At 42.6% G+C, this 72089-nt stretch overlaps 1 pseudogene; it reads right to left on the reverse strand.

Moving 5' to 3' along the window:
• Positions 1-27261: 27261 nt before the first annotated feature.
• LOC126064385 (V-type proton ATPase subunit e 1-like) lies at positions 27262-27506 on the reverse strand (annotated as a pseudogene).
• Between the last annotated feature and the right edge of the window lie 44583 nt (positions 27507-72089).

Here is a 72089-nt window from a genome sequence, read left to right on the forward strand (position 1 = left end):
ATCTACTTCTGAAAATCAGCCAAGGAGACCCTGTGGATTCCAACAAAGTATTGTCCAATATAGTGCTGGAGGTTGAGCTCCCTACCTTGGAAGGCACTCAAAATATACAGTGGCTACAACAATGGGCTCGAGCAAACCCATGATCACGAAGATGGCATAGGACCAGGCAACATTTCATTCTACAGTACATGGGGTCTCCATGAGTTAGAGCCAACTAACAACTAACAACACAACATATTAAAGGTCCAGGTAAGTTTTGAATAAGAGAAAGCTGTTGAACTTTGTTTTAAATTTCTCAAATGTATTTGTCCCTGAACAGATTACCTTCTTCACAGGATACCTCTTCACATCTCTTATGATGTTATTTTGGAACGCTATTTTGGAAATGTTGCCAATTTTGACATATTTGAAATGGTTTGTCGTGCTCTTCTGAGCCTTCTCTTTTCCTGACTAAAAAAAAAAAGATATCATCTATTCCTTTAGCTATGCTCCATGGTTTCGAGCCTCTATTTTTTTTTCTAACAACCTTTTATTTATTTATTTTTTATTGTGCTTTAAGTGAAAGCTTACAGCTCAAGTTAGTTCCTCATACAAAAATTTATATACACATTGTTATGCGATCCTAGTTGCTATCCCTGTAATATGTCAGCACACTCCTCCTTTCCACCTCAGATTTCCCATGTCCATTCAACCATCTCCTGTCCCATTTGCCTTCTCATTTTGCCTCCGGACAGGAACTGCCCATTTAGTCTCATGTATTTATTTGAACTAAGAAGCACACACTCCACGAGTATCATTTTATGTCTTACAGTCCACACTCCACGAGTATCATTTTATGTCTTACAGTCCAGTCTAATTTTTGTCTGAAGAGTTGGCTTTGAGAATGGTTTTAGTTCTGGGTTAAAAGAGTTCAGAAGCCATGTCTTCTGGGGTGCCTCCAGTCTCAGTCAGACAATTAATTCTGGTCTTTTTACTAGAATTTGAGTTCTGCACCCCACTTTTCTCCTGCTCCATCAGGGACTCTCTGTTGTGTTCCCTGTCAGGGCAGTCGTTGGTGGTAGCCAGGCACCACCCAGTTCTTCTGGTCTCAGGCTGATGGAGTCTTTGGTGTATGTGGCCCTTTCTGTCTCTTGGGCTAATATTTTCCTTGTGTCTTTGGTGTTCTTCATTCTGGTTTCTAGTCTCTTATCATCTGAATCATTCTTTTGTGCATGACCTATGCATCTATACTTGCCTTTGTTTGACTTGCACTTGAGCACATGATGTTTAGGTGTGGCTTGACAATTAGGCTAGACAAGGATGGACACACTCTAAGATGCTAGACTTTGTGGGAAGTACCAATTGCTGTGAAGTTGACCCTGATTCATGGTGACCCCAAGTGAGTCAGAGTAGAACTGTGCTCCACAGAGTTTTCAATGGCTGATTTTTTAAAATTGTGACTTAGGTGAAAGTTTATAGCTCACGTTCATTTCTCATTCAAAAATTTATACTCATATTGTTTTGTGACATTAGTTGCAATCCTCACAATGTGACAGCATACTCCCCCTTTCCACCCTGGGTTCCCTCTGTCCATTTGACCAGTTTCTGTCCCTTCCTGCCTTCTCATCCTGCTTTTGGACAGTAGCTGCCCACTAAAGGTCTCCTATATCTGATTGACCTAAGAAGCACATTCCTCACGTGCATTATTTTTTTGTTTTGTAGTCCTGCTAATCTTTGTCTGAAGAGTGGATTTTGAGAATGGTTTCAGTTCTGGGTTAATAGTGTGTCCAGGGGCCATAGTTTTGGGGGTTCCACCAGTCTCTGTCAGATTCCATGGCTGATTTTTGAAGTAGATCGCCAGGCCTTTCTTCTGAGGTGACTCTGGATGAGTTTGAATTTCCACCCTTTTGGTTAGCAGCCTAGCACATTAGCCATTTTCACCACTCAGAGAATCCTTTTGTGGGAAGAGGAGCTTTCAAAAAAGGAGACAGTCACATAGGCCATTGCCAGTCACACTTTCCCTGTTTTGAAGCTACAAATGCCCCCCTAATCACAAAGGCCATGCTACCATGATCCTGGAGTCACTGCATCTTTGGACTTGAGTGTTTAATCAGGCAGAGAACAGTGCAATCTCCCTGTCTGGAATCAAACGGCCCCTAGAGGGCAATGCGGTCACAGGAAAGACATCGAAAGCCAGGTTTCCCTGGACTTCTGGGCTCTAAACTGATCCAGACGCTACTCTGAGGAAGCACTCTATTCTGTCAAGTTTTTTTTTTTTAAAATCAAATGCCGTAGGAAATAGTCAAAATGTCAAGTGGAGCATAAAGGCGAACACTGAGGAGAGGTGGGCGTCCTAGAGAAAAGACCCGCCCAATGTCTCAGAGGGGAGAGGGCTCTTTTCTCCTCTGTCAGACCCCTGGCTGGTTCATGTGGCTCTTGTGCTCTTCTGGTTGTGGTGTGCACCCTGTTATTGTGCTTCTGGTTTAGGGCGTCAGGCCTGAGGCAAGAAACACATTCTAAAGAAATTCATTATCAAGAAATTCATCGTGAAGACACCCGTAGAGAATGACAAATGCCCTGATGTTCCTGGACTCTGGGCTTTAGAATTTGACCAAGATTTTTAATGAAAAGGGAAGCTGACCTTTTATTTCAATAAGTACTGAACTGTTGTATATCACCATATAATCGGTATACACCATCATCCTAGTAGTTAAGAGCAAGGGTTTAGAGAGGGCTGAGTCACAATCTTACATGTGCTACTTACCAGGAAAGTAAACATGGGCAAGTTACTTCTCTCTGAGCCTCAGTGTCATTGAATGTACGTAAGGAGACAACATTTACCTTGGATCCTGGGTGGTGCAAGCAGTTTGCAATCAGCTACTAACTGAAAAGTTGGCAGTTCAAACCCACGCAGGGGTTCTGTGGAAGAATGGCCTGGTGATCTGCTTCCATAAAGGTTACAGCCAAGAAAATCCTATGGGGCAGTTCTACTCTGTAACACTCGGGGTCGCCATGAGTCATGAGCCGACTAGATGGCAGCTAACAGCAACAACGACATCTACCTCAGGGTATTGTTGTGAGGGATAACTGTAACGGCAAATGTAAAACATCTTGTATAACAATGGTTGTCAAAGTTTGGTCCCTGAACTGGCAGCAACAGCATCACCTGGTAACCTGTTATAAATGCATATTCTCAGGCCTATTGAATCAGAAACTCTGGGGGTGGAGCCCAGTGACCTGCATCTTGAAGGGCCCTCCAGGTGACTCTGAAGCATGTTCAAATTTGAATACTTATATAATAATTGGAAACCCTGGTGGCGTAGAGGTTAAGTGCTACAACTGCTAACCAAGAGGTCGGCAGTTCAAATCCTCCAGGTGCTCCTTGGAAACTCTATGGAGCAGTTCTACTCTGTCCTATAGGGTCGCTATGAGCTGGAATTGACTCGACGGCAGTGGGTTTTGGGTGGGTTATATAATAATTGAATTATAGAGGCTTAAAATCATATATTATTATAGTTGTTGTTATGAACTGTTGCTGGGAGTAAAAATATGCAGTCCCTACTTATAAGAAACTGACAGTCTTGTTGGAGGACCAAGGTATTGAACGTGGAATACTCCCATAGTCAGTATGACTGTTGACAGTAAAAGGAACAGAAGAGGCAGAGGGAAGTGTGCAGAGCATTCTGACTGAGGGAAACCATAGAGACAGCTATGACTTAGAGGTAAGAATAATCAAGAGGTCTTGAGATAGCAATTGCCTAATTCAACATTTATTTAAACTTCTGAGCATCTGCTATAGGCCAAGCACCATGCTAGCACTGGGGATATGGAGACAAGAAAGACCCAGAGCAATAAAGTATTAAAAAAAAAAAGTGGTTGAGTTGATTCCAACTCATGGTGATCCCATGTGTTTCAGAGTAGAACTGCACGGAGAGCTTTCAATGCTGTGACCTTTTGGAAGTAGATTGCCAAGAATATAATTGTCCAGAATTTTATTCTTTTGAGGTGCTTCAGGGTGGATTCAAACTGCCAACCTTTGGTTAGTAGCCAAGTACTTATCCCTTTGCACCATCCAGGGACTCCAATAAAGCCTTAAAGGCACTATAACGGTGGAAATGAATGTGATGATCATCATCATCGTCATCATCAATACCGTTTATTGAGAACTTGCAATACATCAGACAACATTCTGAATGCTTTGCATGAATCTGCTCACTTAATTCTAACAAAAACCTGATGACATATGTGGTCTTCTTCCCATTTTTACTGAAGAAAGTGCAGCTTAGAGTGGTTAAATAAGTTTCCCAAAGTCATAATAATAACGTAGAGGAACTGGGAGTTGATGCCAGCTCTGTTTGATTCTAAGACAGTGTTGATTAGTCCATACTTCTTTAGGGCTAGAGCCTTGTTGTGGCAGAGACGGTAATGCCCTGTTAATATTGCCCATCTCCTCTACCTTTCCCAGCCCTCCATGCAGTTAGACGAGACCACGTGACTAATTCAGGCCAAAGAAATGTGAGCAGAAGGTACATGCACTACTTCTGCACTCAAAAAAACTCACTGCTGATTCCGACTCATAGTGACCCTATAGGACAGAGTAGAATTGCCCCGTAGAGTTTCCAAGGAGCACCTGGCGGATTTGAACTGCCAACCTCTTGGTTAACAGCCGTAGCACTTAACCACTACACCACCAGGGTTTCCCTTCTGGACTCAGGGACCAAAAATCTATACACGGTTTTCAAGTTTCTCTTCCCCTGCGGTGGTGACCTTGACTGCAGAGCTTGTTCCAGATGTGCTGTGACAAGATCATGAGGTCTCCATCAGCCCAAGCCCCTGAGTAAATCTGTGGGGCAGAGCTCCCTGGAGATCTCTGATCAATATGTCGCTTAAGTGAGAAAGAAACTTTTGCCAAGTTAATAGGCTGGAATTTGGGGGTCACTTGTTATGCTGCATAAGGCAAGCATGTGCTGACTCATACAGTTTATAAAGGAGATAAATTTAAATATGTAGGTGCAGAGCCATGGATCACTTTTGTGTGCCCTTTCTAGCCGTGGTCTTGTAACTCCCACCCGGGTGATTGGGCAGGACTGTGCAGACGGGGATTGGAAGGGGATTGGTCAGTTTTGCCATCCTGCTGAGCTTGAAATGAGCCATCACAGAGGTAGGAAAGAGAAGAATCCCACCACCACCAAGTAAGAACAGCTGGGAACACAGAGTACATTCTTTGGACCTGGGGTCCCTGTGCTGAGATGCTCCTGGGCCCAGGAGACAGAGAGTGAGCTGTAACCCTGATGACGGCAAGAAGCGGCGGCAGAGACCCAGCAGCAGGTGTCAGCTGGGTGTCTCCTGGCTCATGGAGAGAGAAAACTGAGTACCTTTGGGCACAGCAAGAGGTGTGCCTGCGAACACAGCTGGGAAGAGGCTGTCCTGATGGAAGAACTGTATCCTGAGCCTGAATTGTAACTCTTACATCCCTAATAAAGCCCATAATTGAGTATGGCCGGTGAGTTCTGTGTGGCCATTGCAAAGAATTATCGAACCCAGCAGAGAAATATACAGTGTTGTGGGAGGAGGGGTTGGTATCCAAAATGGTAAAGATGGTGGAGATGACCTCTGCCTCATGGGAATTGCCTTGGGCTGTTGATCTTGATTCTCTTCCCCTTGTGGAATTAGAGATGTCAGCACTGCCCCCATGCTGTTTTTCCAGTAGGGTAGAGAGATTCCTGAGTTTTGGCCAGAAGATTTTCCACAGTAGTTTGTAGGCAAGTTGAACTATTGAAACTTGCTTTTGTCTCTTTTAGGAACTGGGTTAAACATAGACATGAATAAACTTTGGTTCCTATACATTTGCCAGTTCTTGATATGTTGTATAAAAGGGATCATACAATATTTGTCCTTTTGTGACTGACTTTCTTCACTCAGCATAATGTTTTTGGGGTTTAGGAAGCACTGAATATCTGTTAGTGGTGATGGAAAATTTGGCAATGGATATGGGTGATGGCTGCACAACATCATAAATGTCTTTGTCACTGAATCATACATGTAAAAAATGTTGAATTGCAGAATGTTGTGTTACATATATTCTTATATATTCTTACCACACATAAAAAAAGTAGCTGCAAGTAGGTGTATATGCAATATAACATTTTTTTTTTTTTTTTTGAGATAACCCTGTTGTAAAATGTTCTTTACAGTTATCCTCCTGAAATTGAATCACCCCAGGACCTGGGAAAGTGCAACATTTTGAGACTAATTCAAATTTTACACACACACACACACACACACACACACACACACAAAACAACAAGAAAAGTAATTCTTTTATACACTTGGTTTGTCCTAATTTTCAGTTTGGGAAAATATGATCACCTTAGATATGTTCTCCTGGTTACCCCGAGGGCTGTCTTCAGAGGTCAGTTCCATGAGCAGTACTTGATCTTGAAGTCCACATCTGGCCCCTTCTCCCCACCACTAGCAGATGCAATATGACAGCACCACTCCCTGTGTTAGCCTGGCTGTTGGAACAGGTATGGTACCTCTCCTAGCTTGCACCCTCCCTAAAGAATATGCTGTAAGCTCTTTCAGACCTTTTGGATTCTTGATGCAAACTTGGAGCACAACTGAGGTGGGTCCCTAAGCCTTCCGAGTGGTTCTTTGTTATTTATTTTTAATCTTAAATTATGAAAAAGAACCCCTAGGGTCCCCAAAGGAAATGTCTTTGAACAGAACATAGCACTGTGGTGGAACTTTTAGCCAGGTCAAAGTTCAAGGGCCAAATAGCCCAAGGCAAGTGAAAGAGAGTGACAGAAGGAGGTTTTTTAAAAAACAATATTTTATTGAGTTTTTGGTGAAAGTTTACAGAGCATATTAGGTTTCCATTTAACAATTCTATAAGTATTGTTCAGTGACATTGGCTATATTTTTCACAATGTGTCAATAGTCTCATTGTTTCCATTCTGGTTGTTCTGCTTCCATTAATCTGGTTTCCCTGCCTCCCTTACCTTCTCATCTTTGCTTTAGGGTACCTCAAAGAAGGAGGTATTTAAACATTTATATATAGATACAAACATACACTCATTTATATGAGTATCTATAACCAGGAAAAGTCACATTTTAACAATGAGTATATTCATAAAGAAAGTCATTGTGTAATTAATAGTAGGTTGTTTACTCATTTAGGAGTCCCTGGGTGTCGAAAACCGTTAAGTGCTCAGTTACCAACCTAAAGGTGGTGGTTCGAACCCACCCAGTGGCTCCATGGGAGAAAGGCCTGGCTATCTGCTCCTATAGAGATCACAGCTAACTAGGGAAGTCAGTACAACTTGACCAAGGAAAGGTCATGGAAGCTTCACAAACACATTCAAACTCCCTGAGGGACCACATGACTGGGCTGAGGGCTGGGGACCATAGTCTTGGGGACATCCAGCTCAACTGGCATAACATAGTTTATAAAGAAAATGTTCTACATTCTATTTTGGTGAGTAGTGTCTGGGGTCTTAAAAGCTTGCAAGTAGTCATGTAAGATACTCCACTGGTCCCACCCTGTCTGGAGCAAGGGAGAATAAAGAAAGCCAAGTGAAAGATTAGTCCAAAGGACTAATGGACCACAACTACCACAGTCTCCACCAGACTGAGTCCAGCACAACTAGATGGTGCCTGACTTCAACCACGAACTGCTCTGACAGAGATCTCAATAGAGGGTCCCAGACAGAGCTGGAGCAAAATGTAGAACAAAATTCTAACTCAAAAAAAAGACCAGACTTACTGGTCTGACAGAGACTGCAGAAATCCCGAGAGTATGGCCCCTGGACACCCTTCTGTCTCAGTACTGAAGTCACTCCTGAGGTTTACCCTTCAGCCAAAGGTCCATAAAACAAACAGGCTCTTAAAACAAAACAAGGCGAATGGGTACACCAGCCCAGGGACAAGGATGAGAAGGCAGGAGGGGACAGGAAAGCTGGTAATGGGGAACCCAAGGTCGAGAAGGGAAGAGTGTTGACACGTTGTGGGGTTGGCAACCAATGTCACAAAACAATAAGTGCGCTAATTGTTTAATGAGAAACTAATTTGCTCTGTAAACCTTCATCTAAAGTAAAAAAAAAAAAGAAAATTACAGCCAAGAAAACCCTATGTGGCAGTTCTGCTCTACCACATGGGGTTAGTATGGGTCGGAATTGACTCCACAGCACCTAACAACATGTTGTCTCTCCAAGTCACACTCTCTCAACTCTCCTGCGCTCTAAGGTTAACCCGCCCTCATATGAAGAGATTTTAAGATCCTTTTCCATCACTGTCACCTTCCTGGGGACGCACTTCAGTCTCTCAATGTCATTTCTTAGAACCAAACGCTTGAGATTGGACCATGGTAGAGAAGGACTCTCGCCTCTCTTGTTTAGGATCCTTAGTTTAGTACTGATGTGACTTCAAGATCAAAGTCCTTTTTTGAATGCCGCCTCACATTGCTGACTCACAGTAAGCTTGCAGTCAACTAAAACCTTTTAACCTACTTCTTGTAAACTGCTATTAAACCAGGTGTTTTTCATCCAATATGTATGTAGGCATTTATTTTTAATTCATACCTTGTCTATTTCTGAACAAGACTATGAGCCTAGAAACAGAACACAAGAGTACATCTACACAGTTAAAATAAAGCTCCAAAGAGAGCAGAAGCATTGCATTTTCACAGTAGATTTTCTGAGTTGAAGTGCAGATATCTACATATATCGCTGTTCGAGTTCATTTAATTAGATTTAGGACTTGTGGTGTTATGTTTTTCTAATCTCTTTGTCTTCTTTGACCTGTAAGCTGCTGTCAGCAATGTGTCATCTGCCAATTTGACCATCACCATTCTTGCATAGTTCCTGATTTTTTAGGTTGAGGTCTCAGTTCCATCACTTATAGCTGTGTGACCTTGGGCAGGTTAATTAACCTCTCTGTATCTCAGTTTCTCATTTGGATAATAGTATCTACCTCAGAGGGTGTGGTGAGGATTAAATAAAGTAGTAAAGTACTTAGAACAGTGCCTGGTACATGGTAAACTCTCTATACCAAACCAAACTTACGACCATTGAGTTGACTCTGACCCATGGTGACCCCATGTGTTACAGAGTAGAACTGCTCCATAGGGTTTTCAAAGCTGTGAACTTCAGAAGCAGATTGCCAGGCTTTTCTTTGGAGGTACCTCTGGGTGGGCTGAAACAGACAACCTTCAGTTAGTAGTTGAGCTCTTAACTGCACCAACCAGGTAAACTTTCTATAAGTTTTAATTATTTATTATTATTATAAATATTTATTGAGAATTTACTATGCTGTAGGTGATGTGATAAGGCACTTTGGTGGTGCAGTAGTTAAGCACTGGGCTGCTAACTGAAAGGTGCGAGGTTTGAACCCACCAGCAGCTCCGTGGAAGAAAGACCTGGCAGTCTGTTCCTGTAAAGATTTATGACCTAGGGAACCTTATTGGGCAGTGCTTAACCATTTGTAACACCCAGGGACTCCATATGTGTTCCTATACAGGGGGAAATCAGACTTTGTTAGAATGGAATTCTTTATTTTAAATTTAATGTTATTTTCACATTGAATCGCACATAGAAATTAGGGCTGGGAGTGGCATAATCTTTTTTAGAGCTTAAGAACTCCTAAAGGTTCTCATAAAGCAGAGAGAAAGGGAGAGAGTCCTCTTTTAATAAGACACAGCCCAAATTATTCTACTGTAATAGAAATCGCTTGGAATAACTGTTCTGTAGGGTTGCTCTGAGCTGGAATCCACTCGATGGCACACAACAACAATAGGTGATGAGATAGATATATAATACAATATTGTATTTAATCCACACGTTAACCCAGCTGAGTAGTTACTATAGACACTTCCATTAGACACTAAATGACTCATCCAGGTTCCCACAGCCATTAGCTTGCAGTTTGCAAGGAGAGAAACAGAGGGCACTGAACGTGGCGAGAAGGCATGAGGAAAGGCTGGGCTTATTTGCTGCACAGTGAGTCACTCTAGTACAGATTTGTGGGGTTAGACGAGGGGAGTGGGGAACGTGAACTTCACCTTGGATTCCTTCTGTTTAAAATATGGCCAATTTCCCATCATTCCTAGCTGTACCCTGGCCCCTCCCCTCTCCTGACAGGCTGTGATCTCTCTATCCTGCAGCGGGGCTGGCTGTTCTGCATATTTGTTCCTCACAAGTGGTGGCGTCCCTAGGGAGGTGTGGGCTGCACCAGTGACACTCTCAGAGGGGGTGACACAGAAATGACCCCAAGGTCAGCGGCGGCGGCGGCAGGTGGGTGGGTGCCGTTTGGGGAGGGATTGCCAAGGAGACATGTCACCCACCAGCCTGGGCGCAGGCGGCTGGGCCAGGGTGCACGCCATTGGGCAGAGGAGTGTCTCTACCTTGGCCCATGGGAGAGGGGAGGAGTTTTAGGGGGTCTGGCGGGGGGGAGCCAGGAGGGATGGGGTCACGTGGCAAGTCGCCCCGTGCGGGGGCAGGGTGGGGTAGGGCCACCCTACCTACAGGTAGGGTTCTCCAGCTGGCTCCACCGATCCTGGGGTTTGGGGTGGGGGTGGGTGACACTGTGAGTTACTGCAGGGGATGACACCAGCCCTAGTGATGCCACTGCTCACAAGTGACGGAAACTATCGTGCTGCTCTTCGAAAGTAACCAGTATATACCTGTCCATTTCTTTGGAAAGAATGTGACTGAGTCCCTCCCTTGCAGCACCTTAGCATCAAGAAGAAGCCATCGTGCTAACAAGACCATAGCTATCTGTGGGATTTATTCCACTGCGCTTGGGCTAGGGAGCCTCACGCATTGCTTTTGAAATGTCTCCGGAAGAGAACCAGGGTATCATCTCTTTTTAACTACAGCTACCTTTCAGTCCCAGCTTAGCATGATAGTATATAAATGGGCACATTTGCATAATGTATCGATTTTCCAGTTAAGCCTTAATGAAAATTTGTCGAATTGGAGCGTCCCATAGGAAATGAAGACATGAGTATTGTTCTCTTTGATTCTAACATTATAAAATGTAAAGCAATTTTGGGGGGAAAAGATTTTCTCCTTTACCCTGTTCCCTCATCTATTCTCCTTTCTTAATTTTTCCTATTAACTAACGTGTACCAAGATTTCCCAGGGAATAAGCACTCACTCATATGGGTGTTTTTCATATGTCTAGAGTCTTAAAGATACAAGCAGGCCCTATGAAGACATCCTTAGTGTAATCTTGCATTCTTGTGTCTATCTGCCTGTGAAAGAAGGTATCAAGCTTCCATTTTAATGTACTGCTAAAATAGAAATTTGCTTATTAAGATTTCCAGAAGTTCATTAAGAAACTAGTTATTCCAAGTGATTTTTATTACAGTAAAATAATTTGGACTGTCTCTTATTAAAAGAGGACTCTCTCCCTTTCTCTCTGCTTTATGAGAACCCTTAGGAATTCTAAGCTCTAAAAAAGATTATGCCGCTCCCAGCCCTAATCTCTATGTGTGATTCAATGTGAAAATAACATTAAAATTTAAAATAAAGAATTCTATTCCAATGAAGTCTGATTTCCCCCCTTTATAGAAACACATATGGAGTCCCTGGGTGTTACCAACGGTTAATCACTGAACTACTAGCCAAAAGATTGGGGGTTCAAACCCAACCAGAGGCACCTTGGAAGACGGGCTCGGCAATCTGCCTCCTAAAGGTCACAGCCTTGAAAACTCTATGGAGCAGTTCTACTCTGCACACGTGGAGTCTCCATGCATTGGAACTGACTTTATGACAGACAACTAACAACAACAAAAGTACAAAGAACACATATAGAGACCCTGAGTGGCACTCATGGTTAAGTGCTTGGCTATTAACTGAAAGGTTGGTGTTTCCAACCTACTGAGAGGTGCCTCGAAAGAAAGGGCTGGTGATCTGCTTCTGAAAGGTCACAGCCATGACAACACTATGGAGTGCAGTTCCACTTGGCAACATATGGGGTCACCATGAGTTGGAAGTGACTTGATAGCAGCCGGCTTTAGGGATACATATGCACAACCTAGTAAGCTGCATATGATTTTTAGGTGGCCCAAAGGGATGTAAGGGGGGCACGAACAGTATCAGCTGCACTCTGTCATAATGCTCCATGGTAGTGTTTATTCCTGCGGTAATTCAGTCCTTATTTGTGTAATTATTTTCTTGCCCCTTTCCTTCATTAGACTGTAACCTCCATGAAGGCAGGGACAATATCTGTCTGCTCACTGCTGCATCCTCAGTACTTGGCACAGAACCAGAGCCTGGTACATACTTCGTAGTCAATCACTATTCATTGAAAAAAATAATGTTGCTGTTGGGTGCTGTTGAGTTGATTCTGACTCATAGTGACCCCATGTGACAGGGCAGAACTGCCCCATAGGATTTTCTTGGCTATAATCTTTATGGGAGCAGATCTCCAGGTCTTTTTTCCACTGGAGCTGCTGGGTGGCTTCAAACCGTCAAATTTTCTGCTAGCAAGTGCTTAAGCTACACCAGAGGCACATTTCTAAGTGTTTTACGTGTAATATAGCATATACTCTTAACAACAACCCTTTTGAAATATGCATTTTATTGATATAGAAATTAAAGCACAGAGAGGTTAAGATACATAACCAAGGTCACACAGTAAGTAAGCAAGCTTCCTTCGGTTTTAACATCTTAGAAATTTAATAGCTTTTAAAATATCTCAAGCCGGTTGGGATACTCGGTTCCAGAGAAGCAGTCTGGAAGGGAAGTGACCTGAAGCTTTAGCGAGTGACTGGAAAGTACTTGTTCTTCAGTGACAGTTGAAAATACTCAAGATCCCTGCTGCTCAGAGAAAATTGGCCTTCATTTATCTTTCTATCCTTCAGCATTTAAAAATTCTCCTCATAAAGGAAAATTGTAGAGGTCTATGGCTGTAGAGTTGCAGGATAAGCCCAGAAATGGATGTGGGAGGAGCAAAAATTGCTTCTAGTCATAGAGAAACAATTTCAAATTGTGGTCTGGATTACACCTTCGGTTGTTGATGATTCTTTTCAGAGTCACCCATTCTGATCTGATACCGTCTTCACTAAGGTGAATGGCTTATAAATTCCCAAGTCCTTGACAGGCTGAGGCTGCCATGATTTCGACCATTCCTCCACCCAATAGCTGTCAGTCAAGGCTTTCTGTTACAAGTAACAGAAAACTCTACTCGAACCTGCTTGAGCAAAGAAGATAATTTATTGGCTAAAATAATGGAAAAAGTTCATTGGTAGAAGTAACTTTACCCAGGATCTCAAATGATGTCATTGTGAATCTGGTGTTTTCCCAGATCTGCTCTAGTTCAGGCAGGGTTTTTTTTTCCATATAAAAAAACCCCAGTGCCGTCGAGTCAATTCCGACTCCTAGCGACCCTATAGGACAGAGTAGAACTGCACCATAGAGTTTCCAAGGAGCACCTGGCAGATTCGAACTGCCGACCTCTTGGTTAGCAGCCGTAGCACTTAACCACTACGTCACCAGGGTTTCCTTTTTTCCATATAATTGCCTTTAATACCTCCAGGCTTACAGCTTATCCTCTCAACAATCAGGACTGTCAAAGCTTCCTCTTTTGTATTAGTTAGGGTAACACTAGCTGCTATAACAAGCAAACCCTCAAAATTAGGTGTCTTAGTACAAGAATGGTATATTTTTCTCTCTTGTGATAGTCTGGTATAGGTGTTCCTGGCTAGCAAGTGGCTTTTCTTTGTTGAGTTGAAGTAGATGCTTCTTTCCCTGGTATCACTGTGTTCTCCTAGAGAATAGGGGCTGTGTCCCAGGGCAGAGCATAGAGGTAAATGCTCAGGGGCAAATACTGTTTGTTGTCTATGTCGTAACCTTTGCTTTATCTTTTCTTCCTTACAACAAACCCCTTAATTTGTTTAGGATGTAAGGTGCTCAAGATATGTGAGCCCAGACTTATGGGATGAATTATCATTTGTCTAAAGCATTCATCATGTTATCAGGAGGGACCAGTACCTGGAGACGGACATCATGCTTGGTATATTAGAGGGTCAGTGAGAAGGAGGAAGACTCTCAACAAGAGGGACTGACACAGTGGCTGCAACAATGGGCTCAAGTATAACAAGGATCATGAGGATGGCCAGGACCAGGCAGTGTTTCATTCTGTTGTACATAGGGTCGCTATGAGAGAGCTGACTCATGGCGCCTAACAACAACAAAGTATTTATGGCAATCATATTCCTCCTTCTTAGCTTACTGGTTTAGGAATAGCCACGTGATCTTGTTTTAGCCAATGAGATGTAAGAGAAAGGGTGTTGGGAGGAATCGTGGGAATGATTTTCCATTCTGAAAGAAAAGAAAGAGACGTGAGTGGAGAAATCCCAGTTTCCTTCCTATTTTGGATTTTGTGTGTGGGTGTTATGCTTAAAACTGAGGCAGCTATCTTCAAATCATGACTTTATCTCCTTACCCATTGCTGTGAGTCGATTCTGACTCGTAGTGACTCTACAGGACAGAGTAGAACTCCCCATAGGGTTTCCAAGGAGCAGATGGTAGATTCGAACTGTTAACCTTTTGATTAGCACCCGAGTTCTTAACCACTGTGCTACCGGGCTCTGTATCTCCATGGGTATCTCAAAAATGCCAACCTCTAGTTCTGGCATTGTTTAACTGTTAAATTAACTGACTTCCGGGCCTGCCTCTCTCCAACTTCTTGTTTTGTGAGGTAATTCATCTCTATTATTTAAAGCCAATTTTGATTGGCTCTCTCAGGTGTTATTTGCAGCTAAAAGCACCCTCACTGGGTGTGCGTGTGTAATGGAGGTCAATTAACGTTCATAGACTTGAACTGAGTCCTACTAACTGATTTGGCTAACTTAGCGGTGTGGTCTATGCCATCCATGCATAAGAGTAAGTACAAAGGATTGTAAAATTTCATTTCTGTACACACTGATGCTGTGAGTTTCTTCTGTGAACCACAGGGATTTCAGTGTCGAATTGCCTGGAAATGTTTCCAAACCAGAGCCTTTTGGCCCACGTATATTTAAGGAGTAACTTTCCGTGGAAAATTTCTTTTTTGGTTCAAGCATTTAAAACAAAAAGCATCTTGGCATTCTCAAGTTTTGCAGCTGAGACACAATGACTAACTTCAGGCAATTAGAGTGAGGTTGTTACTAGGGCTCTGGGTAAACGGAGAATAAGCTGGGTAGAGGCCGGTCTTTCTGGCATCAACCAGGGGAAGCTTTGCCAAAACACCTGTACATTTCCCGGGGCTGCTCCACAAAATCCTCTCAGTTTTAGGAAAAATCCTCCTCTTGCCCCTGCCACCATGTTTGGGGCATGATACTTAAACTATTTGACTTTTTGACTCTTTATAGGCAGGTTTTTTTTTGTTTGTTTGTTCGTTTGTTTTATAGCACAGTTTACCCTCTCCGTCCTAAAAAAAAAATGGAGATTCTAAATAAGGCTACAAGGCCTTAGCCAGAGTTGTTTATAATGGATGAAGGATGGTGAAGAAGCAAAGCATTGTGGGTAGGTAAAACATGGAGTCAGGTGGGTTGGGCTTTCACAGTAAGAGTTTTTGTCAGCCGCACACCCAGCCCTTCCCCTCTTTGTCTGGTAACAGAAGTCCTTTGTCCTGTGAGTTAGATGAGGTTTCCCCAACCCTTTCCGTCATCAGCCACAGGAGAGGCATGTGACCCTGGTCTGACCAATCAGAGTGCCCCATTATCTTCAGCCAGAATGACGGGTTCTGGGAAAGCACATGCCCCATCGGTGCAATCTGAGCCCCTGTGAGAAATTGAGGAGTCCCTGGGTAGTGCAAATGGTTAAGCGCTCGACTACGAGCAAAAGGTTGGCACTTCAAACCCACTTATAGGTGCCTCAGAAGAAAGGCCTGGAGATCTGCTTCCAAAAGGTTGTAGCCATGAAAACCCTATGGAGCAGTTCTACTCTGACACATGGGGCCAGTCTTAGTCAGAATCAGCTCCATGGTAAGTTTGTGTGTGTGTGTGAGAGAGAGAGATTTGGTGTATGGATACTGGACGGGCGGGGTCTCTATTCCTGTGGCAGCGTGGGTGATAAGGGAGATGAGAGCCTGACGCTGTCGGTGAGGCATTTCCATTCCATGAAGAGAGTGTCTGAAACTGAAAGCCAGCAATGTAGCGATCAGAATGGGAGATGGGAAATTTGGCTGCATCGTGTGAACACCTTGAACCTGCCCTGACTTTTGGGTATGACAACCAATAGTCCCCACCTCACCATTCATTTCATTTTATTCATTTCTTAAGCTTGTTTGAGTTGAATAGCTCATAGTTTGAGGGTCTAAAGATGATTAAAAAGCAGTCCCAGTGGCTTAAATTTTCTCCTGTTCTAACTAGCTTAAATCATCATGTTATTTTGACGACTGAATCATTACTATTCAGTATGGGGAGTGTGACACAGGACAAATTTTTATACAGGAGACAAAGAAGAAAACTTTCTTTAACCTTTTTTTTCCAGCTGAAGCAGGAATTTGGGGGTGCCCAGAAGCCAGTTTGAGGGTACTGGGTACTCTAGTGAGTGAGAATGGAGGAAGGAGGAACAGAGAGACTAAACCAACAGCAAACCCACTGCTGTTGAGTCGATTCTAACTCACAGCGACCCTACAGGACAGAGTAGAACTGCCCCATAGGGTTTCCAAAGCTGTACATCTTTATGGGAGCAGACTGCCACATCTTTCTTCTCTGGAGCAGCTGGTAGGTTCAAACTGCCAACCTTTTGGTTAGCAGCCAAAGGCTTTAACCGCTGTGCCACTGGGGCTCCAATGAAGAGACTACAGGCTAATATTTCCTATGTCAGGTTTTTGGGGAGTGGTTATAGTGGTATTTCTATTGAAGACAAAAAAGGGCAAAAATGGTTCCCGATTGCATCAGGAGCCATTATGAAGTAGAGTGAGGAAGAAGTTCCTATGCATTTTGGAAGTTCCCCTCTTGGGAGACATGCAGGAAAGATGAAGAGAGTCATTTTTTGGATTGATTTGTATGCAGCCCTGATGCAGAAGTAGGGAGAAAGACTCAAGGGTAGGGTGATGAATTGTCCTAATTTGCTTAGGACTGAAGGGGTTTCTAGGATACAGTATTTTCGGTTTTAAAAGTGGGATAGTCCTGGACAAAACGTGACAAGTTCGTCACTCTACCTGAGGGCTTCTGAAGCCTCTGGCTCATCAGTATGTTTATCAAGCGCCTACAATGTGCCATACACTGTCATAGTTTCTAGGGACCCCAAAATGAAAAGGACGCAGTCCTTGCCCTTGATCTTTAGAGTCATGACGGAAAAATGTGAATTTCAATCGCTCATAGGACATTCTGTTATGTGGCTGGTGTGAAATCTTGACCCAGAAATTTGGGTCATAAAGTTTCTCATACATCAAAACTTGCTGACAAATTTCTGTGAGTAGGCAAAATTGATGTTCTTTTGATTAGAAGTTTAGTTTGGTAACTTAAGTAGACATTGTTGGTGCCCTGCCCAAATCCCTTTTACTCAGCTAGGACACAGATCCCCCACCTGTTGGCCGTGTTGAGTGACAATGGCTTATAGCTGTATTCTCCTTGCCAAGCCCTTGTTACTGAGTAATTCCAACTCATAGCAACCCTGTAGGACAGAGTAGAACTGCCCCATAGGCTTTCCAAGGCTGTAAATTTTTATGGGAGCAGGCGGCCACATCTTTCTCCCGTGGAGTGGCTGGTGGGTTTGAACTGCCAACCTTTCGGTTAGCAGCCAAGCACTTTAACCACCGTCCCATCAGTGCTCCCCTCGCTGTATCCTTCTCTAGAGAATTGCTCTTGGCCAACAGAACCTATCTCAACAGGAAATGCCTGGGAGGTTATGGTGCTACCAAAGATGGTCTAGTTAGAACAGTAGAAATTCAAGGCACTGGTAGCCAAAGATATAAAATCCTATCCTCTTGTCTCAGGGTGGAGCAATGCTGTGATACCGTTCATACTCCAAATTGTCCTGGGAGATTAACTGGGAATGGATTTTAGCTGAAACCACATCTTTGCCCTGCCTCTTCCCCGGCCTTCTCCTGCTACCCTCACTTCCTTACAGGTTTCTGAGAGCTCTCCCTTTACAAATCCCACACTCAAGTGAACCTTCTGGCTCTGCTTCCAGGCAACCTCATCCAAGACACTGGCTTAGAATAACCTGGAGAATTGAGAGGAAAAAATTCAGCCATCAAGGATTTCCACTAACTTCTCCCTCAAAGCTTTGTGAAATCTAAAATTGGAGAAAGGTCAGAAATAAAGGTTCTTTTCCATTTTATCAGTCACATGTCATATCACATGTTGGTGTTTTCTCTGTAAGATATATATGTATATATATTTACTTGCTTAACCTTTTATTAAAATATAGGAATTTAAGAATCTAAGAAAAAAATGTACTTATATAGGTACGTAACTGCCCTTACGGTATTTCATATTTGAAGGTAGACAGTGGACCCACTGGCAAGTCATTTCTCTGGTTTGTTTTTCCAGCTGTCTTAGTTTCCTAGGAGCCCTGGTGGCACAGTGGTTAAGAGCTCAGCTGCTAACCAAAGGTCGGCAGTTTGAATCCACTAGCTGCTCCTTGGAAACCCTATGGGGCAGTTCTACTCTGTCTTACAGGGTCGCTATGAGTTGGAATCCACTCCATGGCAATGGTTTCTGTTTTTGTTTTGGTTAGTTTCCTAGGGCTATTGTAACAAAGTACCAAACAGAGTGTAGCGTAAGACAACAGAAATGTTTTCTCTCATAGTTCTGGAGGCTAGAAGTTTGAAACCAAGGTGTTGGCTGAGCCATGCTACCTCTGAAGTCTCTAATGGCGGATCCTTCCTTGCCTCTTCTAGCTTCTAGCAGCCCCAGGCATTTCTAGGCTGGTGCCGCCATAACTCTAGTCTCTGCCTCTGTCTTCACATGGCCATCTTCCTTCTGTGTGTCTATCTCTCTTTTCTTCTTCTGAATGGACTGCAGTCATAATGGATCGGTGCCCACCCTAATGACTTTATCTTAACTTGATTACATCTACAAAGACCCTATTTCCAAAGAAGGTCACATTCACAGGTACTGGTGGTTAGGACTTTAACATATCTTTTTGGGGGCCCCAACCCAACCCATGACATCAGCATAGGATCGGAAGAATTCTGAGGCTTAAAAACAACAACAGGACAAAAAGAATAAAAATGATAATATTAGTAGTGGTCTCAGAGGAACAGGAATATAAGAGTATGGGTTTTAGAGTGAGAAGGATCTAGCTTTCTAATACGTCTCTAAATATCAGTTTTCCCATCTGCAAAAAAAAAAAAATATTAAAAATAACTACCTTATAATGCATGCTAAGTGTTAGCAGGGACCCTGACCCATCAGTGGAGAATAAGCGACAGTTATTATAAAACTACAAGGCGGGAAGAATCCTTGTAAACAAAGAGAGGTCCAGGCAGTAGTGTGCTGGAGTTGCTCTCAAGAGCAGATTATTAAATTTTCAGAAATTTGAGAGCTTGTTGTTAAACTCAGTCATCCTTTAAATTGACTGTGGAGGGAATATTTATACCATGGAGATTGGCAGAGGCTGTAAATCCATTCTCTCTCTTCCAAGACCTAGCTGTTAAACACCAGCACACCAAAAGGCCCAGGGTTGATCAAAGGCGTGACTTCTAGAGCTTAATTTATAACATTCTTCTGCAGGTGAGTGTGTTTTAGCCCGTCTTTGCTTCTTTCCTGCCTGTTTCATACTTTGCTGCTTTCTCTGCTGGCATGCTCCACACCTTCCCTCTCACATCCTCCCTTCATTCAAGGCCCAGACCAAGCCTCACCTCCTCCAGGAAGTCTTCCCTGACTCTTCCTGCCCTCTCCAAGTGTCCTCTTCTCTGAATTTATTGCCCATATCACTCAAATCTTGTGTTTAGTCTTATGTGTCAATCCAGTCTCTTGACGAGTTAAGCTCAGTGAAGGCAGAGGCATTTCTCTTATTCAACCTCTCCTCCTCCAGTGTATAGGTCAGTGATAGGGTCCAAAGAGTCCTCTCTTCCTTGGGAGTCAGATGGCTTTGCTGTGTGTCATTACGCAAGCCACTTAATCTCAGTGAATGACCCAGACTAAAAAAAAAAAAAAAAAAATTTGTTTCTAAATTCCCTTCCAACACTGCCCTTCTAATAAAGCCCGCCTGGACTGAGCTGACTTTTTTTTAAGACTTAGAGCTTAGATATATATAGTTATCCAACCCAAATGCCTAATAGGATCAGTCTGCGTGTTAAGTTTTCAACAAAGGCTTACTGACCTCAGCAGGAACAATACTTCTAGGTACATATTGCCCAAAGGACTAATTATGAGAGGTGAGTATCTGAATCAATGATTAAATCCAATTTATATCAGTAAGCCTCATGCCTAACCTGCTTCTGTTTGTCTAAACCTGCTGGAAGATTTCAACCACTTTAAAACAACCTCCTTATAGCTTCGTGAATGAGTTAGGATTCTCACAGGCCTGATGCACGAAATCACGATCGGAGCCGGGCAGTGAGTCACATCCTTGGTGGGTGACCAACAGCTTCTGGTCAGGGAAATGTACAGCCCCCAACCTCCACACTGTTGATCATCTCATCTACCTGGTTGGACCTAAGGACCACAGTGACATCAGGCCTGCAGGCTACCGCTGAGATGAGAAGGGCGTTGAGCCAGATGCTGTCTCTAGGGAATAGCCTCTCTATTCTCTTCTTGGGTAAGAAGGTTCAGCCACCCTGTCTGTCCTGGCAGATGTACCTTTGTTTCCCCTTGACTCTTTGAGAAGATTCGTTATGATGAGGTTTCTACCATGGAAATGTTAACATTTGCCTCCAGTTGTTCCTGATCTTGTTTTTTTTTCTTCTTGTGGTAGATATATAGGCAACAAAATATTTGCCATTTCTATAGTCTTCACCTGTGGAGTTCAGTAACATTAATTACCTCCGTCCTGTTGTTCAGCCGTCACCATTAACTGTTTCTGAATTTTTCCATCACCCTTGACAGAAGCTCTGTATCTGCAAGTTTTCCTGAATTTTGAAAATAAAGTTTTTGGAAAGAACAAGACACTTTAGCATACTCCTTCACCTTGATGTTCACAAGGCTGCGTCGTTTTCCTTATATACCAGTGGACACCATGACATTTCCTGGTCGAGAACCATGGAGGCTCATATGAACTGTAGTATTAAGTTTAAACTTTCAAGGTCTTTAACAGCCTTACTCCCTACTTCCTCAATGCTTTTTTTCTGCAGGACTTTTCCATGCATAGTCTCTGCAGAAATAATGGTGCATTCTTATCCCCTCTTCTTCCTGTGTTCTTTCTTGCCTCCTTCTTTTCCTCTCTCCCCCTCTTCTTATCATACCTACTGGTTCCTGGTCCTGCAGATACCATTTAGACACCGCTGTAACCCTCGTGGCTCATGGTTAAGAGCTACAGCTGCTGACCAAAAGATTGGCAGTTTGAATCCACCAGGCACTCCTTGGAAACCCTATGGGACAGTTCTACTGTATCTTGTACGGTCACTATGAGTCGGAACCAACTCGATGGCAAAGGGTTTGGATTTTTTTTTGGTTTTCAGACCTCCAGGAACTTAGATTTTCTGCTGTTACCCTGTGCTGAAATTTCCTCCTTTCTTTACTTATCCAAAGCCTTTGGAGAGTCGCTCAAGATCGAACCCAAATAAGAAGGTGGTCATTCATTTCTTTGTTCACTCATTCAATTAACATTTGTGGAATACCGCTCTGTGTTAGCCTGTGTTTGCAATCCAGGGGGGACAAAGGCAGACAAAATTCCTGCTCTCATGGAGCTTACGCTGTAGTGGGGAGAGAGAGAGAGGAAAGAGCAAATAAAAATTAGATAAGAAAATATCAGAGAGCAATTGCAGGTTCAAAAATCTCTACATGGAGGGGGTGATGGGTAGAAGTTTGGTTGTAATATGGAGTAGGGGACACATCTGCACTGTTTTAAAGAAATTTAAATGTTTAATTTTAAAGTAAACAATTAATAAAAATGAAAAGTTTGCCAAACTTTACATAACCTAAAAAAAAAGAACACAAACAGTTGCTGTTGAGTGAACTCTGACTCATGGTGACCTCATGTGTGTCAGAGTAGAACTGTGCTCCACAGGGTTTTCAGTGGTTGATTTTTCAGAAGTAGATCACCAGGCCTTTTTCCTGAGGCACCTCTGGGTGGACTCGAGCCTCCAACCTTTCTGTTAGCAGCTGAGCACTTTAACTGTTTACACTATCCAGGGACTAAACTGCATAAGATTGAGAAAATATCAATAGTCTACAACCAAAAATATTATGGGAACTGACTCCTTAGTACCCCTTGTTGTAGAGTGACAAGTACGATGAGAAGAGAAAGCAGGCAGATAAGTTAACCAGGGGTTAACTGACCGGTGGTCACGGGAAGCCTCTCAGAGTTGAAGTTAAACTGAGGTATTGGTGCCATGAAGGCATCAGGTACAGGCTGATCTGGGAGCAGAACTTCCCACACAAAGGGAACAGCTAATGCAAAAGCCCCAAGGCAAGAAGGAAAGAGCTGGGAATACTGCAGAAACTGAAGGAAGGGGCCTGTATGGCTGAAGTCGGGAGGGTGCGCAGATTGGTGGGAGGTGGGAGTATTGTTGGAATGCAGCCACGCCCACATTTTTTTTTTTTTTTTATGGCTGCTTCGTGGGTTTGGTTTTTTGGTTTTTATGGCTGCTTTTTTTTGTACTACAAGGACAGAGCTGAGTAGTCAGGACAGAGACTATGCTCCGCAAAACCAAACATCTACTTTACGGCCCTTTACAGAAACATTGTGCAGACCTCTGCTTTAGAAGGTTAAAAGCTGGAAAGTGGGATGATCTGACTGGTAGTTTACAAAGATCTCCGTGGCTGTCAGGTGGAGTACCATATTTTTATGCAAATAATGCATGCCTTCAGAGTTTGTTTGCTTGCTGCACCCTCCTCACAGGAAGCACCCTCACAAGCGCCACCATGCCAATCCTTTTCCACAAAGTTCCTGTAAAAAAAATTAGCATTAGTGTGCTTACAAAAATATCTCTCGGGGAGACTGAGTCCAGCACAACTGGATGGTGCCTGGCTACCACCACCAACCGCTCTGACGGGGATCACAACAGAGGGTACCAAACAGAGGTGGAGAGAAATGTACAACAAAATTCTAACTCACAAAACAAGACCAAACTTACTGGTCTGACAGAGACTAGAGAAACCCCAAGAGTATGGCCCCCAGACACCCTTTTAGCTCAGTAATGAAGTCACTCCCGAGACTGACCCTTTCAGCCAAAGATTACATAAAAAAAAAATAGGCCTGACTAAATGGGCACACCAGCCCAGGGGTATGGATGAGAAGGCAGGAGGAGACAAGAAATCTGGTAATTGGCAACCCAAGGTCCAGAAGGGGAGAATGTTGATATGCGGTGGGGTTGGCAACCAATGTCACAAAACAGTATGTGCACTAATTGTTTAATGAGAAGCTAATTCTGTAAACCATCTAAAGTACAATTAAAAAAAAAAAAAACCTCTGGGTGGGGAGCACAGCAAGCGAACAAATGCAAAAGACCTGTGTTATTTGTGTATTTGTGGCTGAACCTCAAGCTGTCTCCTGTGTTGGTCTGAGTGCCTTGCTAGACCGAGGGCAGGTGGTGTGCTTTGTTCAAGTACGGTTCCCTGCAGAGGGCTGGGCTTGAGAAAGCTGAGACAGATGTTAAGGTCCTAGAGCTGTAAATTGTGGAGCAACGACTGGAATCCCTACCCGAGTGCCTTCACAGCCCAGGTGTTTTCTCTTACATCCAGCTGCCTGTGATTGGAGAAGCATGAAATGACTCTGCACTTTATTATTCTGGAACAAAAGAAAGTAAATCAGTGGAATGCTGGTGGCATAAAGAAAGCATGTGTAAAAGGGAGTTATTTTTAAACATTGTTTTTGGTTAAAAAATGACCAGAAGTAGAGGTGACCTCCAAAACTCACGATCCCATTCTCTAATCTCTGGGAAGATAATGAGTACACCAACAAGACAGATGACTGTGAGCAATGCTTGGTTGATATAGAACTGTATTAAAAATTCTTCATTTGCTTTCTTTAAGCCAGAAGTAGGTTGTGTTGAATAACTTAAATAACCAAAAGAACTGTTTTCAAATAGTCTCCCTGCCAAGTTTGACACTCGAAGTACTTGAAATGTTCCAAGAAAGGAAAACGGAAATTATCAAAATAAAGAATAAAAAAGGAAACTAGATATTTGAACCAAGAGGGAGAGTTTGCCAAGCCTAATCTAGCAGGAAAGGTTTGCACTTGGCTACTCACCAAAGGTTGGTGGTTTTAGCTCATACAACAGTACTGTGGAAGAAAGACCTGGTGATCTGCTTCCATTAAGATCACAGCCAAAAAAAAAAAAACCTATGAGGGCAGTTCTACTCTGTCACATGGGGATTCCATGAGTCAGGATTGACTTGATGGCAGTGGATTTTTTTTAATCCAGCAGGTAACACTTAGAATGGGATTTTTTCAAAGAAGGACGTTTTGGCTAGCTGTGGCAAAATCATGAATCACAAGATAATGACATTGTGAGCTGTAAACAGTTTTAATTTATACAGGTGACATTTAAAATGCTAATCAGACCTTAAGATAATTGCTGGTAGTTAGGGGGCCTCTGCTGGGAACTCTTCCAGTTTCTATGGAAATGATTCAAAGCACAACCAGATCAGGGAAGGTGTTTCTGGCTGGGCTGACTTGGGTTTTGACTTCTACAGAGCCAGGGAGCTTGAGTTACTGTCCATTGTGGTGATACTTTTGGTAATTTAAACCTATAGACTCCAGCCTGAGAGCAGGGAGTGAGAACTCATCCCAGCAAGAGAAGATTTCAGTACAGCCCTTGTGGTTTGGTCACTTGCAAATGGGGATGCAGCGATACTAAGAAAACTAGCTAGGTCTTTCACCAGCTCTGAGTTTGTGTGCTTTTTGGAGGCCATGAAAAACCAAACCAAACCCACTGCCTTTGGGTTGACTCTGACTTATGGCGATCCCATGTGTTACCAAGTAGAATTGTTCCATATGGTTTTCTTGGTTGTAATCTTTATGGGAGCAGATCGAAAGGCCTTTCTTCTGTGGTGTCACTGGGTGGGTTCAAACCACCAACCTTTAGCTTAGTGGATGAGCACAAAGCATATGTGCCATCCAGGGACCTTTCGTAAGAGGCCACTGAAAAAAAGTTACCTAGAAGGTTTTTTTTTTTTTTCTTTCCTTGTTGATTATATATTCCACAATTTTTCAGATATGTGCTTATTCAACTATCTACAAAATTTTGAGTGACTACCATGTGCTCCAGGCTTGGTGGTTCGGAATCTGGTGATGAACAAGACAGACAAGGTCCCTGTTCCCATAGAACTGATATGTGGAAGGAGAAAGTAACACACAAAACAGATAATATATATATAAGGTAATATTGTACCTCTGATGGGTAATCCCCCGACCACCACCAAGCAGGGTAATGGGATAGAGTGACACAGAGGTGGGTAGGTGGGGTAAGGGGTGAAAGTATATATAGATAAGGTGATTAGGAAAGCCCTTGCTGAGGAAGTTACACTTGAACTGAGGCCTGGATGATTAGAGGTCTAATCAGGGGTGAGTGTGTTCCAGGCAGAGGGAACAGCCAATGCAAAGGCTCTGACATGGCAACAAGATTGGCATGTTCGGGGGTTGGGGGTTGGCCTTCTGGAGAAGAGCAGTACGAGATGAAGTAGGAGGTTGCCAGGGATAAGAGTTTGGATTTTCATTGAGTGCTGTATACGGTCTCCCAAGACCGCCTGTGGTGTTTGCATTTTGAACATCCCTCTGGGACCTCTGTCAGGTGTACTGTGGAGGGGAGCCCTCTGTTTGCTTGCAGAGTGAGTGTGATGATGCCTACAGTCCCTTCCAGCTTTGCATGCATGGCAATGAGTGGTTTTTCAATATTTTATTGAAGGTGGTGATCCTAGCAAATCTCTCTGACACTTGAGCTTAGTTTCCTTACCTGTGAAAAGGGTTGAAACTATATGCCCTATTTAGTCAAACCCACCACCCGTCTGTCTGTGTGTCATATTGTGGTGACTTGTGTATTGCTGTGATGCTGGAAGCTATTCCACCGGTATTTCAAATATGGCAGGGCCACTCATGGTAGACAGATTTCAGTGAAGCTTCCAGTCTAAGATAGACTTGGAAGAAAGTCCTGGTGATTTACTTCCAAAATTCAGCCAGTGAAAGCCGATGGATCACAACAGAACCTTCTTTGACTCGCTTGCTTTAGACATGTCATCAGGAGGGATCAGTCACTGGAGGAAGACATCGTGTTTGGTGAAGTAGAGAGCCAGTGAGGGTGAGGGAGACCTTCAATGAGATAGATTTGTACAATAGCCTCAACAATAGGCTTAAACACACTGGCAATTGTGAAGATGATGCAGGACCGGGCAACATTTCGTTCTGTTGTACATAAGGTCACCACGAGTCCAAGTTGACTTGTAGGAAGTGACCTGTCATTTAGTTGAGCAGTGGTTATAAAAATAAAATAGAGGACTAGATTTGAAAATTTCTTTTTCTTAAGATAAAACTACTACAGAGAGGAAGGCTGGTGACCTTGGAACTGGTGGTTTGAGTATCTCCACATCTGTCCTGCCCATATTAACAGCTCTCTTTGTGGAACTTCTCTTAGGCTTCCTGTGTGTACCAGGACTGGCCACCTGCATGTCATGATTTATTTAAATTTTATTTAATTTTTCCAGATTTCCATAGGGGACAGAAAAACAGTTTATTCCAGAAGACAGCAGAAATAAGAAATCCATTCTGAAAATATAGTTTGGTGTAATTCTATCACGTTGGGACAGATCTTCCCTCTGAATGTGTTCTCCTACTGACTGCCACGTTAGAGTCTTTTCTGCCTTGAAGCCATTTCCGGGCAGGTCTTAAACACTTCCTGACTCCTGTGTCATGGACAGGCAGGGGCCATCTTCAAACCCACATGTTCCAAGGAGAAGGTAACACGTTTCTCTAAAGAATAGCACCCTCTGTCTCAGAAGAGCATGTAAACGTTTCATGTAGTTGGCACAGTTTAAGTAGGCACAAAATTCGTCCAAGCATAAAAAAGGCAACAGAGAAAAATACTGCATTTCAGAATAAGATCTTCAAATATGACATGACTGTTTAAGGCAGCTGATGCCCGAATAGGTGAGTCAAGGAAGGTGGTCTGGGTTTGGAGGTGATTTTTCATCTAGAGGAAATCTCAATGATCTCAATGACAGCACTGTAGAGCATGTCTTCTTCAGGCCCAGTGATAACTGAGAAACCAGATGGTTTCATTTTTCAACTGTGGTCCAAAGAGAGGGTTGATTTGGACCAGAATTGGAAGCAGCCAAAAGAGGTGGCAGCAAACTGAACAGGTCACCAACATGGTGATGACGACTCCTTGGTTAGGAAACTTAGGGATGAGCCAGGGCACTAAGAAGCCCACGAAGCCCCAGAACACTTTCATCACGATGAAGGCACTGTGAGCCCATTGTACGCCATGGTTGTCTCCTGATCTGCCAGCCCCTGCCCTGCCACCTCACTTTGGTCCCACCTGGAAGTGTACATGACACAGTTTAAGGGGCATGGAAGTATCTTTTCACTTCTCAAAATAGCTGCTATCACCTGCTTTTTTAGAAAGATTATTTTTTGCTGTTGGAAATACACACGGCAGAACATATACCAATACAATTTCTACATTACAATTCAGTGACATTGATTACATTCTTTAAGTTGTGCAACATTCTCATTCTCCTTTTCTGAATTGTTGCTCCCCCACTACATAATCTCATTGCCCCTGAAGTCTCCCATCTAACCTTTCAAGTTGCTGTTTTCACTTTGATCCCGTGTAGACAGTTCTTTAAAAGAGCACAGTGCTTAAGGCAGATACTCTTTACTAATTAAGCTTAACTGTTGTTTGGTTTAAAGAAGATTTCAGGGAATATTTTTGGTTTAAGGTTTAAAGATTATCTCAGGGCAATAGTTTTGGGGGTTCATCCAGCCTCAATGGCTCCAGAAAGTCTGAATTCTATGAGAATTTGAAATTCTGTGCTGTTTTTCTCCACCTTTTGTTGGGATTTTTCTCTTTGATCAAAGCATTCAGTAATTATCCTCTGCTTCTTTATGATCAAAAATTGACATTTCTTTAACTTAAGTCTTACTGATGCAAAGTCCTTCACCTCTGGCACGGTGTTTATTATATCACATCACAGGTACTAAATACATGCTTGTGGAATGAATTAATAAATTTTATCCACTGGTTCTAATATGCTGTGATGAAACTTCACATCTTAAAGACAGTGCTTAAATCTCCCATGATTGTTATTCCTTAAAGTATTTCTCATTTGTCTGGCCCCAATTTTCCACCATCCAGGTAGCCTTCCTTTTGATGCTTGCAAAGGTTACTTTTAAAACTCAATGACCAGAATAGGTCACACTTAGCTGAAAGCCTCTCCCAGCTCTGTGTACATTGTTCTGACCTCAGCAGAGTAGTCTCCACTTTGCCGCAGACCTCACGACTCCCTATTGTCACCCACTTCCTGCTGCTCTATTTTATTTACTTTGCCTGCCTGTTTCTTATGGGCTTGAAATTAGTGACTGTTGTTTAAAACCCTTTTAAATAGTAATTGAGACCCTGTCCAAGCTATAAACATTTATTAACCACATGTGGAAGTAAATAATTTAATGAAAAGATGTATGCGAAGGAGATCTTGATTCTGTTGCCCACTTTTGAGAGAAAAATAGTTACATATAACTTGGAGTGACATGCCCCAGTGAAGTGGCTCCTTATTTCAAAAACACCAGCCACAGCTTGTGAAGAGCATCATATAAAGCTTCTTAATGTTGTTTGTTTTTGAATGTTGATTGTCTGCCCGGAGGCACCTGTGGCAGTTAGCGGCTACACCTGAGTTCTAAAAGGCTGGCTCAATCTTTGGCCTAGGAGGGCGGAGCTAACAAAAGCTCCTTCAGAGAATGGTTATCTAGGGAACTAGCCACGATCCGCAGTTAACTCTGGCCCTACACACAGTAAATGGTATCAGGGTCACCTGTGAATGCCACAACCTGTGGCTTAACGTCATTTTACTTTGCCCTAAATTTTCGTTTTATTCTTTAAAATGGAATTGAAATCTAATTATTAATTCAAAGTGTGTATGTGCACCTGTGTGTGTACACACACACACACACACATATTGTGCTCGTACTAAGAGCCAGGTGCTCTGCTAGAGGTGCTCTGCTAGAGTGATGAATAGGACTCACAAGCTTCCAGCAAAGCCTGTTTCTTTTCAGATACATCCTGCCCTCCCTGAAGCACCCAAAAGGAAAATTGCAAAGTGGGCAAAGTGTCTTTGGCACACCCACCATATCCCTTCTGCCCTCCTTCTCTGCCATGAGCACCCCTAACTCTTTTTCATGAACCCTCCTCCAAATCTTAGGAAAGGCCCTCACATCACCAATTTAAACCTGCGATTGCCAATTAGATGCCCACAGGCCAATAGTTCCATAAGATGGGATCGGTTTGGTCAAGTATTGGCCTATACAGTGTTAAGTTTGTTTTCGTATTAGTTGCTAAGAAATTTAATATAAACATTCATTCAAATACTAACACACAGACTCAGGTTTTTTAAAAATATGAATTGGAGAATTTGGGGTCCCTCAGGGCCCATATTCCTGCATGACAACAATTAGCAAGAGCTGAGTAGTCGCTGTCCTTCAGAGAAAGCATGTACTGTCCAGTTTGCCACAGTCCTCATAGCTACCTATTGTCACCCACTTCCTGCTGCCTCACTTTGCTAACTTTACCTGTCTGTCTCTCGAAGCCTGGAATTGGTGACTGCTGATTGAAGCCCTTTGAGATAATTTTAATCCCTGTCATTCCTTTTCCCCAGAGAGTTTGCATCTTCAGTTTTAGGCTGTCTCTTATTGAGGAAATTTCATGTAGATCAGAGAGGTGTGTATGGTAAAGATTCATTTTTAAAGATCTAAGTGCTATGATGTAGCTTTTTTTAATGTTTGTGCATAAAGCAGACTGTAACCTCTTATTTGGCACAGGACCAGACGATGTTCTCTTCTGCTACATAAAAGGTCTCCATGAACCGGAGCCAACGTGATGGTAGCTAACAACAATAATCTCTTTATTGGGTACTTCCAATATTTACAGATTTTAATGATTTTATTGTTCTCTGTACTGTTTTATTTAAAATGCCTTTTTCCACATGGAGCCCTGGTGGCGCAGTGGTTGAGAATTATCAAAAATATTGGCTGCTAACAAAAAGGTCTGCAGTTCGAACTCACCAGCTGCTCCTTGGAAACCCTATGGAGCAGTTCTACTCTGTCCTATAGGGTCGCTATGAATTGGGATTGACTTCACAGCAATGGGTTTTTTTTTTTTTTTTTAACCTGCCTCGAGGCTAAGGTGAGTTTCCTATGAAGAACATTAAATCTTTTGGGGCCCGTTATGCAGGAAAATTTTCATTTAGCTGGGCTGATCTTTCTCTGTTCTTTCTCGAGGATTTATTTTCAGCTTATTTTCTTTGGTGAACCCCATTTGCCACCCATTTTCCTAGATTTATAAACAATCTTTTACCTTTTCTTTGACCCGAATGGTATGTGGCTGTGCGATACTATACCAATTAAACAATGATGTTCAGCTAGAGCGTGTTGGGAAGCTGTTCGGAGACAGTAATGTATACCTTTGTCTTGAACTCTTCCAAAAAAAAGAGTTGCTGTTTTTTTTTGTCAAAACCCTCATGTTCAGAGCATTTTTCTTTAGTATGGAGATTAATCTTTCCATTTCTGTCTCATCGTACTCTCAGTTCTTCCTCTTGTTTTTGCTGTTTTCATGGGCTTTGAAGTCAGAGTCCTAGGTTCGAGTCACACCTCTGAACTTAATAAGCTATGTGACCTTTTTCTGGAGCCGTGGAGGCTAGATGAACCCCTGAAACTATTGCCCTGAGATAATCTTTAAACCTTAAACTAAAAATATCCTCTGGAGTCTTCTTAAAACCAAGTAATAGTTTCACTTAACTAGTAAAAAATGTCTGCTTTGAGCATTATGCTCCTTTAAGAACTACCTATACGAAATCAAAGCGGCAACAGCAACTCGAAAGATTAGATAGGAACATTAGGGGGTAGTGAGCCTATGTTAATGGGGAGAAACAACTCAGAAAAGGAGAGTGAGAATGGTTGCACAATTTGAAGAATGGAATCAATGTCACTGTACATGTCGAAGTGGTTGAATTGTTGTATGTTTTGCTGTGTATTTTCACCACCAACAACAAAAATAAGCTATGTGACCAAAGGCAAGTTGCTTAGCCTCTCAGAAGTTTAGTTTCCTCATCTGCGAAATAGAGACAATAATAGTGTCTACCTCACAGAGTTGTTGTGAGCCTTACTTCCTACCATATACGTAAAGCACTTAGCTCAGGGCTTGGTACATAATAGTTGCTCAGTATGTGTTATCAGCAGACAGGTTTACTTAATATGTCACAGTTCTCAAAGCATTTTCACATAAATATAATCCCCATAATACCCAGTAAGAGAAGAAAACACGTACTACCTTTTTCATTTTATTGACGAAGAAACAGACTCAGAATGATGAAGGTACCTGTACAAGTTCACTCTATCATGTCAAAAAATGGTGGAAGAAACTCAGTACTGGAACCAGGGCCAATGAGAATGGGGGAGAGGCTGTACTAATTATTAGGGCCCTAGAGGTGGTACAAATTGTTAACACACTCAGCTGCTCACCAAAAAGTTGGAAGTTTGTGTCCACCCAGAGGTGCCTTGAAAGAAGGGCCTGGTGGTCTACTTCTGAAAAGCCAGCCATTGGAAACCTTATTGAGCACAGTTCTACTCTGATACACATGGGGTCACCATGAGTCGGGGTTGACGTGACAGCAACTGGTTTAGAGGCCTGGAGGGGCCCCAGAGTCTGACTATGCTGCAAATCCTGTGTAAAGACACTTAGCTCTTGATAGGGGGTCCAAGCACATTTTCCTTCCTGGGTTGAATCTGCTTTCAGCAACAATCCCACCCGTGGAAAAAAGTTCTCATTAGGGTCAGGGTTGGTCTGTGTAGGACCAACAGGGTGACCAACCCTCCCGGTTTGCCCAGGACTGAGGGTTTCCTGGGAGGCGGGCTTCTCAGTATTAAAACTGGGACAATCTGCTCAGATTTTCTAGAAGGACACTGAAAAGCTAGAGGCAAAAAAAAAAAAAAAAAATCAGGAATGTCTAGGTACTTTTTTCTTTTTGGTTGAGAGCTTCTTTGTAATGGCTGGGTTTGGCTCACGAGCTAGGAGTGCCCAACACTTGACAAGAAACATGTAGATTGATAGAATAAGTATTTCCAGACAAATGGTGTCAGTTGAATATAAAATGGCAGTGGATTATCCAGTATGGTGGCTGCTAGTCATATGTGGCCATGTGGTATTTGAAATGTGATGTCCTGTAGCTGCCAAGTACACCCTGGATTTCTAAGACTCAGTACAAAGAAGAAGAATGCAAAATACTTCATTAACAACTTTTATGTTGATTAAATTATAGTGTTGGCAAAGAATATTGAATACACCATGGATTGTCATAAGAATGAACAAATCTATCTTGGAAGAATACAGCCAGAATGCTCTTTAGAAGCGAGGATGGTGAGACATCGTCTCACATACTTTGGGCATGTTATCAGGAGGGACCAGTCCCTGGAGAAGGACATCATGCTTGGAAAAGTAGAGAGTCAGCAAAAGAGAGGAAGGCCCTCAATGAGATGGACTGATACAGTGACTGCAACAATGGGCTCAAACATAGCAACAATTGTAAGGATGGTACAGGACCAGGCAGTGTTTAATTCTGTTTTACATGGGGTTGCTATGAGTTGGAACTGACTCCACATCACCTATCAACAAATAACAATATGCTGAGATGATAATATTTTAGGTATGTTGGGTTAAATAAAAAATATTAATTTTCCACAAAGGCAGTGGCACAGCAAGAATTTTTCTCTCTGTCTGTACCCAAAAGGTACAGGTAGCCACATGATTGTGGAGAACCAAGAAACCAGGGAAGGGCAGTTCCTGGAAAACCTCTTTCTGCGTATTGTCTATGTAGCCATCTTGAGGCATTAAGTTCTGGATGCAGGCCTTTGTTACTCCAAGTGCAATCTGTGTACCAAAACACTGGCCTCACCTGGAAGCTTCTCACAGATGCAGACTCTAAGACCCCATCCCAGGCCTCCTGAATCCAGCTGTACTTTAGCAAAATTCTTAGGTGAGTCAGATGCACAGCAAAATTTGAGAGGCTCTGGCCTACGCTTAAATCAAGGGTTCTTAAATTTCGGTGGGTATCAGAATCTCCGAGGGAACTTGGTGAAAATACCCAGGCCATTTTCTGCTTCAACAAGCAGAGGCTTCTGTGTGCTTTATTAGCTTTCCAGGTGATTCTGAGACACTACACAGTTTTGAGGACCACTGGATTAACTAATTACTAGAATCCTGGTGGAGCCGTGGTGGCGCAGTATTTAAGAACTCAGCTGTTAACCAAAAGGTTGGCAGTTGGAATCTACCAGCCACTCACTGGAAACCCTATGGGCAGTTCTACTCTGTCCTCTAGGGTCGCTAGGAGTCAGAATGGACTTGGAGTTGATTTAAGACTTTTGGGATGATGTGATGGAGTGAATATGTTTTGCTTGTGGCAAGGACATGAATTTTGGGGACCAAAGGTGTAATGTTATGGATTGAATTGTGTCCTCCAAAAATAAGTGTTGTAAATCTCATGTTCTGAATCACCTAAATCAAATATAGGTGAGATTTTAGGCGTATTCCATCCTGGGACAAAATTCCTTTTCATCTATGAACCTGTGAAATCTAGAACACAGGTTATCTGTTTCTAGAGTACAATGGTGGAACAGGCACAAGATAGATATTTTTGTTACAAATGGGAGAAATTGAATGGAAAGAAGGGATGATAGGCACGAAGCAAGTTCAAAACCCAGCAGAACAAGTTACATTAGCTCTTAAGGCTTGAAAATAATCTTGTCTTCTCTGAGACAATCTGGGTACTGGTCCTGCTCTCCAGACTCTGGGTGTCGGCCCTGTCCTCTGGATTTTGGGCGGAGGCTCCTCAGCCCTGGGCTTTAGCTCTGTGTTCCAGTCCCTTGGCTTTGGACAGCCCCACTCTCCAAGTCCATCTGAGTGGTGACCTCACTCCCCTGGCTCCGGCAGGCCCTGTTCTTCTGTTCCTTGGGCATGGCAGCCCATCCCCTCACCCTTGAGTGGCGGTCTTATGCCCCTAGTACACCTTAACAGCAGCCCCACACTCCAGAACGAATTGGCAAAGATCTGATTCTTTGAAACCTAGGAGGCGATTGCCCCAAACTGTGAGATCCGTGAGACTGTGGCCCCACTCTTTGAAACCAAGAAGGCTGTGCTTCCCTTGCTCTTTCCAACAGTTCTGCTGATCGCTGAGCTGCTCCAGGGATGGTCCTTTTCTTTCCTTGGAGGACAACAGATGTGGGTCTTTTGGCCTGTTTCTTGCCTGCAGAATTCCAAGAGGCAGATAGCGTTCTTTCCTTTCATTCTTTCTCTGTCACCTTCAGTCTAAGCTGATGGGTTTTCTGCCGTGGTGGTTGGTTAGATCCATCAGTCACAGGCTTAATCTCTTTAATGGAAGATTGTGTAGCCACGTCCTTGGTGAACATTCTAGGACATGTGTCCTTAGTTTGTACAACAGAATTTTCCAAATCTTTAAGTTCTGTTTTTATTTCCATAGTTCATTTTTAAGTCCATCTCTTTTCTCTTGCCTTTTACTATAGGCGGCAAGGAGACACCACGTGGCCCCCTTAAGATCTTGCTTAGAAATCTCACCTGTCAGATATCTGAATTCAACACTTATAAGTTCTACCTTCCACTATTCATTTGAACATAATTCAGACAAGTTTTTTGCCACTGCATAAAAGGCACTGCCCTTCCTCCCCTATTATTCAGTCACATATTTGTCATTTTCTTTTAAAGCCTTACCAGAAGCGTATTTAGCGTCCACATTTCTAGCAACATTCTGTTGCTGGAATTGTGTGTACTCTCTAAGATGATAGAGAATTTCTCTATAACTCTCCTCACTTTCTTCTGAGCACTCACCAGAATTGCATTTGACGTCCGTAATTCTATCAACAATCTCTTCATGGCAATCTAGGCTTTTACTATTAGGCACCTTAAAACTCTTCCAGCCTCCACCCATTATCAATTCCAAAACTACTTTCAAATACGTATCTGTTAGAGCAGCACCCCACTGTTCTGGTACCAAACACTGTCTTAGTTACCCAGTGCTGCTGTAACAGAAACACCTCAAGTGGATGGCTTTAACAAACGGAAATTTGTTGTTTCACAGTTTAGGAGGCTAGAATCTGAATTCAGAGGCTTTCTCCTCTGTTGCCTCTGGAGGAAGGGCCTTATCTCTTCAGTTTCTGCTTCCTGGTTCCTTGGAGATCGCCGTGTGTCTTGGCTCCTATCTTAGCCCATCTCTGCTTCCTTAATCTGCTTTTTTAAATACTTCTATCGCATGTTTGGCGGGGGTGGGGCGGGGGGAACACAGTTCAATCCCTACAGAGTTGTAGCAAAAGCCTGCAGTGTCCCTGCGTTTAAACCCTTGGCCGGCCCCTGGTTTCAGCAGCAGCTACGATGGGCAGCTTTGTGTAGCTCCGACTCACCCGCCACTTGCGGTATTTCACCTCACATGTTGGCTCTATGCTTGGGGCTTTCTCCAACACAGGGAACCATCACAGCCTGGAGAATTGGAGGAGTTGACAAGGGACAGCTCTCAATCAATGGGGGAAGAGCTTGTAGAACAATGCTTTAGACTTTGCTTCTTCAGGAAACATTTATGGGAGGCACTCTGTGTTTTCTCAGTCCCTTGGGGGGCATCGAGCTCCCATTGATTATAGCAACCTCAGCAGTGCACGCTTACATTAGCTCTGTTTTTCTAGTCTTACTCTTCTCACTCCGTCCTGCTTGCTCTGCTCTTCTCCTATACAAACTAACAGCCTCTGAATACTTGTCTCAGCCTCTGCTTCCTAGGGGACCCAAATCAAGACAGAAGGCAACCAGGGTCCCTTTGCTTCTTTCTCCAATCTTTTCTAATGTTACTAAATATCCCTTGACCATTTCCCTTTGAACAAGCATCACGAATTTCCTGCTTCCCAACTTCCAAGCCCCAGTGTGATGTACTCTATTGTGTATCATTTTGTTCATAGTTTGATCTATGTTATAAAGACATGTGTAACCAAGCTGGAAAGAAGAGCTCAGTTGTCTGCCATATTGGTAGAAAATGCTGATTTGTGTAAATGGTGGCAATGAGAATGTGCCTGGCAGATCTCCAACAACAGGAAGTGTGATTGATCAAAAACTCTGGTGGCTATGCTCTGAAATTCACGACTGTTTTATTGTTAATAGTACACATCCAAAGGGCTGCACCCAGCCAATGACTTAGTATGGCCAAACCGTTCCTGAGATACAGGGCCATTCTCATATAGCTGACCTCCCAAGCTTGCTGAACCTCCCTTAGGCTGCAGAGTAGGCTAGGATGCTTCTATTCAAACTTCCTTCCCTCTCTCCTTCACTTGGGGTCAGGCTTGCATCACAGTCTGCTGGCTCTCCCAGTCTTCTCTGGCTCCCTCCCTATTATCTTTCACATAAGCACTTCCCACAATAAAATCCTTGCATATGTATATACATATGTACACATACATATACATATATACTTAATATATGCATATATACACACATATATGTACTTTTTTTGTAAAATGTATATAACATAAAATAGCCATTTTAACCATTTTTAAGTGTATGATTCAGTGGCATTAATTATATTTACAATGTTGTGCAGCCATCACCACTATTTTCCCCAAACTCTGTATTCATTGAGTAATAACTCCCATCCTCCCTCCTCCAGCCACCAGTAACCACTACCCTACTTTCTGTCTCTATGTGTCTGCCTATTCCACGTATTTCATATAAGTGAAATGACACAATCTTGCTTGGCAAAAATGAAGATGACTCAAAGAACTTACTGATGAAGGTCAAAAACTACAGCTTTCAGTATGGATTATACCTGATGAACATGAAAAAAAAAATCCTCACAACTGGACATCATGACAAATGAAGAAGATATTGAAGCTGTCAATAATTTCATTCTACTTGGATTAACATTTGACGTCTATGGAAGCAGTAGTCGAGAAATCAAATGATGTACTGAATTGGGCAAATCTGCTGCAAAAGACTTCTTTAAGACCAGCAATGGTCTTTTTAATTGACTCGTGTGCACGAAAAAGCTGGACAATGAAAAACAAAAGACAGAAGAAGAATTGATGCATTTAATTGCAGTGTTGGCGAAGAATATTGAGTATACTGTGGACTACCAGATGAATGAACAAGTCAGTCTTAGAAGAAATACAACCGGAATGTTCCTTTGAAGCGAGGATTGCAAGACTTCGGCTTGGTTACTTTGGAAAGGTCATCAGCAAAGACCAGTTGCTTGAAAAGGATATCATGGCTGGTAAAGCATAGGGTCAGTGAAAATGAGGGAAACCCTCAATAAGATGGATTAACACACTAGCCACAACAATGGACTCCAACATACCAATGACCATGGAGATGATGCAGGACCGGGCAATATTTTGTTCTGTTATTTGTAAGGTCCTCATGAGTTGGGGCCCACTCTGCAGCAATTAACAACAACAAGGATCATACAATATTTGTCCTTTTGTGTCTGGCTTATTTCAGTTAGCATAATGTTTTCAAGGTTCATTCACGTCATAGCACTAATCGGAACTTCATTTCTCCTTACGGCTGAATAGTATTACATTGTATGTATATGTCACAATTTATCCATTCAACTGTTGACAGACGTTTGTTTTCACCTTTTGGCTATTGTGAAAAATCCTACTATGAACATTGGTGAACAAGTATCTGTTTAAGTTCTTGCTTTCCAGTCTCTTGGGTACATACCTAGCAGTGGAATTGCTGGATCATATGATAATTCTATGGTCAACTTGTTGAAACCACCAAATGTTTTCCACCGCAGCTGAACCATTTTACAACCCAACCAGCAATGCAGGAGGGTACTAATTTTTCCCGTCCCTGACAACACTTGGTAGTTTTTGTTTCTTTTGTAATAGCTATCTTATTGGGGGAAACCCTGGTGTCATAGTGGCTAAGTGCTACGGCTGCTAACCAAGAGGTGAGCAGTTAGAATCCACCAGGCGCTTCTTGGAAACTCTGTGGGGCAGTTCTACTCTGTCCTGTAGGGTTGCTATGGGTTGGAATCGACTTGACGGCAGTGGGTTTGGTTTTTGATTTTATCTTATTGGGTGTGAGGTGGAATCTCATCATAGTTTTTATTTGCATTTCCTTGCATGTTTAATCCCACCGCTACCCAAGAGATTGGCAGTTCGAATCCGCCAGGCACTCCTTGAAAACTCTATGGGGCAGTTCTACTCTGTCCTGTAGGGTTGTTATGAGTTGAAATCGACTCGATGGCAGTGGGTTTGGTGTCTGCTTTCCAGAGAACCTGGACTAACACATAAAAAATTATGTTTGTTCTTATATTCCTTTTGCTTTCCTCTTCTCTCCTGTTTTCCTTGCCTGCTTTTCTTTATTTGCTTTTTAATGACATCCCTTCTTCAGTTGTCTTGGCTGCTTTTCTATTCCTTTTTGTTCTGCACTAATGTCTCTATCAACGTCTTCCATGACTTTTCTTTAACCAGCTGGGTCCCTGGTAGCTGTGGTCTGGTTTTGGTAACTACATGGTTGATATGAAGAGAAGGAATGGGTGTGCACTCATGGAGCGCTGCCTCTCAGGGCATTGTTGTAATTGTTGTTGTTAGTTGCCTTCGAGTCCATTCCAACTCATAGTTGCTCATGTGTACAGAGTAGAACTGCTCCACAGGGCTTTCAAGGCTGTTTTTTTTGGAAGCTGACCCCCAGGCTTGTCTTCCAAGGCACCTCTGGTTGGGTTTGAACTGCCAATCTTTTGATTAGTAGTTGGGACTTAACTATTTTCGGTACCCATGCTCCTCTCTCAGGCCATTAAGTGTGCCCATTTGCATTTAAATGCTACAGCGAAGCGTGACATTTTGAGCCTATTTAAAAAAAAAAATTATTTTTATTTCAATGCATAAAGAACTAATATTTTTGAAATACTTGCTAATGGTCAAGCACTGCCCTGGATGAGGTGTCTCACTCATTTTTTCCATTTAATCCTCAAAGCCACTTTGGGAACTAGGAAGTAATATTCCCATTTTAGAGACAAGAAGTTTGAGGGTACATTAACTTAAATGATTTGCCCAACCTCATGAATTTATACATTTTGTTTCAGCCGAGGAGCTGAAACATCTCTGCCTGCCTGCCTGCCTGCCTGTCTGCCTGCCTGCCTGTCTGCCTGCCTGCCTGTCTGCCTGCCTGCCTCCCTGCCTGCCTGCCTGCCTTCCTCCCTGCCTGCCTCCCTGCCTGCCTGCCTGCCTCCCTGCCTGCCTGCCTGCCTTCCTCCCTGCCTGCCTCCCTCCCTCCCTGCCTGCCTCCCTCCCTCCCTGCCTGCCTGCCTGCCTGCCTCCCTGCCTGCCTGCCTGCCTCCCTGCCTGCCTGCCCGCCCGCCTTCTTTTTGTATCCCAAAAGAGATTGACTTAAGATACCCACTACACTAATCCTGTCATTAACATAACAAAGAAAACCCATTCCCAAATGGGATTATAACCACTACAGGAATTAGACTTTACAACTCATATTTTTTGGGGACACAATTCAATTCATAACAGCATCCCGGGGCATAAACGTGGAAACTGAGGCACAAGGAAGCAATCATTCTGATGCATCCAAGATCAGAACTGGCTTGTGCTCATCTGCTGCACTGAAAGGAAATGGTGTCGGAGTATACATTGCAGTTTTAGTTACTTTCTTGCCTGGTGTTTGAATATATGAAAGCCCAGAGGTGAGTTGGAAGATGAAGGTTTCATCCAGCTAAAAAAAGGTGATGTGTGTGTCTGGCTGATTGGAGCCAGTTCTCTGTTCTTCTCTGTACACTGGGGTTTAAAAAATGCACGGGGAAGCAGGCTCGCCCAGTGCTGATGTTTTATTCGGTTTCATGTGGTCCTTCTGATGTCTGCTCTATCATTAGAGGCCCTTTCCAAAGGCACCATGTGAGGAATGATGTGGTACCCAGAAAAAGAGCCCTGTGTTGCTTTTTTAATCTACTGTAAGCAGCCTCATTTGTACAGATTTGGCTCCCAATGACCCTGTTCTGACTTTCATCTATTTCCTGAGTCTAGGTCAGACAGGCAGTGAGAAGGAAATCAGAAGGCAGATTCTGTACTTGTTTTGAGCTGCAGCCATTCCTAATATGGCCAGGGTTGGCAGGTGGAAGCCAGGGCAAGGTTCTTTCCTTCAGGGCACTCCTAGGTCACAGTCTCAGGGTTGTTTGAGGAATGGGCCCCCAAGAAAAGAACCGGAAGGGACTTCAAGTAAGGTGGGAGGCTATGCCATGGGAGTTGTTAGAAGTGTAGTGTGCTGGGAGGAGCGGTGTTTGACTAAAAAATGACAAACCATTTGTCTTAGTCTGAGTTCTCTAGAGGAGCAAAACCAATGAAGCGTATATACAGAGAAATTTACTTTAAGAAAATGGCTTATGCAATTGTGAGGTAATGGCTCGTGCCAATGTGGGCCCGATGAGTCCCAAATCTGTGGGTTAGATGACTTCCGCTTGCTCACGTGGTTGCAGGGGTTGGTGGATCCGAAATTTCCAGGGGACAGCTGGAGGCCTCTCTGGCTTACGTCTGAAGAACCTGAGGTGGGGGCAGGGTGGGCTTTGCCAGAATGACGGGTCCTACGCTGGATACAGGCCACACCCCCAGGGAAACTCCCCTTCCAACTGATTGGCTGCTCACATCCGATCTCAAAATGAGAAGTGATTACATAAACCCACTGCCCTCCAGTCCATTCTGACTCATAGCGACTCTATAGGACAGAGTAGAACTGCCCCGTAGAATTTCCAAGGAGCACCTGGCGGATTCAAACTGCTGACCTCTTGGTTAACAGCCCTAATGCTTAACCACTATGGCACCAGTGCTTACATAGTGTCTGCCAAATCACTGAGGATCAGAGCGTAGCCAAGTTGACACATAGCATTAACCAGAACACCATGGAATTCCAGTTCTGCCTTTGGCTGGGAGAGGTATAGGTGTATGTGTGTAAGAGATCTATTTTAATGAAGAGAACTTCTCAAGTTGTCTTAAGAAATTATCAGTAACCATCCATCTAGCCAATTATTTGTTCATTCATTTATTCACTCAGATATTTAATAAACACCTACGATGTGCGGGCCACCATGGTATATACTGGAGATACGGGAGTGAACAGGGCTAACACAGCCCTGCCTTCATAGGCCTTAGAACCCAGTGGATTTATAGGTTTATGAATAATGCTTTGTTTTGTGCAAGACATACAGATAAGGGTAAACAAACGCCATCTGGAGCTTGGCCCTTGTAGAGTAGCCTTGAAATTTAAGAAGAATATGACTCGGAATTGACACGACGGCAATGGATACCAAGTAATTTTACCCTTATTGGTAGTGAGTCCATGTTATTTTGATTTAGCAACTTTCTTCTCTTTCTTCCAATAACAGACCCCAGCTCTTTGTATGGTATCGCTGCTCGCTCCTCCTACCGTTTCAAGTCTAGGGGTGTTGACGGCTTCCGCTGTTTTTAGTCCCTGGGGCTTCACGATCATTTTTGGTTCCCTTACCCTGCCCACATATGTGGGAAGAGTCCCTTAGTTAAATCCTCCTCAGTGACCCCATGATCAGCAATCGTTCTCTCTGATGGGAGTCCTGTGTTCTAGTCAAGAATCTCCTGTAGGCTTACTCTCCTTCCCTCGGGCTCCTCATTCCTGTTTGGATCTTGCATATAAATGTATTTTTATATTGGTGTATAAAGGTCCTGTACATAGAATTTAGTTTCTGACTTACTTTGCTCTTGCCTATCTTTCTTTTCCTGTTCCAACCCCTTCCGCCTTTCCCTCACTCGGCTTAGCTGCTTCTGGACCTGGAATCTGCGAGTTGCAGACAGAGGTCATTAGTCCCCTTTAACAAAGGGCTGCTAAACAACACCCGGGGGCGCCCGAGGGAGCCATGAGGCAAGGAAAGAAGGGAAAAGTGTGTGCCAGGACTTGCACTGGGTGCCGGGAGTGCAGAACCGGAAGCCACGGGGCCCAAGGGGCTCAAACTCCAGCAGGGCCCGCTAACAGGTAAACCGACAATCCCCATGGCGCGCGGCAGTGCTTTCAGAAGGGTGCTCGGAGGGCTCTGTGAGGAGGGCACTGTGGGGATGCACCTGAGGGGCGCCTCGCACAGATTGGGGTGGGGCAGGTTAACCAGCAGCCCTGGAACCCACCGCAATGCGTGGTGACCCTGTGTGTATCACAGTAGAACTGTGCTCTGTAGGGTTTTTAAGGGCTGATTTTTCGGAAGTGGATCACAAGGCCTTTCTTCCGAGGCACCTCAGGGTGAACTCAAACAAGCGGGTTAGTTGTTTGCACCACCCAGGGACTCCCAGAGGGTTCAGGAAAGCCTTTTGGAGGAGAGCTGGGCCTTGAAGGATGAGTTGGAGTTTGTCATACTGTTGTTACAGTTTTCCTGGGAAAGGGTGTCCACAGGTATAAAGGCGAGGAGCTGTGGTGCATTGCTGTAACTCCAGGGAGTGCAGGACAGCAGTAGCACGAGGTGTGTGTGTAGGAAGAGAAGATGAGAGAGCAGGAAGGGGCGCAGGGGCCTGCTTGAGAGACACAGAATTGATCGTGACCACCTTAGACCTACTTCCTAAGCCTAATCTATGCCCCACTAGACGCCCAGGCCTGAAGACAGAGCAGCTAACACTGACTCCTATTTGGAGCTTCTGTGGTTCTCATTTCCCCTTTCCTAATTATTTATTAAGTAATATCTGAATGCTACGTTTCCAACATACAACACCAACAACATTCCCCCAAGTGAGTTCACTTCTCAACACACAGTTATTAAAAAAGCCAACACACAAACTACTTTCCCCAGGCCCCAAACCCAAGAGCACCTTGCTGCCATTGTCTGGCAGCCCAATGGCTTTCTCACTTCCTTTCTTTTTTTGCCTTTTTTTTCTCCCAAAGTTTGGGGAATGACTCACAGTTCTTGAAGTGTGCAGTATAGATTGCGTGACTAATTTATTCAACTTGCCCAGAGACACTTGAGATAATTACAGTGAGAAATTCCGTTTTCTAAAAAAACCTAGATGCAGGAGGATTATTTTGCTAGGTTCTCCACAGGACTCTGCCTGTTCCCTGTGGAAGTAAAAGAGCACTTGATGTACCCGCTGGGGTTGTTCTGAGGCTCCAAAGCCCCAACTTCCTCAGTGTTTCTGGTGGTTCAAGGCAGATGCTATAGCATGTTTTCCAAAATTCAATTTAGGAAACGTATAACGCTCTCAGGTGTATGAGGTAATTTCAGGCTTACTGTTTCTTTTCTGTATTGACAAGTTTCAAATGTATGAATGCCTACTATGTGTTGGAGGTGGGCTGCTGATTAGAATAAAGAGTGATAAAAATGTACATTTTAATATTTTTAACTTATACTTCCATATTTCTAAACTTTATTGAAGTATAACATATATACAGGACCTTTCCTATACAGATCATAAATGTACAGGTCAATGAATTTTTTACTGTTTGGTTCACATGTATAACCAACCAAGAAATGGAACGTTGCTGGCAGCACCCCAAAAACCCTTTGGGTCCCCACCTCCCGCAATTCCCTTTCCAGGGTAACCATGTCCTGACTTCTAGCACTATAGATTAGTTCTGCCTCACTCAATACTATGTTTGAGAGATTAGTCCCTATTGAGTGTAGTTATAGTTCATTTATTCTCATTGCTCTCTAGTAGTCAATTGGATGAGTATACAATAATCTATTTGTCCAAACTACTGTGAATGACCGTTTGGGTTGTTTCTGGTTTTTGACTATTATGGCTTGTGCTGCTATGAACATTCTTATTAATAGCAAATGTGATTTTTCACATTTAATCTCACTGTCACTTACTGGGAAACCCTGGTAGCGTAGTGGTTAAGAGCTATGGCTGCTAAACATAAAGGTCAACAGTTCAAATCCACCAGGTGCTCCTTGGAAACTCTGTAGGGCGGTTCCACTCTGTCCTATAGGGTCACTATGAGTCAGAATTGACTCAAAGGCAACCTTTGGAAACCCTGGCGGCGTAGTGGTTAAGTGCTACGGCTGGTAACCAAAGGGTTGGCAGTTCAAATCTGTCAGGCACTCCTTGGAAACCCTACGGGGCAGTTCTACTCTGTCCTTTAGGGTCGGTATGAGTCGGAATTGACTCGACGGCACTGGGTTTGTTTTTTGGTCACTTACTGAGTGTCTTAGGCTGGATTCTCTAGAGAAGCAAAACCAGCGAAGTGTATATATATATAAACATATATAAAAAAATAGATTTATTTCAAGAAAATGGCTCATGCAGTTGGGAGCTGGCAAGTCCCAAATCTGTGTGTCAGGTGGCAGGCTGGAGGGTTCTCCTCACTCAAGTGGTTCCAGGGGCTGACGAACCCAAAATCTATAGGTGAGGTAACAGTCTAAAGGCTGTCCCAAGAACTGGAGGTCAGAGGATGACGAGATGAATGTAGGATTGAGAGAAAGCAAGCTTTGCTAGAACATTTGTTTTTGTCATGAATGCAGGCCACACCCTCCAAGGAAACTCTTCTTCCAGTTGATCAGCTGTTCATATCAGATCAAAAAGTGGGAGGATACATAGTGTCTGCCAAACCACTGAGAAGTATAGCTTAGCCAAGTTGACGCATAACATTAACCATCACACCGAGTATCTGCATGTGATCTGGCCTGTGTTGACCCTGGGTTGGAAGATCAAACCAAAATCAAACCCGTTGCCATCAAGTTGATTCCAACTCATAGTGACCCTATAGGACAGAGTAGAACTGCCCCATAGGGTTTCCAAGGAGCGGCTGGTGGATTCAGACTGCTGACTTTTTGGTTAGCAGCTGTCATGGATTGAATTGTATCCCCCAACAATGTGTGTCAACTTGGTTAGGCCATGATTCCCAGAATTGGCTGGTTGTCCTCCATTTTGCTATTGATGTAATTTTCCTATGTGTTATAAATCCTAACCTCTACTGTGGTTAATGAAGCAAGATTAGGTTATGTTAAAGAGGCTTAGGGTGTATAGCACCCTGACTTAAGTCACATCCCCTATCCAGTGTAAAGGGAGTTTCCCTGTGGTGTGGCCTGCACCACCTTTTATCTTACAAAAGATAAAAGGAAAGGGAAGTGAGCAGGGAGTTGGGGACCTCATACCACCAGGAAAGCAACATCTGGAACAGAGCAAGTCCTTTGGACCCGGGCTCCCTGCACCTGAGAAGCTTCTCAACCAGGGGAAGATTGATGACAAGAACTTCCTCCAGAGCTGAGCAAACCTTCCTCTGAAGCTGATAAATTTGGACTTCCAGCCTACTAGACTGTGGGGGAATAAATTTCTCTTTGTTAAAGCTATCCACTTGTGGTGTTTCTGTTATAGCAGCACTAGATAACCAAGACAGCAGCCGAGCTCTCAACCACTGTACCACCAGGGCTCCAAGGGGGTTAGAAGATAGGGTTGGGTAAAAGGTAGTGATGGGTAAGATGGGGAAAAATACAATATAGAGGTAGGGTGGTGAGGTAGGAAGAAGCCTGGACTAGGACTAGAGGGCTTGATTAATTGATGATTCCTACCACAATTTGCTACAGTGGTGCCCATTTTACTGATGAAGAAGAAGCGAATTGGGTTACTGGTAGTGAGGAGTGGTACTGAGGTCTCTGGAAATCCCCTTTAACTTGACATTCTTAACCTTTACACTTTACTCCCTTCCAGGATTATTCATAATATATTATGCCTGCCTTTCTAACCTCACAGGGTTATGAGTTTATATAATGAACTTGCTTAGTAACCAGTGAAGAACTTGACAGATAGAAGATAAAAATTTTATGAGCTATCTTGTGTGAATGCTAGCATGATTCAGCCTTAAAATGTATAAATTAAACTTCTAAAATCTTACATCTGGGTGAGGTGTTTGGCGATCATTTGGTTCTTGTCCCTGTCCTCAAACAGGTGAAACTCTATACGACTTTTCAGTTGGAGAGAGCCCAGATTCTCCCCTGGTGGCATCGTATATTGTCACTGTGATGAGAAAAAGATCGGTGGATGTTTATTTCACAGTGACTTTGCTTAATAAGTGACTTCTTCAGTGTACTCAACAGCACCCTGGTGATCAAAGTATTATTAACGGAGTTTCTGGATGTACCCAATTTACCCAAAAAACGTGGCTTGAGATCTGGCTCAATATATGTTACACAGATTATTCAGCCAGTGGTGGTTAGTAATTTTCTCAGAAAGTTCTGAGTTCTTTGCCATAGGAAGTGGTGGGAGGAGCCCTAAGCTGGAGGTAGGGGTCACAAGTGCTAGTACTGCTCAGCTACAAATTAGTTGGGTAATCTTGGATGGTGACTTAACCATTTTGAGCATCACTTTTCCCATTTGTAAAACCAAAGTGTTGGGCTAGACGACGTTTCAAGTCCCTTTCAGCATGGACAGGTTACGTTGAATCACTCAAGATTGGGGTGGTTAATGTCATTTTAATAGAAGGGCAAAGTCCTTATAAGTAGCTGGGAATCTGGTAGCCTTTGATGTTCTGCAGTTATTAAAGGGAGCAAGATTTATATGAAGAGCTGAGCTTGTCTTTCACTCTCATGACAACTATCTGCTGACTCCACTTCCTTGGTGAGGCCTGGGTTACTATAAATTAAACAAACTGCTTTTTCCCTGGGAATAGTGCTCTGTAAATCAGCACTGGAGGAGAGTAGCTTTGTCAAGAATGCCTTTAATGGGATACTCTAACCGTTGGAAAGACAACGTATTATCCGGCAAGTGCTTCTGAATATTAGTTTATATCTTGGCAATTGTTTTCTTAATCATCAACAGCTGTCAAGGAAGCAATGTGGCAGGTATACTTGCCCTGCCTTCTCTGCCTGCTAGAAGCTTATTCATCATGTTTTTTCTTTTTTCTCACTACTGAATGCTCTTTTTGGTATATGGCACAATTAAATTAGCTGACTTATTCCCAGATAATTAGATCATTAAGCAACACCCTCTCCTTTTTTTTTTTCCTAACAAGAAGGCAATTTTGTCTAAAATCAAGTGTACATTAGTGTCTGTTTTAATAATACCATCCATATGGCTCTCCAGTATGGGCTGGCCTAGCTTCGATGGATTGATAGTTATTTTCAGCATTGGTGTTTAATCAGGCATGCCCCCACACTTGGATATAATTTTTTTTTTTGTTTTAATTGTCTAGCTAAAAATATAGAAGCCATCTCTGTGTCACCTTGAATATTCACACTGTAAAAAAAAGAAAAAAATGACACTCCCGTACTATCCAGAACTGGTGTGCTTAGCTTGAGGAGTTATTGGAGTTCAATGGTCTCATTAAAACTGAAGTTGGTGTAAGTATTTCCATATCACTCTCCTCCCACCATCACCCAAATCCAATATATCGGTGCTATGTTTAAAAGGGAAACCCTGGTGGCATAGTGGTTAAGTGCTACGGCTGCTAACCATAGAGTCGGCAGTTCGAATCCGCCAGGCGCTCCTTGGAAACTCTATGGGGCAGTTCTACTCTGTCCTGTAGGGTCGCTATGAGTCAGAATCGACTCGATGGCACTGGTTTTGGATTTTTGGTTTTATGTTTAAAGAGACCTATGACTAGACTTCAGTTCTTCTCCAGAACCTTCCTGGATTTAGTCACATGTAGGAAAGAAAGGTAAAGTTATCTCCAGTGTGCCATTTTCAAGCCACAAAGACTCAGCAAATAATTGCAGAGGGCTCTAGTGATCAGCAGCAATTAGGTCATTTTAATGGGAACAAGATGCCCCCTACAATAATAAGGGTGACAGACTTAATCACCTCTCTGTGGGGAAAACGATCAGGATTAGGCAGTTCATTATGAAAATAGAGACTTGTTGAGAGAAAGAGAACTCTCAAATAGAAAAAGGAGTGCTGTTGATTATATACATGCTGCTGCCAAGGAGCAGTTTCTCCTCAGGACACCTCAGCTCTGCTGAAGACTGCATTATGCTGAGGCATCTGGACGCAAAGGGTTTAGTTATGAGGTGATTCATGCGTATCTAGGAGACCGGGGTTTTCAACCCACCGAGATGCTTCAGGCTGAGAAGAGAGGTGAGCAGTATTAACCTGACATATGCTAGGTGGGGCTTCATAATCTTCCCAGTGACTTTCTAGGTATATAATATAAACTTTGAGTTGCGATGTCATTTTAAATAAAAGGACATAATACTTCGTGCCTGAAAAAATAACTGGTCATACTATAAAGTTCACCATTTTAAAAGTGTATATAGTTCAGTAGTTTTTAGTATCTTTACAGAATTGTGCAGTCATCACCATTACATCAACGTAGACTTGTATATGATATAACCATCGGGAAAGCTGGGTGAAGAAGGTGACGAGCTTGGCTGCTAGCCAAAAGGTTGGCAGTTCAAATCCACCAGCCACTCCTTGGAAAGCCTATGGGAGCAGTTCTACTCTGTCCTATAGGGTCACTATAAGTTGGAATAAACTTGATGGCAGTGGTTTAAAAAAATGTATATATATATATGATGTATATATGAAGCTGGGTGAAGAAGGTTAAATGGGATATCCGCACATGATTTTTATAACTTCTTATGTGTCTGTAGTTAGTTCAAAATAAAAAGTTTTCAAAAGGTGATTCAGTAAAATACTGGTCACAAATGAGAGAGACTTCGTAGTTTATTAGCATGGGTTTGAGTTTGGTCATGGCATAATCTGGATTTGGACATGATCTGTGTCTCACACATATTATACTCTTGGCATTAACTTCTACACACAGAACAACTGTGAGCTACCTGTAAATACTTGTGGCTCTCTGAATGTTGTTGTTATTGTTAGTCTGCACTTAGCCCATACATGTGAGGGTGAGTTAGACAGGCTGGGTGATTCCCTGGAAGCAGTCTTCAACTAATGGCAGGTGGGAAGTTGGTGGATAAAGGCTCTAGCTGCCTTGTTCCTTGGTTGGGTTAAATCTGAGGCATGTTCTACACTGCCTTCCAAAACTCCCAGTAAACTTGAGCTTCAGTTGCCCACAGCCGAAATGTGCTCACTAATGCACCTTTAATTGACTTCTCTCCCATCCCTATCTCATTTCTCCACTCTGCTACCTTCCTGAATGAACTAATTCATTTGAATCCTTGCCTCATGTCTGCTTCTGGGGAACCCAATCCGATTTAAGGGTTGAGATTGCTACTGGACAAGGCAGGTTACGTATTTGTTGTTGTTAGATGCCGTTGAGTCGATTTTGACTCATAGAGACCCCATGTAGCAAAGTAGAATCATTCCATAGGGTTTCCTAGGAATAGAAAACTTTAGGGGAGCAAATTGCCAGATCTTTCCCCCGTGAAGTGGCTGGGTGGGTTTGAACTGCCAACCTTTCAGTTAACAGCTGAATGCTTAACCATTGTACCATCAGGGCTCTTTAGGTTACATACTACCAGGATATTGGTTTGCCTCGTGGGGATAATTGAAGTCAGAGGTTCTTTTCCCACTCTTGGCAAGGGACAAAGTGAAGTAACAATGGATTTAGTCAGACTAAAGCTAGGGTATGTTGCAGTAAAAAATAAACCACATCAGAGTTCAATGCTAGGCAGATGATTATCTTTGTTGGCTTCCCTCTAAGATTGACTTGAGAATCTGGCCTGTTTCCATCTGAGGAAGGATGAGACAACTGGCGATGTGAGGAGATGAGGTGAAGGTGGCAGTAGCCAGGTTCTCCAATGAGCAAAAGGCCGAGATCTGAGGAAAAGGTGGGAATGAGCAAATCTGGGGAGATGTATAAAATATATCCAGTATAGGTGGCAAATCTATCTACAGGTGAGCTTTGGGTTAAACTTAAGTGTGTATAAAATAGACTACAAATTCTTTATCAGAATATGTGCCCAATTTAATGGTAATATGCTAAGCATTCATGCTGTTAGCTTGTCCTAACTTAGTAGCAATCACAAAATGCTAGGCAACAACAAGCGTACTGGTGTAGCTAGTTAGTTAAATAACTGGTATCTGACCAACTGCCGAAAAAGTCAAACTGGTCATGTGTCAGTTTGCATCTTATAGTCCGAAAAGACAAATGGTTATGGGATCATGTTTTTTGCTTTTCAACTGGAAAGCCTGGTTGAGTGTGGGACCAGTTAAAACCTGGAGCAATGAAATAAATTGAATAGACTTATAGGATTGTTGATAGGCTCTTTTATCAAGGAGCATAGGAATAAAAGGAATACAAAATGTACTTTGAAGGCTACAACTATAGGGAAATTCATGAATTGTTATTTTTTAAGTTGTTGGACACTTGGCTAGGGAATAAAGTATGAACATAGTATTTTGGGTCAGAAAATCAGGGATTGAGCTTCATCTCTATTACATGTAGGTTGTGTCACTTTGAGCAGTTTTCTAACTTGTCAACTTCAGTTCCCTTATCTGCTTAGTTGAGATGATACTAGTATGGAGGTTCAAGTTTTCACATGAGGATTAAATAACTGAACAAGACAAGGCACAACAACAACAAAAAGAGTAGTTGCTGAGGCTGCTTATGTACATCCAAAAACCTCATGGGCTTTGGTTCCTTGGTTTGGAGGTTTAGGGTCATGTTTCATGCGACATTTCAGTTAATTGGCCTAATAAGTTGTTTAGTGTTTCTGTTCTGCCTCCTAGCTCATTATGTAGCACCTGAGTTCTTAAAAGCTTGCAAGCAGCCACCCAAGACCTGGCAATTGGTCTCCATTCACCTGGAACAACAGAGTAAGAAGGAGAGTCAGAAATAGGAGGAGGATATGGAATATGTGGCTGATTGTCTCTGTGAACAACAGCCTCCTTTGCTGTGAGTCCAGAAGAACTGGATGGTGCCCGGCTACCATTACTGAACATTTTGATCGAAGATTCTATAGAAGAATCCTGACCAAAGGGGGAAAATGCAGAACAGAATTTTAAATTCTCATGGAATACAGACTTTCTGGAGCTATGGGGCTGAATCCACCCCTAGAACTATTGCTGTGAGATAATCTTTAACAAAAAAATATCCCCTGGAGTCTTCTTAAAACCAAGCATAAGTTTAGCTTAACTAGAAAAATGTCTGCCTTGAGCATTATGCTCGTTTAAGAACTGTCTATATGGAATCAAAGTGACAACAGCAACTTGAAAGATTAGATGGGAACCTTAGAGGGCAGTGGTTTATGTTAGTGGGGGAGGAACAACTCAGAAAATGAGGGTGAGAATGGGTACACAACTGGAAGAATGTAATCAATGTCACTGAATTGTACATGTAGAAATGGTGGACTCGGTGTATGTTTTGCTGTGTATATTCTCAGCAACAACAACAAAAAGTGTTACCAAGACCCCAGGAAATATGGATGGGGCACTGACCGTGTCAGCTACAGTAGATTAGTGTTCTTGTTGTTATACTACTTTTGTAAAAACAAACAAACAGATAAACCCTGTGCAACAATAGAAATGCATTGCATTGGGCAAATCTGCTGCAAAAGACCTCTTGAAATTGTTAAAAAGCAAGGATGTCACTTTGTGAGCTAAGGTGTGCCTGACCCAAGCCATGGTATTTTCAGTCACCTCATAATCGTATGAAAGCTGGACAGTGAATAAGGGAGACCGAAGAAGAGTTGATGCATTTGAATTATGATGCTGGTGAAGAATATTGAATATACCATGGACTACCAGAACCAAACCAAAAAAACCAAACCCAGTGCTGTCGAGTCGATTCCGACTCATGGTGACCCTATAGGACAGAATAGAACTGCCCCATAGAGTTTCCAAGGAGTGCCTGGTGGATTTGAACTGCTGACCCTTTGGTTACCAGCCGTAGCACTTAACCACTACAGGACTGCCAGAAGAACAAACAAATCTGTCTCGGAATAAGTACAGCCATAATGCTTTTTAGAAACAAGGATGGCGAGACTTCGTCTCACCTACTTTGGATACGTCATCAGGAGGGACAAGTCCCTAGAGAGGGACAGCATCCTTGGTAAAATGGAGGGTCAGTGAAAAATCAGAAGATTGGCAATGAGGTGGACTGACACAGTGGCCACAACAATGGGCTCAAACATAGCAATGGTTGTGAGGATAGTGCGGGACCAGGCAGTGTTTCATTCTCGTGTACATAGGGCCGCTATGAGTTGGAACAGACTTGACTACAGCTAACAGCAACAACAATAGAAAAAGAAAAGAATGTAACCAATGTTACTGAACAATATACGTAGAAATTGTTGAATGGGAACCTGTTTGGCTGTGTGCACTTTTACCAAAAATATAATAAAGTATTATTTAAAAAAAAAAAAAGACAAGGCACTTAGATTGTATCTTGTATGTGACAAGTGCTTAATACTGGTAGCTATTATTGTGCACCTCCTGACCTGTAAAATATGACTTCAATTATTCATTCATTGTTTCAACAAATATTTATAGACCATCTACTAAGTGCTGGAGCCCTGGTGGTGCAGTGGTTAAGAGCTATGGATGCTAATCAAAAGGTTGGCAGTTTGAATCCACCAGCTGCTCCTTTGCAAACCTATGGGGCAGTTGTACTCTGTCCTGTAGGGTTGCCATGAGTTGAAATTGACTGCAGCAGCTTTTTTTTTTTTTTAACTAAGTGCTAGGCACTGTATTAAATGCTGGGAATAAAATGGTGAGCAAGTATAAAGCATAACATTTGCCCTGAAAGAGCTTATGATCTGGTTAAGTAGCTGGACTAGGGGTGGGAAACTTCTTCTTAAAGACTGAGATAGTCAATATTTTTGGCTTTGTGGGCCATAGGATATCTTTTACACCTACCCAATTCTGCCATTGTAGTAGGAAATAGTCATAGATAATATGTAAAGTAATGGACATGGCTGTGTTCTAATAAAACTTTATTCACAAAAACTAGTGTTGGGTCAGATTTGTTCTGTGTACCATAGTTTGCTGAGCCTTCAGAGAGCCTTTAAATAGTGTTGTTTATGTGTGTTCATGCGCGTGAACACACACACACACACACGTGAATAGCTGGTATGGAGCGCTTACCATGTATTTATTTATTTAACAAATGTGTACATAGCAGTTACTATTAGTAAGGCACTGTTCAAAACACTTTATACATTTTAACTCATTTTTTTTTTTTAATCCTCTTAACAGCTCTGTGAGGTTGGTACTCTCCTCATTTTTCAAGATGGAGTTGGTACTAGTCTTACGCCCATTTTACAGATGAGGAAGCTGAGTCACAGAGGGGTTAAATAAGCCAGTGATGAAGTTGCGGTTTGACCCTACACAATCTAGCACCAGAGTCTGGGCTTGCAACTATTACACCATACTGTCTCCCTCACATAAACACTTAGCTACGCACTCTAATAAGTGTACAATGGGGTTAAGGACGTTTGTTTCCCAGGTTGTTATGAAACTCCAAAGAGAGGAAAGTGCTTGGTAAGTTGTCGGGGACTAGGAACCCTGGGTAATGGAAATAGTTGACATGGTTATCTGCTTACAGAAAGATTGGAGGTTCAAGTCCACCCAAAAGCACCTTGGAAAAAAGGCCTGGGGATCTACTTCTCAAAAACTAGCCATTGAAAACCCTGTGGAGCGCGGTTCCACTCTGACACACGTGGAGTTGCCGGGAGTTGGCGATGGTCCCACAGCAGCTGTTTTTTTCTTACGTAAATATTATTCATGTTTCTTTTTCTCTAGAGCAGCAGCCCCCCCGCCCCTCTGAGCTGAGGGCTTAGATTTTGTTTTCTGAACTGGAGAGTAGAAGTGGGCTGGGGATGACTTGTCTGCAGGCCTTGGGAAGGGAAAAGAAGCCAGCTCTCTGAGGCAACATCTCATTTTTCCCTTTAGATGACTTTAAACTTGAGAGATAATATATTGACATTGCTTGAGTCCTTACTGTTGAGAAGGTGGAAAAGCTACCTTGCAGCCTTCCAACCCCCACCTGGATTGCCTAATCAGAAGCCTTGGGCCTGAGGCATTCTTTGATTAAGGCTGGGATCTGAGTTTCTCCCTCTCTCTCTCTGTTTCTTCTCCTTGTCAGGGAGCATTGCTCTCTGTTCTGGGCGCACAGTAACTTGCTCTGTTCTGCTCATGCGCAGATGCCATATGACATCTGACCAACCCCACTTCTCTATCTGTTCCCAGTGGGGAGGGAACAGGGTCTCTCAATGCAGCATGAGTGGGGTGCACATAGACCACCAGCCCTGCGTTGGCTGTGGGGAGTAACCTGCTGGCTGTGGGAGACTGATGGCCGCTATGGAAGCCAACCTTGCTCTTTTTGCCATGTGAGTAAAGCATTTTCCATCCAAATGTCTGTCTGTAACTTGTGCTTTTGTTGGCAACCCTGGACTTGGCTCAACAGTTTGGCACAGTGAACGAGGTGGACAATTCCTATAAGCAAGGTCTGGTGCTAAGTCCCTCATATGTAACATCTGGTCCTATCTACAGACCTCCTGGAGATAGTTGTTATTACCATCTTCTTGAACAAATGGGAAACAGAAGCTCAGGAAGAATGGGGCCAATTGCCCAGAGTCCTACAGTGGTAGGTGGTGCAGCCAGGACTTGAACCCAGATTCTCTAACTCTGAGGCCTGCATCCTTGACCACGGGAGGCAGGAGCAGGGCATGTTTTCATGTTGCCCCAGATTCTGCCCTTGAGTTCCATCGCCTGATTAGGGTGGAGGACAAGGGAGAAGAATTGATTACACTGAGCACAGTCAGGAAAGAAGACGATATTTGTCTTATTCAGACACTGTGTATGAAATGGAAAGGGTTTAATAAACAACAGTGTGCCCATTCTGATAATTAAAGCTCCTGAAAAATAATGGTTTGGCCCGGAGGTATCATTACCTGGAACTCCAGCTTAGCATCTGTTTCAAAACAGTGATAATTTTTATGCCCTGCCATAAATGATCACTTAAGCAGCTTGAAATAAAAACAGAGCTGAGTGCCCCCTGTGCTTGTGGGTTTTGTGCTAGAAAGCTGAGCTGGCTCTTGAAGAAAAATGCCCATCTGTGCTGAAAACATTCCATTAATTCTTCCCACGTTTTTGTAAACAGTGTAATGAATTAGTGCAAAAAGCTTGGTCCTGGACAGAGAAGGAAGCACAGGGCATTTTGAACCCAGATGGAACAAAAGGCAAATAGGATCTGAGAAAGGAGCCCTGGTGGCATAATGGTTAAAGCGCTCCACTGCTAACTGAAAGGTCCTTGATTCGAACCCACCAGCTGCTCTGCCGGAGGAAAGACCTGGAGGTCTGCTCCCACAAAGATTTCAGCCTAGAAAACCATATGGGGCAGTTAGGGTTGCTAAAAAAAATCGAAATTGACTTGACAGCACACAACAACAACAGAATCCGAGTGGCTTTGGAAAATATGTGGGAGACACTTTTGATTCTTAGAGGAGAAGTTGAGTATGTGTTTGAAATGTTAAATAGTGGTGTTCATTCATGTTTTCATTTGCCATTCAGATGGGCGGTGGTATTGTATAGTACTTAGGAGCAAGACTTAGGAATCAGACAATCCTAGACTTGAATTTTGGCTCTGCCCCTTCCATGTCGGGTGACTTTTGATAACAATAATAACCTCTAACATTTCTTGATTAATTATGATACCTAAGCATTGCGGCTTGTGCTGAATGTGTGAAATCTGCATTTTATAGATAAGGACTACCACCCATCTGTCAGTTTGTCATACAGTGGTGGCTTGCATGTTGCTATGATGCTGGAAGCTATGCCACTGGTATTTCAAATACCAGCAGGGTCAAGCATGGTAGACAGGTTGCAGAAGAACTTCTAGACTAAGACAGACCAGGAAGAAAGGCCTAGTGATCTTCCAGAAAGTAACCAGTGAGAATCCTATGGATCACAACAGAATATTGTCTGATAAAGTGCTGGAAGATAAGCCCCTTCGGTTGGAAGGCATTCAAATGCCCAGTGGCTGCAACAATAGACTCAAGCATACCAATGCTCGTAAAGATGGCTCAGGATTGGGCGACATTTTGTTCTGTTGTACATGGGGTCATCATGAGTTGGAGCCAACTGGATAGCAACTAACAACAGCATAGGTAAGAAATCTGGGGCACAAAAAGAGTAAGTCACTTGCCCAAAGTTAAATAGCTAGTAAATAGTTGTAAAAGTTTACTTTGGCTCCAGAGATTTTTTTTTGAATTGTGCTTTACATGAAGGTTTACAGAACAAACTAGTTTCTCATTAAACAGTTAGTACACATATTATTTTATGACATTGGTTAATAACTCCACGACATGTCAACACTCTCACTTCTTGACCTCGGGTTCCCTATTACCAGCTTTCCTGTCCCCTCCTGCCTTCTAGTTCTTGCCCCTGGGCTGTTGTGCCCCTTTAGCCTTGTTTTATTTTATGGGCCTGTCTAATCTTTGGCTGAAAGGTGAACTTTGGGAATGACTTCATTACTGAGCTGAAAAGGTGTCTGGGGGCCATACACTCGGGGCTTTTCCAGTCTCTGTCAGGCCAGTAAGTCTGGTCTTTTTTTTTTGTGAGTTAGAATTTTGTTCTATATTTTTCTCCAGTTCTGTCCAGGATCCTCTATTGCGATCCCTGTCAGAACAGCCAGTGGTAGTAGCTGGGTACCATCTAGTTGTACTGGGCTCAGTCTGGTGGAGGCCATGGTAGATGTGGTCCATTAGTCCTTTAGACTAATATTTCTCTTATATCTTTAGTTTTCTTCATTCTCCCTTGTTTCTGAAGGGGCAAGACCAGTGGAGTATCTTAGATGGCCGCTCACAGGCTTTTAAGACCCCAGACATGTGGAATGTAGAACATTTTCTTTATAAACAATATTATACCAATTGAGCTAGAAGTTCCCCTGGACCATGGTCCCTATAGCCTCGGCCCAGCAATTTGGTCCCTCAAGGAGTTTGGATGTGTCTATGGAGCGTCCATGACCTTGCCTTGTACAAGTTGTGCTGGCCTACCCTTCACCAAAGTTACCGCTTATCTATTGCCTATTTAGTGTTTTTCCACTTCCACCCCTCCCCCTCCCTGGTAGCCATCAAAGATTGTTTCTTTTTTGTGTGTAAATCTTTTCATGAGTTTTTATGTAGTGGTCCCATACAATACTTGTCCTTTTGTGATTGACTAATTTCACTCAGCCTAATGCCCTCCAAATTCATCCACGTTATGAGATGCTTCACAGATTCATCATTGTTCTTCATAGTCGCATAATACTCCGTTGTGTGTATATACCACAGTTTGTTTATCCATTCATCTGTTGATGGGCATCTAGCTTGTTTCCATCCTTTTGCTATTGTGAACAATGCTGCAGTGAACACGGGTATGCATATGTCTATTCGTGTGATGACTCTTATTTCTCTGGGATATATTCCTAGAAGTGGAATTACTGAATCATATGGTATTTCTATTTCAGCTTTCTAAGGAAGTGCCATATTATTTTCCAAAATGATTGTATCATTTTGTATTCCCTCCAGTACTGCATAAAAGTTCCGATCTCCCTGCAGTCTCTCCAACATTCGTTATTTCCTGTTTCTTTGATTTGTGCCGGTAATGCCGAGGTGAGATGGTATCCAGAGATTCTCTTATTGACCACCATGAAATACTTCATCTCACATACTTTGGACATATTATCAGGAGGGACCAGTCCCTGAGGAAGGACATACCAAGCATACCAATGAAAAGTCTGGTAAAGTAGAGGGTCAACGAAAAAGAGGAAGACCCTCAATGAGATGGATTGATGCAGTGGCTGCAACAATGGGCTCAAACATAGCAACAATTGTGAGGGTGGTGCAGGACTGGGCAGTATTTCATTCTATTGTATGTAGGGTTGCTATGAGTTGGAACTGATTCGACGGCACCTAATAACAACAACATGAAATACATGGGAGTCAGTTTCCTTGCCTGTTAAATGGGTAGGAATAAAATATCTATCACGGAATTTTTAGGAGGATTCCAGTTAAAATAATTCAGAAAACATATGTACAGAATGAAACTTAGTACCTGGCAATTATTATTTAAAAAATTATTATTAAGTAATTGTAGATGCCCAGTAAGTTGCACAACATAATTGAAGTAATTGGATTTATTGAATTGTATAAGTGACAAATGCTGAACTGGGAAATGTTGTGTTATCTATATGTTTTACAACAATTAAAAAAAACATAGTGAGATCCCAGGTACCATTTATCCAGCATCCCCCAATGTGTAATACCTTACATAACCATTGTACGGTATGAAAACCAGGAATGTCTTGGTACAATCTACAGAATTTATTCACATTTCACCAATTTTTATATGCACTTATTTGTGTGCGTGTCTATGTTTGTGTCATTCTATGCATTTTATCAAATGTATAGATTCATGTAACCACCACCACAATCAAGGTACAAAACTATTATATCATCACATAGGAACTCCATCATGCTATGCTTTTATAATTAAACCTATGTGCCAGGTGGTGGATATAATGACCATGAACTTTTTCAACCTCTGGTGTTTATTGGGAAGATGCTGCTATACCGCTGACAGTGCCTGTTGCCACAAGGCAGGGGCCTTTATGACTGAAACCGAAGAAATGGGCGTGTACTGCAAGTTACTGTTTTTACGGCTATTGTACGAGGTGTCTGAATTTTGGTAGGAAAAATATAAATTTTGGAAAATTTTTATGTTACACATATATACCAATGGAAACCATGGTGGCGTAGTGGTTAAGAGCTACGGCTGCTAACCAAAGGGTCAGCAGTTCGAACCTGCCAGGTGCTCCTTGGAAACTCTATGGGGCAGTTCTACTCTGTCCTATAGGGTCGCCATGAGTTGGAATCAACTCGACGGCAGCTATTTTTTTTAGTTTTATGTACCAATAAACCCCTGTTGGAACTATAGGGTATAATTAGTGGCATCTTATATGTAGCACTAAACATTTAGGACAGACTTGTGGGAGGGGGCAAGGAAAAAAAATCCATTCTACCTACCATAAATTAAGACATACTCAATGATTCAGCATGCTTCCATTAATGAAAACACATGGTATCAACAGAAAATTCAAAGCAGAAAATAATTGGGTCACCAAAGAGTTAAACCCTTCCTCTTCTCTCATTCCTGAAAACCACTCATCCATCTTCTATCTCTATAATTTTGTCCTTTTGAGAATGTTACATGAATGGAACCATAGAGTGTATAACCTTTTGGAATTGGCTTTTATCACTCAGTGTAATTTAAAAAAATTTTTTTTGTGTAATAGCACGTTATTCATGCCACGTGCCATGCTAGGAACTATGGGTACAACGATGTCAAACACCCCACTTCAGCTTGAGCTAGCCACTCACTGGTTTGCTCTGTTTTATTACTTGGGGGAAAATGCCGCAAAATTTCAACAACAAAACAAAACAAAGAAACAAAAAAACCGAGAGACCATTTTCCTGGGTGGAAAACTTGGCTTGAGTTTACAGCCCATTTTCTTCCTCAATGCAGACATTTTCAGCATTGCTATTAAGGAGTATGTGGCAAGGCTATCTCATGGGGGAAAAATCTGCTGTGACAATATTTTCATCTAAACAGCTTCACAAACAGCAAATTACCCTTTATTGCAATGGTAGCCTGGAAAGCTTAACCGAGACCTTCTGCAAGCTGGCTGCCGTTGTGTTTCCACCTACCCTGATCCCAGATGCATTGTTTGGTGTGTTCATGCACAGAAATTACTTTCTTGTCACCTTTTCTGTAACAGGTGGGTGGAAAACATCAAGGAATATTAGTTAGCATGTTATCTGTTTGAAAATGAACCGAAAGAACTTTTTAGTCTATGAAAATATAAGGCAGAGACTAGAAATGTTTGTATTACAAAGAAGTTGTTGTTGTTTGCCGCCATTGAGTTGGTCCCCAACTCATAGTGACCCCATGCACAATGGAATAAAACACTGTTTGGTCCTGCACCATCCTCATGATGGGTTGAGGATTGGACCATTGTGATCCATAGGGTTTTCATTGGCTGATTTTTAGAAGTAGATCACCAGACCTTTCTTTCTAGTCCATATTAGTCTGGAAGCTCCACTGAAATCTGTTTAGCATCGTAGCAACAAGTCTCCAATAACAGATGGGTGGTAGCTGCGTATGAGGTACACTGGCTGGGAGTTGGACCTGGATCTCCCCCATGGAAAGTGAGAATTCTACCAGAGAACCATCAATACTTCACACAAAATGATTAATATCCTTATAAACTGGTTTCTAGCCTCCTCCATGTTACTAAGAAGCTTTGTGCCATGAGCTAGTTGCTTAACTCTTTTGGACCTCTATTGTGAAAGAAAGGTTTTGGACTGTTTGATCTCTAAGGTCTTTTGTAGATGGAAAAAGTAATTCTGTTTCTGTGTTTTTTGATCCTTGTTTACATGGTTATCACTTTTCAGAGCCCCAAACTAAGATAGCTTCCAAGGTCACTGCAGGGGCCTGCATTGTCTCGTTACCTAACCTCCAAACCTACCTGCGTTAGCACCAACTATTTTACCTACTTCGTCCCATCGAAGGAGTGTCTCTGCTGCTTTCAGTGGCCCACCTCTCCATGAAGGTTTTGGACTCCAGCCCCTTTCACCCTCTCAAGGTCTTTGCTCCTGCAGTTCTCTTCTCTCTCCTGGCTTATTGACTACAGCATACAAGTGAGCTCATCTCAGAAATGAACAGACTTCCTTTGACAACCCATCCTCTTCCAGGTGCCCCCCTATTCGGAGCTGGAGTGCCCCCTGATCCTGCTGTCTTCACCATATGCTGGGAACTTTGTAGAGCTGAAATTACCCACCTATGAGATAGAAGTGAATGTGCTAATAGGTAAATTCATAGATAAATTGATAGATCATTCCAAAGACAAATTGAGGAAGGTACATGTATGATGGTCACATTTTCTGAACTAAAAGTTGCTCTGCATGTTCCATCACTTGATCTTCATGGGGGACAATGGTACATTTGAAATCTGGATGGGCCTATATGTGCTTGGGACACCTTTCTAACATTGTCCATTTGATGAGAGTAACAATATGTTCTTCTGTAAAATCCCTGTGGCCCGGTCATAGACCCACTTTTAGCAATAAGTGGTTTATTATTGCATGATACTTATTAGATCCTGTGATTGTCGTGTTTATGCTTCAGGAAAAACACAGAAACAGCACTTATTGAACACTTATTCCATACCAGGCTGTCAGGGACAGCCCCAGCAAGGAAAGACCCTCACTGTGCGTCCTGGCAGATAATCTGAAGAACTGGCACGTAGCCCTTTCCAGATCCATGCCTTCGGGGAAACTTACTAACATGGGCAAGCAGCTGCTCTCCAGTGGCGGCCGGCTGGAGTATTTTCTGCAACCACCTAGCAAGGGACCCAAGCTTATATACCATTCCAGCTGGGACCAAGGCTCGTTGTTTTTCTCCCATGTCCTTGGGCAGTCAGTGTTCCCAGGGGCTTCACGTCCAGGCCCAGATGTTTCCCTTCTTGCTGCTAAGGCATTCCTCAGCCTTGGCTGCTGGTCCAGTCATGCCACTCCCTGCCTTGTACCTTAGCCTGAGTCCATCCCGAATTCATCCCCAGCATGCTTCAGGGAAGGGCAAAGCTGACTCCCTTAGAGAGGGGATGCATATAGCTAAATAGCATTACCCTACACAGGTATAGTGCAAGCACTTTATGTACATTATCTCCCTTAGTTCTTACAAACCTTGTGAGGGAAGTGTTAATATCCTTATTCTCCAGGCTGGCAAACTGAGGCTCATTGAGGGTAAGTAACTTCCCAAAGTGCTTGCAGCCAGAGGAGACAGAATTAGGATTGGACACCAGACCATATTCTTAGCATTATTGGTACTGGCTCATTTTCATTAAGGGGGTAGAGTAGAAAAGAAAATAACCTTTTTATGGTGATAGACACAGGTTCAAACCCCAGCTGTGCCTTTTACGTAGTGAGTGAGCTTGGCCAAGTCATGCCACTTCTCCGAGCCTCAGTTTCTTAGCCATGAAAAGGGGCCTATAACACCTGCCTCAATGGACTTTGTGAGGATATGCTCAGATAACACGGTACTGGTGTGGTGTTAAATGAATGGACGTGGTGATAAAGTGCCTATCACAGCCTCTGGCATACCGCACTCAGTATTGTTTATTAATACCTCTGGACTTTGACTTCTATCTGAGTTGAGCACAAAGATAATACCTTTCTGTGTTTGAAATCCATCGAAAATTCATGGTGGGTCCCAAAGCTGGCCAACAACCAGATGTCACATCACTTAGCTGCTGACTTCCCCCAGGCACCCAGTTCCCACGTTGGTCCCCTGCCTGAGGTTCATTGCAGGCCTGCGTCTTCCAGTCCCCTTTCGCAAACTTAGTTCCTTTTCATCCAAGTCTTACAGGGAGTCCTAAGACTGGCTGTCATACTAGAAGTTAGTCTGATAAATTAATGCCACCTGGGGCGAAAATGATGGTTAACATTTTAAAGTGCTACCATAATGACTTTTTAACAGAGGTCTTGTGGAGAAGTAAGCCTTGAAAGCTTGAAAGCTGGTGGAAATCCCAGCCCAGCGGCAGGCTGAGGTGGGGAGGGGGTAGGGATTATTTGGAAGCCAAGAGGCCTGCCAAGAGCTCGTAAATTATCCATTTAACAGGTGGTTGCTGTCTCAGCTTTTGCATAAGACAGGCCCTGGATGCTCACAAGGGGCACTCGGGAAGTAATTTACGGGTGATTAGGACGCTTCCATTGAATAATGGAAGCTTCACCCAGGTGTTCTTCTGTTCTTCATTGGTTCCAGGGGAGTTGGGGTCTGCCTCAGTTACAGGTAAAGGACTGATGAAGCTACTTACTAGAAGTTAGCCAACCCTGAATGCTTTATTATCCAGGACTCGGTGCTGCTTTCCTCAGCAAGGAGAAGCCCAACTTCTAATGGAAATTAATTTGCTTAAAAAAAAAAAAAAAAAGAAACATTCAGGGTATAAGGGTTTATCTCAAGGTCATGATTCATTCACCTTAGGATGATGGTTGTTGATTGACTCGCTCTCTCACACACACTAACAAACACACATACACACAAACTTTTTTTTTTTTTTTTGGAATAACGTTAGATTTACAGAAAAATTGCAAAGATAGCACAGAGAATTCCTGTATACCCTTCATCAAGCTTCCTCTAATGTTATACTCTAGATTTTTGGAGCCATAACTTTTTGTCTCAGAGAAGAAAATTGTTCATTTATCAAATATTTTTAGAGAGCCCACTATGTGCCAGGCACTGTGCTAGGCAGTGGGGATAGAACAATGAGTGAGACAGACCTGGTCCCTGCCTTCATGGGTCATATCTAGATTAGTGGTTTTCACAGTGTGGCCCCTTGGCCATCAACATCACCTGGGAACCTGGTAGAAATGGAAATTCTTGGGCACCACCCCAGACCTACTGAATCAGAAACCCTAGAGTGGGGCCCAGCCACCTGTGTTGTAACAAGCCCTCTGGGTGATGCTGGTGAACACTCAAGTTTGGGAACCATTGGTCTAGTGGGGAAAACGAGTCTTGAGGGAATTTTAAATATGCTGTGATTTCATCACAGGAAGCAGAGAGGGCTATATAGGAAGGCACGGCTGGGAACTTCACCTAGTCTGGTGAAGGAAGGGGTGTTTCTACTGCCTTTTTTTTTCTTTTAAAAATATTTCTTCTGATGGCCTTTTGAAGGATGAGGAAGAGCTTGCCTTGCAGAGTGGAGGAAGTGTGTTCCAGGCTGAAAGAGACTTGGCATGCTAAATCTGGACTCTCAAAAAAAAAAAAAAAGAGCCAAACCAAACCAGTTGCCGTTGAGTCAAGGTCGACTCACGGAGACCCCATGTGTTGCAGAGTTAGCTGTGCTCCATAGGGTTTTAAGACTGTGACCTTTTGGAAGTAGATCACGAGATCTTTCTTCTGAGGCACCTCTTGGTGGATTCTTACTCCAGCCTTTTGGTTAGAAGCTGAACATGTTAATTGTTTGCACCACCCGGGGAATTCCTTGACTCTTCACTTACTGTAAAATCGTGAGTCAGAAAAGATTAGTTTTGGATCCAAACCCAACTTAACCAGAAAATCCAGTAACTGGCTCTCTGCATTTCCAAAATATTTCAGTTAATTAAGATCTTAAAAACAAATATATGTTGCATTTAGAGGATGCTCTGATGAAGTGGGAAGTTCATGGGTGGTATATAGTTAAGCACTGGGCTGCTAACTGAAAAGTTGGTGGTTTGAATCTACCCCAAGGCACCTCAGAAGAAAGGCCTGGTGATCTACTTCTGAAAAATTAGCCACTGAAAACCCTGTGGAGCACAGTTTTAACTCTAACACACACGGGGTTGCCATGAGTCAGAATCGACTCGGTGGCTACTGGTACTGGTACTGGTACTGGTCCTGGTGATAAAGAGAGTCTTGCACCTAGGAATCAGAAACCTGTTCTAGTCCTGCCTCTATTTGCCCACTTAGATCTCTTGTTTGCCCGCTTAGATCATTTGACCTTGCTGGCCTCATTGTCCTTGCCTCTAAAATGAAGGGCCAGACCAAGTCCTTCCTGTGTTCCTTTTTGATTCCACGATCCAGAATTATTTATATATAAAAGTACATTTATATTCATTTATTTCAGTAGCTAATTCTACATTTTGCCTAGTGGTAACTCTAAGAGAGTTTTCCTATTCTCTTCTCTGAAATTACTGCCATAAGTTTATCCCACAAGGATATATTATTTGCTCTAATGATCTGGTAATTATCAGGTAATGAAATGGCCAACCATTAGCATATTATTAAGAGTAGTTGCTGTGTGGAATATTTTTGTCATGCAATTAGAAATGTTACTTATATTTCAGTAATGCATAAGAAATTACATGCTGAGGAGAATGAAAATAGAGCAGTATTCTTCCATCTTCTGCTGAAATGAGTCTGAATCATATGTAAAAAGCCTAAGAAGCCTAATTTTATAGGCTGGAGTTTGAAGTCAAGTTTGATGCCATCAGTCAGAACTTCCCCATCAAGATGAGTTAAGGATTTTGTCCATAGCTGGGTTAGGCAGTGACATTTCTAAGCTGACCATCCTCACTTATCTTGTCCCTCTCTAATCTTTACTGGGAGAAGGTTTTTCTATAAGTGTACTAATCCTGATGATGCTGGAAGCTATGCCACGGATATTTCAAATACTAGCAGGGTCACCCATGATGGAGAGGTTTCAGTGGAGCTTCTAGACTAAGATAGACTAGGAAAAAAGGCTTGGAGAGCTACTTCTGCAAATTAGCCAATGAAAACCTTATGGATCACAATAGATAGAACACACTGTCTAGCTCACTTTCTTTGGACACATCATCAAGAAGGATCCATTGCTGGAGGAGGACATCATATTTGGTGAAGGACCAGTGAGGGCGAGGGAGACCTTTGGTGAGATGAGTTGGCACAATAGCTGCAACATTGCTGGTGATTGTGAGAATGATACAGGACCGGGCAATGTTTTGTTCTGTTGTAACTAAGGTCACTATGTTACACGTAAGGTTTCTAACAACAATAACAATCCTGATGGGCAGAGTTTGACATGCAAAGTTAGGCACATGATAGGTCCTTAATAAGAAAGAATTGAATTTTCACCAAAGTGTGTTCAGACCCTCTTTGCCACTTATGTAACCATTCTTTTGGATGTGAGAATGTGATGTATAGTACTCAAGGATCTGCGTTATGAAGAACTTTGTGTTGAATGCAGAGATTCGCAATGATTAATTTTGGCCCCTTGGATTTTAACCTTTGATTTTGGTATTCCTTGAACTGGCAATTACCTTGTTTAATATGACATGTCTCAGAAATGCTTCACACAACTAATTAAAAGTTGTCAGGCAGTCTGTTGTTGTTGTTAGCTTCCATTAAGTCGGGCCACAACTAATGGCTACTCCACGCACAATGGAAGAAAATGCTCCCAGTCCTGCACCATGCCCTTGACCAATTGGGAATTGGACTGTTGTGATCCATAGGGTTTTCACTGGCTAATTTTCAGAAGTAGATCACCAGGTCTTTCTTTCTAGTCTTTCTTAGTCTGGAAGCTCCACTGACAACTGTTCAGCAACATGGCAACACATGAGCCTCCCTTGACAGACAGGCAGTGCCTGGGCATGAAATGCATTCTTTGGGAATCAAACCGGAGTCTCCTGCATGGAAGGAGAGAGTTCTACCACTGAACCATCACTGTTCCCTCTGCCAGGTAGCCTACCTAGCTGGAAGCAGTCACCTTCTTCTGAGGTTCAGTTGCTCTTTATCTGCACTAATAACTATTTTATACTTTTTGTAAAAACACATGTAACATTTCCCATTCTTGACTGTAAGCAATTTGAACACAGAGTCCATATCTGATCCATCTTGACATGAAAATAATAGCTGACCCTTGAAAGTGCTAGGTTTGAGCCGAGCGCTTTTCATTCCACTTATTCCTCCGCATACCTGTATAAACAAGGTGGCACAACACGCCCAACAGTCTATTGTGATCCAGTTCATGAGGTAAGTGTTATTAGCTCCATTTCACAGATGAGAAAACAGATGCAGAGGGGTTCACTTACTGCCTTAGGGATGCTGAGCTGGTTAGAACCACCATTCAAAGCTGTTTCTCTCCAACTCAAGAGTCTGTGTTATGAATAGTTAACATGTCTCTCACAATAGCAAACATCTCTAACATCATTTTTTTTTTAGGAACACAATAAATAATTGTAGAATGCATGAGTGATTCTTCATTTAGGTTGCCTCACAAACTGATGTACCTTGGGGAGGGTGAAAAGCGTCAGGTGCTAAGTGGTGAATACTTGAGAAATATGTAGATAGTAGAAGGATCTATGACATGTACTTTCAAAGTAGAATAAAGGAAGTAAAGTTCAATTAACTGAGTAAACCATAGGAACTACTGTATTGCTTGTTATCCTAGTCATGCTCAAACGTAACTGTCTCTGGCAGGAACTTGTTTGTTCTTGAACTTGTTTGCTTTCCGTGTTGTGTAGTTGATTATATCATTACTTCAAGTCTGTTGTAATCAGACTTCTTAACTGTTCTTAGTTGGTTCTGATGCAACTACTTCTTTTCCCATGGTGTTCAGTTCTGAGGAGTAAAATTGCCAGGAGAAGTATCCATGCGACTACAGTCATCCCACTTCGCTCCGTGCCATGCCAAGGCACACCTTGCTGTGCTATTCCATTCTATTCCAGTAATTTCCATTCTGTACTTCTCTATTCCATTTCATGCTACAAAAATCTTTTGAATATTGTCTTAGGGTTCTCTGTTGCTGTTGTTGAGTTGGCTTTGACGCATGATGAGCCCATGTAAAACAGAATAAAACACTACCTGGTCTTGTGCCATCTTCATGACCATTGATATGTTTGAGTGCCTTCTAACCTAGGGAACTCATATTCCAATACAATATCAGACAATATTCTTGTGACATATAGGATTTTCACTGAATAATTTTCAGAAGTATATCACCAGGCCTTTCTTCCTGGTCTGTCTTAGCCTGGAAGCTTTGTTAAAACCTGTTCACTATGGGTGATCCCAGGGGTGGATTAACCAGTAAGCAAGGTACACATGGGCTTACAGTAAGCAAGGTATGCATGGGCTTACTTGTGTTTACTTATTAATCCGTAGCACACAATTTCACCTGTTTTTCACCACATCGAAGATTAGTAAGTAAGCACAAGTAAGCCCGTGTGTACCTTGCTTATTGGGTAGTCTGTTCCTGGGTGATCCTTCTGGTATTTAGAGTATTGGTGGCATAGCTTCCAGCATCATAGCATCATAGCAACATGCAAGCCACCACAGTACAACAAACTGACGCAAAGGTGGTGGTAGGGTTCTCCAGAGAAACAAAGCCAGTAAGATATATGTATGCGCACACATATATGTACATATTTATTTATTTTCAGGAATTGGCTCACATGATTGTGGGGGACTGGCAAGTCCAAAATATGTAGGTCAGGTGACAAGTTGGAGACTCCTGCAGTCTTTTGTCTCAAAATGTGTAGGGCAGTCAATGGGAAAGTGAAGAGTCAGGCAAAATGTCTGTTTATAGTCTGGAGGCAGAGCACACTCTAGGGCAAACTCTCTTTTTGCTCTTAAGACCTTCAACTGAGTGGATGAAGCTTACCCATATTATGGAGAATAATCTGCTTTACTTAAAAAACCAAAAGCCACACCCAGTGCCATCGAGTCGATTCCGACTCATAGCGACCCTATAGGACAGGGTAGAACTGCCCCATAGTTTCCAAGGAGTGCCTGGCAGATTTGAACTGCTGACCCTTTGGTTAGGAGCCGTAGCGCTTAACCACTACACCACCAGGGTTTCCGCTTGAGGCCAACTGATTTAATCACATGTAACTATAAGTATTTGACCAAACAACTGGGCACCAAAACCTAGCCAAACTGAACATAAAATTAAGCATCATAAGTACTAATATGTGCCAAGTGCTGTACTAGATATTGAAGACACATGGGGATCAGGTGGCCTGATTAGTGTACCTTACCTAGCTTGGTGTCTGGAGGGAGATAGAGGTGAAAACAGGCAATTACCATGCAGACAGGTAGCCCAATGAAAGGCGTAGTGCAGGGAGTGTGGGACCTTAGATTGCCATGGTAGGGTGGGACTTGGCACATGAATCAGAGAAGTATACCTGGAGGAAGTGACTTCTTAGCTAAGACATGAGAGATGAAAAGGAATTAGCCAGATAAAGAACATTTTAGCCATCCAATAAGAGGAAGAAAGGAGCCCTGGTGACACAATGGTTAAGTGCTCAGCTGCTAAGCTGGAGGTTTGAACCCAACCAGCAACTCTCCAGGACAAAGACCTGACAATCTGCCTCGGTAAAGATTATAGCCAAGAAGACCCTATGGGACTGTTCTACTCTGTTACACAGGGTTGCTATGAGTCAGAACTGACTCGAGGGCATCCAACAATAACAATAGCACTGTAGGAGAAAACAACTTAAAGACAAATGCAAACTCTTCATTTTTCTGCTTTTTTCACTCTCTTCTCACAAGGTTCGGCTTACTTATGGCTTGAGATCTCCAGGTTTGCTGAACTGGAAGAGGATAATATATTCATTTAATGTCAGACTTTTGTTTCTTCTCTTATAACTAGGCAGTGTATAATAGCAGCACTTGTTATTAAGGGATGGGTGGAGAATACGGGGATTGGATATTTCTAGGTCCATTTGCCTTTCTCAAGGCAAACGGATCTAGAAATATCTCTGGAAAATAATTTTACTGGTCAAATATGAACTGATTGAGTTAAAAAGGTAACTCTTTGCCTCTTCCATTGAACTATATTTCCGTGGATTTAGATGGAATATGGTTGGCTTCATGTAAATTTAACAACATGCTTCCCGTGCTAAAGAACAATTCCATAGAGATTCCCTCAAATAGACAAGTATTTGTTTTGGACTCTAAATTCTGAGAGCATTGTTCTGCTTTCTCTCTCCTTTAAAATGCTTTAAAATTCTGATTATATTTGGAACATAGTCTTAATTAGGGGGTAGTATGACCATCTGCCCACCTTCCTTTAATAACGAGTCTATACCCCAAATCCAGAGTAGTCTTTGGCTTTCAGGGATACTATGGACGATATTGAGGTTAGAACAGCCCCTTAGGGCCCCAAATTAACATTTCATACTGATGATTGAGATATTGTGAAGTAAGAGGGTTTTAAAAAAGTCTTTATTTTGAAGTATTAATGTCACAATAATTGCTACAGAAATAACTAGGAAGTTTTCCCTTCAAACAGAATATGCATAAATAGGTATTTTTTGGTTTTGTTTTGTTTTTTTACATTGACTTCAATGCTATTTTCTTGGCATTTCTTAAACAATGCAATTATTCTAGTTTGCATATCTCAAAATAGCTCTTAACTCTAATGAACTGTTAAAGATTTTGATTAAAGATTCAATGATTTATAAGCTCACTTGACTGGAGAAGCTGGTGCCATTTCTATATTCCCCCAGTCTACCATACTTGTCCACCGCTCATCTGTCAGTTTGTTGTACTGTGGTGCCTTGCATGTTGCTATGATACTGGAATCCATACCACTGCTATTTCAAGTCCACCCATGGTGGACAGGTTTCAGCAGAGCTTCCAGACTAAGACAGACTAGGAATAAGGACCTGGTGGTCTACTTCTGAAAATATTGGCCAGTGAAAACCTTATGAATAGCAGTGGAACATTGTCTGAAATAGTGCCAGAAGATGAGCACCTCAGGTTGGAAGGCACTCAGAATACGACTGGGGAAGAGCCGCCTCCTCAAAGTAAAGTCCACCTTAATGACATGGATGGAGTAAAGCTTTTGGGACCTACAATTGCTGATGTGGCACGACTCAAAATGAGAAGAAACAACTGCAAATATCCATTAATAATTGGAACATGGAATATACGAAGTATGAATCTAGGAAAATTGGAAGTTGTCAAAAGTGAAATGGAACTCATAAAGATCGATATCCTAGGCATTAGTGAGCTGAAATGGACTGGTATTAGCCATTTTGAATTGGACAATTATATGGTTTGCTCTGCTGGGAATGACAAATTGAAGAGGAATGGTATTGCGTTCATCATCAAAAAGAACATTTCAAGATCTATCCTGAAGTACAACGCTGTCAGTGATAGGATAATATCTATATGCCTGCAAGGAAGACCAGAGCACTGATGGCACAATTTTTAAGAGCTAAGGCTGCTAACCAAAAGGTTGGCAGTTTGAATTCACCAGCCAGTACTTGGAAACCCTATGGGGAAATTCTACCCTGTTCTATAGGGCTGCTATGAGAATCGACTTGACGGCAACGGGTTTGGTTTTGGCAAGGAAGAAAAGTTCATACTACTATTATTCAAATTTATTCATCAACTACTAATGCCAAAGGTGAAAAAATTGAAGATTTTTACCAACTTCTGCAGTCTGAAATTGATCAAACATGCAATCAAGATGCATTGAAAATTACTGGTGATTGGAATGCAGAAGTTGAAACAAAGAAGAAGGATCAGTTGTTGGAAAATATAGCCTTGGTGATAGAAATGATGCTGGAGATCATATGATGGAATTTTGCAAGACCACTGACTTATTCATTGCAAATACGTTTTTTCAACAACATAAATGGAGACTATACACATGGACCTCACCAGATGGAATACACAGGGATCAAATGGACTACATCTATGGAAAGAGATGATGGAGAAGCTTGATATCATCAATTAGAATAAGGCCAGGACCTGACTGTGGAACAGACCATCAATTGCTCATATGCAAGTTCAAGTTGAAGCTGAAGAAAATTCAAACAAGTCCATGAGAGCCAAAATACAACCTTGAATATATCCAACCTGAATTTAGACCTCAGGAATAAATTTGACACATTGAGCACTAATGACTGAAGACCAGGCGAACAGTGCGATGACCTGAAGGACATCATACATGAAGAAAGGAAAATGTCATTAAAAAGACAGGAAAGAAAAAAAGATCAAAATGGTGTCAGAAGAGAATCTGAAACTTGCTCTTGAATGTAGAGTAACTAAAGTGAATGGAAGAAATGATGAAGTAAAAGAACTGTACAGAAGATTTCAAAGGGCAGCTCGAGAAGACAAAGTATTATAATTAAATGTGCAAAGACTTGGAGTTAGAAAACCAAAAAGGAAGAACATGCTTGACATTTCTCAAGCTGAAAGAACAGAAGAAAAAATTCAAGCCTGGAGTTGCAATATTGAATGATTCTATGGGCAAAATATTGAACAATGCAAGAAGCATCAAAAGAAGATGGAAGGAATACACAGTTACTGTGTCAAAAAGAATTGGTTGACTTTCTGCCATTTCAGGAGGTAGGTAGCAAATGGTCAAGAACTGATGGCATCGAACAAAGAAATCCAAGCTGCACCGGAGGCATTGGCCAAAAAAAAAAAAAAAAAATACCAATTGAGGTGTTTCAACAA

Source organism: Elephas maximus, chromosome 20 (genome assembly GCF_024166365.1).
Source record: "Elephas maximus indicus isolate mEleMax1 chromosome 20, mEleMax1 primary haplotype, whole genome shotgun sequence".
NCBI classification, from domain to species: Eukaryota; Metazoa; Chordata; class Mammalia; order Proboscidea; family Elephantidae; genus Elephas; species Elephas maximus.